General features: G+C 42.3%; 1 protein-coding gene across 1 annotated transcript; it reads right to left on the reverse strand.

Annotated features, from left to right (window-relative positions):
- Positions 1 to 1,646: 1,646 nt before the first annotated feature.
- Positions 1,647 to 60,388, reverse strand: LOC145398655 (cytochrome P450 2L1-like). The gene is made up of 9 exons (XM_080271461.1): positions 60,319 to 60,388; positions 59,447 to 59,606; positions 57,683 to 57,813; positions 50,113 to 50,331; positions 48,767 to 48,966; positions 36,886 to 37,000; positions 14,369 to 14,549; positions 13,934 to 14,051; positions 1,647 to 1,799 (listed from the first exon to the last, which is right to left on the reverse strand). The coding sequence occupies exons 1-9, from the start codon at positions 60,386 to 60,388 to the stop codon at positions 1,647 to 1,649; spliced, it is 1,347 nt and encodes a 448-aa protein (XP_080127587.1).
- Positions 60,389 to 72,089: the final 11,701 nt, after the last annotated feature.

The following is a 72,089-nucleotide window of genomic DNA, read 5'->3' on the forward strand; positions in this document are numbered from 1 at the left end:
CTAGAATGGAGATTTCGGAGAAAGGAGAAATGAATAGAATATGTTGCATTGTAGATGTAAGATAGTCAGAGAATTTTTCATAGTCAGTAGATTTAGGGGATAAGTAAACATCAGATATAATTAGTCAGAGAATGACAGGAAAGCTGAAGCCAGAGTGTAGAGAATTCAGAAGAAGCAAGTTCAGGAACACGAGAGCAAGATAGGTCGTTGCATACGTGTACACAACAGCCACCTTTGGCTTTGAATTGAGTATAGAGAAAGTAGGAGGATACAGAAAAGGATTTGCCATCAGTTGCCTCAGACAGCTGAGTCTCAGTTAGGAAGAGAAGGTGAGGTCTAGAGGAGGAGAGATGGTGCTCAACAGAGCGAAAGTTAGAGAATAGGCCGCAAATGTTGCGGAAATGAAGAAGAAGTGAGTCAGACAGTGGTTTCAGGCAGCTAGTTGAGTCGTCACCGGGAGAGGGGAGGATGGTGGGGGCACTTATGGTCCCCTCCTCGGGGACTCCTAGGCTTAGTTTTCAGTCGCCATTCTTCTTTTCTAATTTTGAAAAGGAAGTGTAGTGTGTACTGTGCATTTAGTTTGGTGCTGACAGAGAAATTTGTACTGGAGAGCATGCTGGTCTACTCTCTGTGTTACTGAAACACTGAACAAGTTCAGCAATGGGGGATGGTCAGGAACTAGTCCCGAGGGCTGATGAAACGGGAGCTCCAGCTCTCCCTGTCAGCAGCTTTCCATTCCACTTTGGGAGTACTGCCCTGCTCAACTGGTGCTACAGCCTACTCCTCGCATAATGCCACTCAGGTACAAAAGGGGCTGATCACCATTGCCTTAAATGTCGGGAGTGAGTAGCCTAGCTCCGGGCCCCTACGCTCCTGTTTATTTGGAGGAAAATGGGGTGACTGATGATGATGATGAGGAAGATGACGATGATGATGATACTTTCAACATATCCATTACTGCCATCATCATCATCATCATCATTATCATCATCATCATCATCATCATCATCATCATCCTCACTTCAGTGTTTTATTTGATTTACATATGTTTTATCATAACGAAACTGTTACTCTAGTAAGGATTTTTATCACATCTCTGCTTTACGTAGTTTAAGATTTATATCCATAATAATGCATTATTTGCAAAATATTACTCCTTTTTATTAAGCTGTTACGAGAACCTAAAATAATGAGAGCTCCTCTTTCAATTAAATGAATATCTTACAAAGATCTCTGCTCAGTTCATTACTATTAATTCATTCATTTTCATGTTGTGCTTTATTAATAATTGTCACTTAAAAGTCAGTTAATTATAATCCACCTAATATGAGCGATGTTTTACCAGAGACGTAAAAGTGTATCAGCTGTAACTGACTGATACTGAAAGACAAACTTAGAGAGACATCCACAGATCCATAATAAGTTGGTCCGAAATGTGTGGGAAGATCAAAACCTAATAAACAATGCGGAACTTAATGCTGACTTAAAACAGCGACTGGATAAATATGTATTTTTATTCTTTTTCCCAGAGTAGGCAGCAATCTCGGTTTATTTCGTCCCCTATTTTTATGAATCCTCAGATTGTGACTTAGGATATGAATGCTTTGTTGAAAACACCAAATTACATGTAAGTGTATCTGTCCATTTCACTCACCGACACCGAATGGCAGGAATCCTTCCTTCTTTGAGTCCAACTGTCCGTTGTGGTCAAGCCAGCGGTCTGGCGTGAACTTGTGGGGTTGGTGCCAGTATCGGGGGCTGTGATGGACCGAGGTGTTGGAGCTGCTGATTAGGGTGCCCTAAGATAAAAAAAAAAAAAATGCATCATATAACTCCTTAGTCCAAGAACTTTGTGTGTGTGTGTGTGTGTGTGTGTGTGTGTTACTTCCACATGATTTTACCTGCACTTCGAGGGACTAGTAATGAAAGGATCAGAAACAGTCTCCATTAACCCTTTTGCTACGATAAGTTTTCCATAAGCTTTATTAAGTTAGATGGTGGCAACGAGAGTAAAATTAAATCAAAGACTCAAAATTCCCTAGGGAAGCCAGGATGATTTCCACAAAGCTATGGTATACTAGCATACTTCTGCACAAATTCCCATGATCATTAAAGAACATGCAAGAACATAGGAGCTCCAAAGTTGTATGTTTGTGTGGTTTGACCTTTGGCTTCATAAATACATTAAAAGGTCTACAAAAAAGTCTGGATGGATTTGGGCAAGAAATAGTTGTACCAAGTTTGAAGTGAAACTGCGAAGAAATAAAGGAAGGGCACCAAAGTGAAATATATTGGAAAAGAGGGTGAAGAGACCAAATGATGTACTCGGGCTGAACGGGTAAACACTTTCAACATGTGAAACATCATCCTTATAGTCGGCAGGCCAAACCCAGGAAATATGCCTAAAAAAAACTTTTGATGGCATTTTTTGTTCAGAGCTGGCAACCGTGCTAGTATCACTGTGGTCCAGGCATTTAGAATCACCCGGTTGCCAAGGTTTCCCTTCTTATCTTGTAATTTCAAATAATGTTAGATTTGGCATGAAATATTGAGGAAATAATGAGATACAAGGGTTTTAAAATCCATACTAGTTGGTAAATGTGAAGAAATCTTTCAATATAAATGTCATTCTATCTCGCAGACATGAAAGGACTTGCACAGACCGCACCAGAGGAACACGAAGAATTCCTGACGTGAAATTTCGTTGTGAAACGACATGCAGGCAGATTTAACCAAGTTTCAGTCGACCAAGCCTCCGAATGGGTAAACATGGTGTGCAAGCTATCCAACGGAGTAATTGGAATTACGCAGAACGACACGGCAAGAGACCGGTTTTGCACAACCTGGTCCGAGAGGTCCCAGGTATTGGAGGACACTTTGCATCTCTATGGCCTTTGCAATGACGACGCTAAGGAAAATTTCTCATCTCGGAAAGATAGCCTTCCATCCAAAATGAAACAGGACTGGGATGCTGTATCCAAGCTTGAGGCCCAGTTTTGGCGATTCAAGGTGTTCACAACATCCGATAAAGAAGACATATCCACCGCTGTGACAAGGCTGAGATCACTAACTACCAACGACTTTGCCACAGATGAGGTAACTGCGGACCTCCTCACTGCCAAAGACAGAGGGGAGGATGTCGTGTTACAGAATGGAAAGAAGAGATTAGTGGAGAAGACTGTGCCTTTCTTCGATCGCCAGAAACACCAGAAGTCAAAGACGTTTGCAACGCTGTACGAAACACCTGTGCAAGATCGAAAGCAGAGGGTCACCAACACATTCAAAGTGGACTGGCAATTGATACAGAGACTGTTCTATACATCACAAGCTGGGCGAGTAGTCGATCTTCACAAAGTATTGGAGCATGAACTGTCAGTTGTACCACCTAGTTTGACAAACACAGATAAAACGATGAACAGGGTATCCAGAGGTCTGCAATGCTTCCCTTGCTAACCACTGATCTTGGTGTAGAGAAAGTCAAAGGAACACCGGATACAACAGGAAAACCATGCATCATAATCGATGGCCATGCACTGATTCAGTCCCTAGAGAAGCCACCAAAGCAAGACCTTCGGTGACTATGCCAAAAACTTCGAGAAGACTGTGGCGAAGCAGTTACGTGGCATGGTTTCCAGGACTGACTTTGTGTTTGACCAGTACAGGCCTTTATCTATCAAGTCAGCTACGAGGACCAGAAGAGTTGGGCAGGTAAAGAGACCAACCTGAAAGGTGATCGACACTTCAGATGAAAACAAGGAAGAGCTTGCCATGTTTCGGTGGCAGACTTATCAAGCACAATGACACAGACAAGGAGATAAATGTTGGTGGCAGCAAACCAGATGAATATTCGACAACACGGGGAGTCATAACAACACTACAGGCAAACCACGAGGAGGCGGACACAAGGATCGTCCTCCATGCCCTTGAAGCCATTGATGCTGGATTTGAAAGCATAATCGCCAAGTGTCGTGACACAGACGTCCTCCCCAGGGACGAACCGTGCCAGGTGTGGATGACGAGCGGCACCTTCAAGGAGCAGGAATGCTTTCCAGTGTGCGTCATCAATGAGAACCTCCCTCAAGTAGTAGTGAATGTGCTTGGGTTCCATGCAATAACTGGGTGCGATATTGTCCCGTCCTTTGCTGGGCATGGGAAGAAATCGTGTTGGAGTGTGCATTTGCATCATCCAGAGCTGTTGCATGGTGTTGGTAAGGATGGTCTGTTAGGCAAAGTTAAAGAGTTCGTATGTATGTTGTACAAGGCACCGTTCTCTTCTTCGGGTGTTGATAGGGCCAGAAATGACTTGCCCCAGAATGGAAAAAAGGCGATTGAAATGTTGCCACCAACGAGTGACACACTGAAGTTACATCTCTCACGTACCAGCCACCAGGTCAAAGTGTGGCCGCAGGCAAACAAACCTGATGTCTTTATCCCAAGCCCTCAGGAGACAGGAGGTTGACAGGTAATGAACAAACGGTTAGAAGTGGTGTGGTTACGGAAGCCATCTGTTCCAAGCAGCTGTTTGCTAATGGTTACTTGTGGATGCAAAACCAAGTGCCGGACACAAGCTTGCGTTTGTCATCGGATGGGGCAACCATATTTACATGCATGCGGTTGTGATGCAGACGGATGCCTTAACAACGCAGGCAGTGGACATGGTCTGGATAAATCTTAAGGATTTCAACAGCAACATTGCCAAAGGTAAGGGGACACATGGAAAATGATATTCAACCATCGTAGTACCTTCTTGATGAAGAAACTGATTTATTTTCTGGAAGAAGTGACGTTAAAGGAACGGATCTTTATGTGTAATCCGATCCATAAAGGAGTAATGAGCATTTTAAATCCTAATTTCCTTCGTTCCATAAGATGGGAGATCTTGGATCATGACGAGCATAGTTGACTTCACCTGTTCTAGTTTCCATTTCGCTAACTTTACCATTTCATTCACTTCCTTGGTGTTATGTGCTTGTGAAACATAATTTCCTATCATGAAGTCCAGAGTTCGCATCGGCGTCGCAAGTCTGTCTAGATAAGTAGGTAAGTCATACAAGTAATCTAGACTTATTTCAGTACTCATGACGTCCTTAACGATTGTAGTCGTGGCCGTTGGAGCTATGAGGCATCCTTGTCGTACTATATGTTTGGGGTCTAAGTGCGCATATCCTCTTGCTATGTAGAGGAGAATCCATAGCATAAGTCCCTTCATCGTAACCTACCGAAAAAAAAAAAAAAAATTAATTTCCTATAATGCTGTGGTCGATGATAGTGATGATGTGCGTTACGGTTGATTGTTATTTCATTTATAGAAGGAGTTTAAATCGATATTTAATTCTCGTAAATGATGTACTGTAGATTTGATTGGAACAGTTGCACCTATGTTCGATTGTTTGGTATATGACCTTAATTTCTTTTTGTAATCATTGTTGTATTCTTGCTTGGTTTCTTGAGGTACGTTCACCTGTTCGGTTGTATCCGAGGCTGAATAATTATGTGATAATTCCCTTGAAACTCGTTTTAAATGGTCAATATGAACTTGTTTCTCCTCGCCACTTGAAAGTGACTTAATTAAAACTTTGTTTGCTTTTATGTTAATTACTCTGTATGGGCCCTCAAATTTTGGGGATAATTTATTGTCTCTCGTATGAATGACACCGTAAACAATGTCTCCTAAGCTGATAGGTGAATCTTTTGCCTTCTTGTTAAATGCCTCCGTCATTTCTTCCTTGGACATCGTTAATTGTTTTTTTACTCTTTTGTGAATGTCCTGGAATTCACGTAAACGGAGTTTAGAGTAATCATCGTAATTGTATATAGGCATGCTGTCACCTTCTAGGAGCTCATATGGTAATTTTTTATCTGTGCCATATATAATGAAATGTGGTGTGTCACCGATGGATTTATTTATAGACCCATTAATTGAAGCCTCTACTCTGGGAATCCAATCATCCCAGCTTGCATAATTTTCACTGAGAATGTGTCGTAGCACATCTAATACCTTTTTATTTTGTCTCTCTACCAACCCATTCGATGCTGGGTGATAGGCCAAAACGTTAACCTTTTTGATGTTGTATTGTTTACATATTTCTTGTAAGATCTCAGAATTAAATTCTCCTCCATTATCACTTATTAATACCTTTGGGGTAGTAAAGCGACATATTACATTATCTGTTATTGCCTTTGCTACTGTCTCTGCTGTCTTATCTTTAATTGGAGCTAAAATGACATAACGGGAAAAATGATCCGTTGCTACGAATAAGTATAGGTTATTATTGTATGATAATGGCATCTTGAGTAAATCAACAGCGACAACGTCCAATGGTTGATGTGGTACAGGGTAATTACCCATCGGTGCAGGTGTGATTGGGTATCCTTTGTGTTTCGCACATGATTCGCATCTGCCTATATGATTGTTTATATCTTTTCGTAATGAAGGCCAGTAATATAATAGCTGGGCTTGGTTGAATGTCTTATCCTTTCCAGGATGTCCTGCATGTGGGCTGTCGTGTATCAATCGTAATACTTGGGGTATCATGTCATTAGGTACTACCAACTGGTTAGTATTTCTTTGGCGTTTTGGTTGTTTAGAGTTAATTTTGTATAATGTATTACTGACCATTGTGAATTGTTCAAGTGGGACATGCAGTTTGGGTAATTGTATGTCATCTCCACTTTCTAACTTGTATATTACTTTAGACCATATTGGGTCAAGTCTTTGTGCCTTTGCGATATCCTCGTGGTTTGGGATATTTCCTTTGAGATCTAACGCCGCGACCTGAATTGTGTTCGGGTTCCTAGATAATGCGTCAGCTACTATGTTCATTTTACCTTGTATATAATGAATTTGTACATTGTAGTTTTCAACTGTACATTTCCATCTTGCTCTCCTCCCAGAAAGGAGTTTTTCTTTAAACATACCCACCAGAGGTTTATGGTCGGTGAATAAGTGGATTTCGTAACCATATACCAAATCTCGAAACTTCTGTAATGCAAAAACCACTGCAAGTGCCTCTAAGTCTGTAGTGCAATAATTTTTCTCCGCACCTCTTGTTTGTCTGCTGGCAAATGCAATTGGTTGATTCTTTCCTCTTTTATCTTCCTGCATCAGTACAGCCCCTAATCCTTTAACTAATGCGTCTGTACAAATAAGAAATGATTTTGTGTAATCCGGATATGCTAAACAAGGTGCATTTGTTAGTTTAATTTTTAGATTGTTAAACGCCCTTTTTTGTTCTTCTTCCCATTGGAATACAGCATCTTTTTTGAGTAGTTGGAATAGAGGAAAGGCTATATGAGAGAACTGTGGTACGAATGACCTATAGTACCCAGCCAGACCTAAAAATTGTCTAACTTCGTCAGTCGTAGTGGGTTCAGGAAAATCTCTCACTGCCTGTATTTTGTCATCAGTGGTGTGAATACCATCAGAACTTAATTTGTGGCCTAAGAAATTTATTTCCTTTAAGCAAAATTTGCATTTAGAAAGTTTAATTTTTAATCCAGCATCACTAAGCTTTTGTAAGAGTAAGTCTGATTTCCTGAGATGATCCTTAATATTCTTCGTTGCGATTATAATATCGTCAAGATAAACAAATATTCCTTGTCCTAAAATTCCGGACGATACGTAATTCATAAGACGCTGGAATGTGCCTGGGGCTGTCCTCAGTCCCATTGGCATTCTTGTATATTGATAATGGCCTCTGTTTGTTGAAAAGGCAGTGTATTTACGTGACTCCTTAGATACCAGAATCTGATAGTAGCCGTTTAGGAGATCGATGGTCGAGAATATATTATTCTCAGGACCAATATTCTGTAGAACATCGCTTAGCAATGGCATGGGAAATCTGTCTGGGATTGTGTGATTATTTAGTTTACGGTAATCTACTACCGCACGCATTTCTCCATTTCGTTTGGGCACGAAGAATAGGGGGGCATTCCACGGGGAGACTGAAGGCTCAATAATTCCAAGTTTTAACATTTCATCGACATACTGATTTGCAAGTGTACGTTGGGAGTGTGGTATGCGGTAAGCTGGTACGAAAATTGGTGGTCTTTCTGGGTGCACATTAATCATGTGATTAATCAAGTTAGTACACCCTAATTGTTCTCCGGGCAATGCTACGGTGTCCCTGTGTGTTTCCAGCAGGGTTAACAAATCATTTTCTTCATCAAATTCACCTGAGTCAATTAAATTCTCTTTTATTCTTTCTCTATCCGTAGATTTTATCTCACTTGTTACTCCAGCTATAACTATTTCCTTCACAGGGGCGGGACATTTTTCAATATTAACTATGCAAGTTCCCTTTTTCAACTGAACTTCCCCATTCATGTGATTAATTATGAATATCTGAGTTTGCCCTTCGTCGTTCGTATGACATAATGCGTTTTCTATTGACAATCCCTTTACATAATTCTTCTAAGACAAGAACAGTACTATTCCGTAATTTGCTCTTTATGGTAACCATCATGTATGAATTAGGTGGTATAACTAAATCATTAGTGAGATGGGCTGGAAAAATTGATAAATCAGTACTGTTATCTGGGTCACTAATTCTGGAGGATGGGGTTGGTGGTGGGAGTGGATCTATACACTCATCTGTTTGTGTATGTTTGTTTAAGCCTTTAATATTACCAATTCTTTTTGGCTCTCTTCTACCAATCGGTGAGGGCTCTGAAGTTATTTCCTCTATGAATTCATTATCAAAGTCTATTCCATTCATTTGTGGGAGTATAGTTATGTTCTCAGCTCTCATGGATCTTAAGCCCAGTAACATATGAGCTTTAATTGCTAAGTTTTCAACGATATAGAAAAATGCAGAGAATGGTCTTGTAGTTTCTGTGAAACTGAGATTTAATCTTATCATACCCTTCACTCTAATCTCTTGTCCATCTACTGTGTATAAATCTAAATCAGCTTCATCCAGAAAAGTTACTTTCTTTTTATCTTTAAGAATTCTATTTAGTTCTTCATGTGTTATTAAGTTCACTGGAGAGCCTGTATCTAAAAATAAGGAAACGTTTTGATCCTCACACACAGCTGGTATCAAGATACACTCATTTCCCAACATGCCTCCTATGTGAAGTTTAGCCTTGTTCTTCTTTACGTTTGTTCGTTTTTTGTCATGACTTGGTCTTCCCCCGATTTGAACATAGACACAATTTTTTCTACTGTTTTGCAATCACTAGTCCAGTGCCCTTGGTATCTATGATGCCTACAGTAAGGACCAAATCCTTGTGTCTTTTGTTTGTCCTCTTTTGCCTTGATAAAGCATTCATACCTTGTGTGTCCTGGTTTTGCACAATAATGACATAGAATGGACCTATCCCTTGACTGTGACCTACGAGGTGATTTCCCATAAGAAGTGTTGTTTATGGCGCGAGACCTGCTCGGGCTGCGCGAAAACTTATGAAACTGCCTGTAGGAAGGCGTCTGGGAACGAGGCCTAGGCGTTTTTGTTTGTTTGGCCTGCCTTATTTCTGGTCGCGATCGATTTTGTTCTCTGTTTGGGGTCGGTGTAGATGTTTTCACAGCTGATACTGTCCCAGGTACCCTGATTCTACCAGAATGTGCATGTGTGTCGACCACACCTGCTTTACTGCACTGCATCTCTACCTCGTTCATTAAGTCTAGCAATTACATTCCTGGGGTGTACGCGATCGTCTTGGCGATCTTAAGGGTCCTATCAGGTAATTTACACAAGGCAGCTACATAACCAATGATGTCCACGACGAGGTCTGGGGACATCTTTCCATCATCTGTTATCCAATTAGAATTCTCCAATGTAGCTAATAAAGTTCTCTTGATTGTGGAGACATCAGCACTTATTTCACTGAGCACATGGTTTGTAGTGTGCTCCCTAACAAGATCTACAATTTTATGTAATTCTGGAATTATACCTGGCAAGAAGTTCATACCTCCAGAAAATTTCTTCAGAAATTCAGTTTTAAATTCATCGTATGTCCTAGCACGATGGAGCTTATCTGAGCGCAATAAATTGCTTGCTGGACATCTTTCCTGGCTTATGCAAGATGAAAAAATAGCAATTTTCTCTTGTTCATCTAGTATGTGGCGCTTGATGAACATTTGTTCGCACTGACTGACTAATGAAATGACATCAATGCGATCTTTGTCTGTGCCAGAGAATTTTGGGGCAGTTTTATCCTCGTGATACACAAACACGTGAGGTGCGGTTGTTAGATCAGCGGTATTTGTTTCTTGATCCATTTTTACTGTTTGCCCTGTTAATTCAACTTGGACGTGTTTATCGTTGTGTGAGGGAATGGTGGAATATGTACGACCGGACCGGTGAACCCTGTTAAGTGTATTGGCATACGTGTGCAAGGCAGTGGCAAAGTCCGCACTTCCTACGTCAGAGGTGGTTTCCCACTCATCATCTGAAACTGCCGTATTTGTTTCTCGATATTTAGTGTGTGGTGAGGTTTGTACAAGGGGTGGGCTGCCTTGAGGCTCTCTTAATTGTGAGTCTGATGTTGTGGCAATTTGTGTGTTATCTGGTGTGTTGCCTTGGGGCTCTCTTAATTGTGAGTCTGTTGTTGTGGCAAATTGTGTGTCATCTGGTATTAACGTGGGGGGTGGCGAAAATATTCCTGTCATTAAGATATGGTGTTATGAAATACGCCTCTTGTTTATTTATGTCCTAGCAAAATAGATGAGTAAATAAGTTGAATATAGCTAATTTTAGCACTGAGAAGAAATGAGTAAGTATAATTTTACCCACTTGATACAGATTGTAGAGGTGTGTCGATACAAAAGTCGATCTCGGAAGAAAAATACAGGTTTGATTGAAGATCTCTTGATAATTCTAGTGGTGTGTTGATGGACGATATTACTCAGGAAATTCCATGGCCTGGTGCTTGTGGTGGTTAACGGCTGTCCCAGACAGACCTCAGCATAGAACGTCGAATTTCCAACTTAACTGTGAAAATAAATGAGTATGAGTAGGAGCTATGTGAATAATGAGTAATGAGTAGTGGGTGAGAAGTGCCTGGTGTCAGTCACACGTTGCTTGGCATGGCAGACTCGCGCTGTGATGTCATCTCAGCACATGGTGACGTCGGCTTCCCACACTGGTAGCTGTGGTGAGTGAATGAGTAGCGATGAGTAACTTGAGTGAAGACGGGTGGGTAAGATGAGTTGTGAATATGGACTTGGTGTTTTGCTGCGTGTCTTGACCTCTGCGTCAGCGATAGCGGGAGAGAGTGGTGGGGGCTTGTGTGCTTGTTGCTTTGGTTTTTCCTCTTCTTTACTTGCTTTGTTTTATATACTTCTTGTTGCTGCTTGAAGTTACGTGAAGATTATAGAGTTGTTTTGTAGACTTGTAGGCTATTTGCATTGTAGGCTGTATTTTGTAGGAATCACTGTAGAACTGAAGCTAATCTTGTAGAGTCTCGCCTGCTTTTGTAGAAATTTGCTTTTGATTCGGAGACGATGTCCGTAGATTCGCTGCTGCCAAATGTCATAAAATACTTTGTGGTTCCTTTGTGGTTGAGTTATATATATATTAGACTTGTGGACGAGCGGTTTTTATATCTTGGAGTAGCTTGTAGTAGATAATCTTCTTTCCCATTTGTCATGTAGTGACAGGAGAGGTAAAGAATAGTATGGGACTATTTTTATTTGTCTTGGAAATATTAACAAGTCTCTCACACAGAGCGAAGTATAGAGTCCCGCTAGCTATCTCTCTGTCTCGCTCTCGCTCCCTCTCTCTCTCTCTAGTTGCCAAGCCCTTCTCCCTGCGACCTGCCTCTTGTATGGCTTGTCTCCTTCTGAGCTCTCTTTCCTAAATTCTGGTGAAACAGGAGACGTATCACGTGTGTTCCTTGTGGATGGAAAGTTTAAGAAGCCTGTGTGTGAGTATGTGTGTATGTGTGTGTATGGTCACTAGGGCTTTGTTCACGGGTGGACTGCTGACAACTAACTGCATCATCTCCTTACTGGCCACTGTTGTCAGCTTTCCTCAGTGTAATTTGCAAGCTCATTTCCTTTTCCCAGGCTCGCATAGGGCTGTCTATCTATCTATTTATCTATCTATCTATTATGATTTGTAATTATAATATGGAGTCCTGATAGGTGAAGAGACCAACCTGAAAGGTGATTGACACTTCAGATGAAAACAAGGAAGAGCTTGCCATGTTTCGGTGGCAGACTTATCAAGCACAATGACACAGACAAGGAGATAGTTGTTGGTGGCAGCAAACCAAATGAATATTCGACAACACGGGGAGTCATAACAACACTACAGGCAAACCACGAGGAGGCGGACACAAGGATCGTCCTCCATGCCCTTGAAGCCATTGATGCTGGATTTGAAAGCATAATCGCCAAGTGTCGTGACACAGACGTCCTCCCCAGGGACGAACCGTGCCAGGTGTGGATGACAAGCGGCACCTTCAAGGAGCAGGAATGCTTTCCAGTGTGCGTCATCAATGAGAACCTCCCTCAAGTAGTAGTGAATGTGCTTGGGTTCCATGCAATAACTGGGTGCGATATTGTCCCGTCCTTTGCTGGGCATGGGAAGAAATCGTGTTGGAGTGTGCATTTGCATCATCCAGAGCTGTTGCATGGTGTTGGTAAGGATGGTCTGTTAGGCAAAGTTAAAGAGTTCGTATGTATGTTGTACAAGGCACCGTTCTCTTCTTCGGGTGTTGATAGGGCCAGAAATGACTTGCCCCAGAATGGAAAAAAGGCGATTGAAATGTTGCCACCAACGAGTGACACACTGAAGTTACATCTCTCACGTACCAGCCACCAGGTCAAAGTGTGGCCGCAGGCAAACAAACCTGATGTCTTTATCCCAAGCCCTCAGGAGACAGGAGGTTGACAGGTAATGAACAAACGGTTAGAAGTGGTGTGGTTACGGAAGCCATCTGTTCCAAGTAGCTGTTTGCAGATGGTTACTTATGGATGCAAAACCAAGCGCCGGACACAAGCTTGCGTCTGTCATCGGATGGGGCAACCATATTTACATGCATGCGGTTGTGATGCAGACGGATGCCTTAACAACGCAGGCAGTGGACATGGTCTGGTTAAATCTTAAGGATTTCAACAGCAACATTGCCAAAGGTAAGGGAACACATGGAAAATAATATTCAACCATCGTAGTACCTTCTTGATGAAGAAACTGATTTATTTTCTGGAAGAAGTGACGTTAAAGGAACGGATCTTTATGTGTAATCCGATCCATAAAGGAGTAATGAGCATTTTAAATCCTAATTTCCTTCTCAATTACTTATTATTTTGCAACTTACAACCCTTGTATCTCATTAATTCCTCAGTGTTTCTTGCCAAACCTTACATTATTTGGAAGTACACGAAAGAAGAGGGAAAACACAAAATTTGACCTTATTTGACTTTTTGACTTCTAAATGTGACCTTAAAGATCAAATGTCATATTGGCAACCGGGTGTTTCTAGAACTTCATACCATAGTGATACTAGCATGGGTGCCAGCTTTGAACAAAAAATGCCATCAAAAGTTTTTCTGGGGGGTCTTGGCCTGCCGACTTAATATTATAGTATCATCACGACAATGATATTGTCTCCACAGATTCTATTAGCTTGTGAGAAATTTACGTATCTTATTACTGGTACCATAAAGGCGATCGTTAGGCAATAAAGGACACTTCTTTTAGCAAATGGCTAAATGTCTTCTTAAATCTAAAGACCACATTCTCGTTAGCGTAGCCTACTTTCTGTCACTGCTTTCTCATCACTGTATTTTGCATATTACAGCCACATTTTTTTTATGAGCTGTTTAATACATTCTGATAATGACATGGCTTGAGCAAAATGATACAGAGAAAACAGAGAATACAGTATTTACCGGACCGGCCATATGTAAAAATAATGTAAAGTGCTGAGGAGTGTACTTAAGTGACCAGAGTACCACCTCCTTATTGCCCAGCTTGTTACTGACCTTGGGAATAATGTAGCCGGCCAGGGTGGTGTCCTCTGTCACTTGGTGCTGGATACCGTAGGTACTCAGTGACGACACTCTTAAAGTCTCATGAATCACCGCCTCCATGTATGGCACCCTGGGGGGGGGAGGATAAATAAGTTTAACATGTGGGTTTAATTCTTCCGTCTGATCAATTTACAACACTGTAATCAAGACAAAAAGACAGTGATAGTATATTCCATATTACCTCCATTGAAGTGTAGGGACCCGAGGCTAGACGACCGTAGTCTGATAAATTTAAGAACAGATGGATAGTCTACATCTCTTGCTGGCAACATGACAAAAACTTCTAGTAACCTTATGGTTACAAAAACTTTGCAGGGCCGTCACTACAAATCATGTATTCTAACCACCAGACACAAGTCAACTAGGCTACACTTGCGTGTTTCTGACCTGGGCCTATCCTGTAGTTTGACCTGAGTTCCCCGGGGCAGGGCCTTATCTATCTCAGCTTGCATCCTGCGCTGGATGTGTGGGTTGGTGGCCATGTAGTAGATCATCCAGATTAACGTGTCTTTGGTCGCCTCACTCCCCGCAACGAACAAGTCGAAGATCAGGAGGCCCAGATCTCTTTCTGGTGAGGATGATGCAAGGGTCAGGAAGTGTCATTTTACTGTTACTAAACGTTTCACTCAAATGACGTACATTTCAGTCGCATTCTTATTGTTTTCAGATGATTCTCTACATCTAAGGAAGGATAGATGGTATGAAAGGCTAAATTAAGTCAATAACTAATGCCTCCAGATCCTGACTCTCCCCTAAGCTAAATACACAAGTTCGAAGACTGCAAGGATAAAAAGTAAGTCACCAGCCTGAAGATGTTAAAATATCATTAGAAAATTGACAACTTAGCTTATTTTCTCCGACAAGGAGGGTATGTTTTAACCCTTGTTTGTCTGTTTGTTTGTTAGTTTGTCTGTTAGCAGGATTACTCAATTAAAAAAAAAAATTACAAAATTTGGTGGGTAGACAGCCCATGTCCCAGGGAAAAATCGATTAACTTTTGGGACCGATCCGGATCGTATTACAGATTCTGGATCCGGAATACATATCTTGTGAAACCCTAATCGGTGATGAGAAATCCTAACCCATTATGAAGATTGGTTTGGAAAATACGTTGCCCTTGTTGGAAAGATGCGCTCTACTGAGTTTTCCTCATGTTGAAGTAGTAAGTTAATTATAAGTTGCCGTACAACTTCAAAAAGTCTCTTTTAAGCTTTAAAAAAAAAAAAGGATGGAAATAATAAGACTATAATTAAAAAAAAAAAAAAGTCCTCTGGGTTATGGAGTTCTTTCACTTCCAGCACGTTTTTTCCTGCTTCTGCAAGACAATTTCATTTAAAATAGGAGGAATTTTTCCAACAGCAGGGATTACATATGGTGTCCTGTAACCTTCTAATAAACACCCTCTGAGAGTTTAGTAACAGTGTCAGGAGATAACAGCAATGAATCAGAAATATGTCATATGAATGACTGAGTTAAATATGCAGCCGAGGTCAATAACAGTTAATGAACTAGGAAGCGCTCAAATATCGCATACCTCCGCCAATGCCATTGCCAATAAACAGGATCCGGATCCGGATCCGGATCTGGATTCGCCCGAAAATTTAATCAATTCTTTCGTGGTCCATGGCCCACATTTCCAAAAAATTTCATTGAAATTCATTGTGAATTTTTGGAGATATTGTGCGGAATACAACGGATCCGGACACTCCCTCCAAATTTGATCATTTCTTCCTCGGCCCATGGCCCACCCTTCCACAAAATTTCATCAACATCCGTTTATAACTTTTTGAGTGATACCGGATCCGGGTCCGTGGATATAGGATCCGGATCAGTATTCAGATCCGCCCCCAAATTAAAAAAAAAAAATTCTCGGTTCATGACCCACCTTTCCACAAAATTTCATTGAAATTCATTTAAAACTTTTGGAGATATTGTGCGGGATACTCCGGATCCGGATTCGGAACCGGCCTCTTCCTTGGCCCACCCTTCCACAAAATTTCATCAATATCTGTTCATAAGTTTTTGAGTAATCCTTCTGACAGACAGACAGACAAACAAACAAACCAGGGCAGTATATATATATATATATATATATATATATATATATATATATAGAGAGAGAGAGAGAGAGAGAGAGAGAGAGAGAGAGAGAGAGAGAGAGAGAGAGAGAGAGAGACAGACAGACAGATAGACAGACAGACAGAGCGGGGGAGTAAGGAAACGGAAAGAAAACGAGAGAGAGAGAGAGAGAGAGAGAGAGAGAGAGAGAGAGAGAGAGAGAGAGAGAGATGGATAGATAGTTAGACAGATAGATAGATAAATAGTTAGATAGATAGAGTAGATAGATAGATAGATATATTCCTCTCATCACCCCATCCATATATATATTGAACAACCATGGGGACATCATAGTACAGCAGATATGTGAAATTTTTTGGTAGAATTGTGCCTTGGACGATAGAAGCATGAAATTTGGCACAGAGTTAGATCGTGCCCTTTGGAAGATATGTGGCTATAGGGCCATCGGCGATTTTCCCTGTGACAAAATTGGCGGCCATTTTCCAAGATGGACACCAGCAGCTATTATAGCCCCTTGAAGGGGTAGGTAAAGTCCATTGTAGTGGTAAGAGAACCGAATAATATGTATCAAGTACATCATATCAATAATATATATGTCTAGTATGGTTGATAATGCCAAGTATCGTTATTCGATGATCATAAAGAGCTATCTGTATAATTTTAGCGAGGGCGGAATAAGAAAAACTGGAGTAACATACAGTATCTCGGTTTCTTCCATCAGGTGTCTGGCAGTGTAACAATGGAGAAAATGTACAAGGTGGTGGAACCAGTACAGGTTGAGACATCAACACATTGTCTACCAACAGTTTGGAGCAAGTGTGTTCTGTGCCAGGAAGAAACATAGATGTGCTTCGCTGTCTGGCTGAGTCCAGACTTGACACGCAAGGAGCTGGCTACAAGACAATTGCTGACCTTCTTGTGGGTTTCAGTAGGATTGGTCGTTTATCACGAACAGTAACTCTATCACGTCTTGATGACGGTGAGCGCAATGAGGCAACACTACAGCATTACAAAACCATGTGGCACGACTCATGTAGGCTTCAGTATAACAAAACGGAACTACAGCTTGCAGAAAAGAGGAAGAGACCCATGGAAGATGCTGCAAATGACTGTAAGAAGTTCGCCAGTCATAGTCTGGGTAAGACAGGTATATCCATAGGAACATGCCTCTTCTTTGGCAAACCTGCACCAACTGGAGCGTCCATGTGCAAAGCATCAACATTCGGGTTGATGACCAGGTGCAACAATGTGCCTTCAAATTGCAGTACCAACTAGTACTCGCCAAATTGAGTAGATGAGACCCAATTGTGCAAGACGACTAGTATCATGTGCAGCGCCTAGTCTCCTTATAAAACAGGGCAAGAGAATCCAGAACATCTGAAGAGTCTGATGTGGACACAGTAAACCATGACTTTGCATTTGCTGAACCGGTATTCTATATTGAAGATGCCTGCAAGGACGCTGTAGTTGCACCGATCTTCAAACTCAAAAGCCTGGTGAATCAGTACAGCATTAGACTGACGTTACTTGGGACTGAAGTAGTAGGACGCATCCACTCCACCAAGCTCAAAGACAGAATATTGGGTTATTTTCCGGATATGGCAGCTCACAATCAGTTGGTCCTGATCGGTGTGTCGTCTTGCCAATGTTCCACGCTTTCACTTGGTGCACCACGGTGTCAAGTTTTGAGGCAGGGGCAAGGGGACAGCATGGGGCACCTGGAACACCTATGGAAATGTCACCCCAGCATTCTGCACCTTGGCCGCCAGACCAAGCCCACAGCCAACAGAGGAATGGCTGGGACCACTGGAGTGATTTGTGGTCCTGCTATAATTATGATCGTACCGGTAGTCAGGAGTGTGTCAACGAGTCAAGGAAGGAACTTTTCTCCCAGAAAGGCAGACTAACTGATGGTTTGCATCCTACACAGGCTGCATTCATCCAGCACATCAAGAGGGCTGCTAATCAGGCTGGTCACTGCTGGGCACAGATGATGATCGCAGCTCTAGTGTTTTCATCTCCATGTGAATGGGGATGGAATAAGGTCCAGGGTGAATGGGAAATATGTTGAACAACGCTACCAGAAGCCACAAAAGCTTGTAGGGTACTCATATGTTGTGGCTGCAAGAAGGGCTGCAGAGGACACTGCAAGTGCTGGAGTGCTGCTCTACAGTGCACTGCTCTTTGTGTCTGTGGTGGACTTTCCACTGACTGATTTCTTAGAATAACAATATTTGAAATTATCTACCACTTGCTTACATACAGGCCACCTTCGGCGGCCTGTAAGCCAGTAGTGTAGTGTAGTGTAGTGTAGTTAGTGCAGTTAGTGTAGATGGTGTAGTTAGTGCTGCATTGTTTGTGTACTGTAGTTGTGTTAGTGTAGTTAATGTAGCGTAGCGTAGTTAGTGTAATGTATTTAGTGTAGTGTAGGTAGTGTAGGTAGTGGAGTGGAGTGTAGTGTAGGTAGTGTAGGTAGTGTAGTGTAGTGTAGGTAGTGTAGGTAGTGTAGTGTAGTGTAGTACTGTTAGCATAGTTTAGTTGACCATCCTCGCCTGGCCAACAGGGTCTGTTACCATAACTATGGAACCATTGGTCCGACTAGCTTGGAAATTGTTTTATTCGTCAAGTTAGGACATTTTAACCATACCCTCCTCCATGACACAATGCGTTATGGTGTGCCGTTTTGGCTGTTATGGTAAACAAACAAACATACAGTAATCTAGACTTACTGTATATAAACTACTGATGTGATGTACATACAGTAATACGAATGAATCAGTTCTCCTATCACTACAGTGAACTTCAGCTACCATTTCAAAGGGACTGTAACTGCCAGTGGTGGCCATCTTGGAAAATGGTCTCCAATTTTGTCACAGGACAAATCTGCAATGGTCCTATAGCCAATTATCTTCATTTTCATTAAGGTATAAATGTAAGTGTGCCAAATTTCATGCTTCCATCATTATAGGCACAGTATATTCAAATAGCTGCAGTACTATCACACAACCTTTTTGCACGCCCACATTGATGATGAACCATTCACTTAGATGCCCATTTACCCTTACACATGCCTCACTACCATCATAAAAAATCTTGACGGCACTAGCAGCTTACCATCTACTCTGTACACATGCAAAACCTTCCACAACCCTTCTCTGTCTACTTTGTCGTATGCTTTTTCCAGGTCCATAAATGTCATAAACACTATATAATCCTTCTCACAAGCCTCCACTATCTGTCTCACTGCATGTATTTGATCCACACATCCTCTGCCACTCCTAAAGCCATCCTGTTCGTCACTCACTAGGACTCCTGATATCGCTCTTAAATTCTCTACAATAATACTTCCATATACCTTCCCTACAACACTCAATAGACTTATACCACAATAATTCTTGTACTCACTTCTCTCACCATTTCTTTTGTCCGTGGCACCATACATTTGCTGCCTTTTTCCACTCTACTGGCGTAGTTTCACTCATCTATGCCTCCTTACATATCTCCAACAAGCACTTCGTTTCCCTCTCTCCACTACTCTTAACCCCTGGATGTCTGGTGATTTATACTACCACCTGCCCCTCTGTATGGACATTTTTCCCAAAGTTGCTTGCTTTCAAACCTTAATATCTTGGAAAGTATAGCAGTGAGGGAAACAAATTAAAATCCATATTACTCACCAACTCTTCTTGCGAATAAATGTATCCCCAGTTCTCTAGGTGGTTGCGTTGATGAGTAAGGACGTAAAATATATACGTATTTTTTCGCCACGAGGCAGGCGGTATTTGCGTGTGTGCTAGCAGCCCTGACTTTGGCTTTGCTCTCAACGTGATAACTTCTCCATTACTAGACAAGCTAGACACAGCTGAATCCAAGACATGCCCTATGGCACTATTACTTAGCCCTATCCTAGTATCCTTGGAAAGAGGCTTGGCAGTGGTGGATGAGGCAAGGTGTCCATGTGAGGCAGGTACAGAATCGGATGAGAGGCTTAAGAAAACATTGTCCTACACCTGGCAAAGGCACAGAGACGACTGAGGTATGCTTGCCTCAGGTGCCGGGAGGCTATCTCCATCCTTTGATGACGAGATCAAGTGGCGGCCACTTCAAACCGTGGCGCAAAAACTCTTGCGGTTATAGCCGTTCTCCGGCCTCCCTGACCCACTGATTTTACATTGGATATAACGTCACTCGGCACTTAGAGAGTTAATAATTTCTGTACACACCTCATCAACCCCAGCTGCTTTCCCATTTTTCAGCTGCTTCTCTGTGTTCCTCACTTGTGCCAGTGTCACATTTCCTGGCACTGCATTCCTTTTCTGTACAGCCCCCAAACAAATCATGTTAACAGTCGCTTTGCTCTCTCCATTTCCTTTCATCAGACTTTCAAAATATTCTTTCAATTGGGTTCTTACTTCATCCCCATGGGTTAATAATCTACCACTTCCCTCCTCCATACTTTCACATTTCTTTGTACTGTCACTTCTACATTTCTGCACCTCTTTCCAGAATAACTTCCTATTTTCAGAGTAGTTTGCATTCATTTTTCTTCCTAGATCATCATTTACTTCCTTCTTTATCCTCTTTACTAGTCTCTTTATGTGCTTCTTGCTCTCAGTATATTCAGTTCTTATTTCAACTGAACCTCTGTCCTGTATCCATTCTAGTCCCTTCTTCCTCTTTTCCTCCACTGCTCTCTTACCCTCTTCATCCCATCATACTGTACCTTTCTTCTTTGTTGTTACTCTTGCCCTACCACACAACGCTTTAGCACTTCGAACTAAGCAATACCTATATGCATGCCACAAGCTGTCCAGATCCATTTCATTCTGATTCACTGATTCTAACTCCTCCCCTACTTTGGCCCTGTATTCATCTACCACTTCTTTCATCCTCAGATTCTCGACTTTCAGTCTCTCCCCCTGACTACTCCTCTTTCTCATGGTCCACCTCACTCCATGCAGCTTGATCTTATATACCACAATCATATGATCTGACAAACCTCCTCCTCCTCCTCTCGCTGTCGTCGTTTCAGCAACACTTCCCAGCATCGATATCTCTACGAGCACGTAATCAATCAGGCTCCTATTAGCACGATCTCCATTCCCTCTATACCACATATATGTATGTGCATCTTTGTGTTTGAAACACACACACACACACACACACACACACACACACACACACACACACACACACACACACACACATATTGTTTCGTCCCTGTCCCACACTGCAACAGGCTCCAATAGCGGTAGTACAGTATAGGAAGGACATTGCCCAGTGAGTTGTTCGTTCTATGGCCAGCCTTTCGGGGTGCAACAAGACCAGCTGAGGCATTGTAAATAAACACTGGCTTCTTAAGTTCACTGTCTTTATATTCCAGATATTTGAACTTAATGCTTGCCAACTTCACTTCACTGTTTTCACAAGTACCGAAGATATACAAACTTCACTAACTGCACTGACATTTAATGCTTGCCAACAACACTTCACTATTTTCACAAGTATCGAAGATATACAAACTTCACTAACTGCACTGACAGTTAATGCTTACCAACATTTCACTATTTTCACAAGTACCGAAAATATGCAAACTTCACTGACTGCACTGACATTTAGTTGCACTCAAACTAAACTGAAGACTAACTGAAACTGCTCTAATCTCATCCTTGTGCATTATACTCGAATCTTCGAGTATACTCTCGACGGGCAACAGTTACCTACTCAGAGACATCCAAAACATCCAGAGTTTACATACACTGCATAGCACTGTAAATGCTTTAGGATACAAACTGAGATAATAGTATGTAATTTAACAAAATCACATAAATAAAATATTAGAGAGAAAAAGAGCACAGAAATTAATGTACAACTTCCAAAATACCTCCACTCAAAACTAGAGGGCTAACTGGCAACCCTGACATGTGGCGGGGAAAAATATGAGAAACGTTGGGATTTCTCCAGCACGATCTAGCTAGCAATGGAGCTTCTCAACACAACCCCCTCCCTAGTCCTTTTGTCGTCTCGTCAAAACTACAGAATGTAAGCAAACATAATTAATCCTAATGAAATATCTAACTATACACAGAATAATCCTTCAACTTATAAGGTCTTCTCCTATGCTGCTTCCGACGACATGCCTACTCCTCCACACAGTCCTCTCCTCCTGGAAGGTTTTGGTCCCCTTCGTGACTCACTTCTGCTCTTGGGAAACTGCCACCATCCTCTTGTACTTCCCCTCGTTGGTCCTCCTCAACATCCTCGGCTGTGGGAGAGCACGATTCCTCGGAGATGTTCCAGCTGTACTGTTCTGGCCCATGGTACTGCCACAGACGATTCACATGTACCACTTCTGGGCGAGATTTCCTGCCTCCCCGAATCTGGTACGTTACGTCTGATAGGCGGTCCAACACAGTGTAAGTCCCGTCCCATGGGCTCTGCAGTTTTGGTGACTGTCCCTTCTTCCGCTGAGGATTGTATAACCAAACTTTGTCACCATCTTGAAGCTCACCTCACTTGCCTTGGCATCATACTTGCACTTCATCACCCCTCTTGAAAACTTAAGGGCTCCTCTGACTTGATGATGTACCTCAGCCAGCCCCTGAAGATGCTTCGCATAGCTGGAGGTGTCTGTAGGCAACTCTTCACCAGATGGTCTTCCCATTAACAAGTCAATGGGTAAACGTAACTCGTGGCCCAGCATCAGTTTTGCAAGGGTGTAGCCAGTAGACTCATGGGATGCAGATCGATATGCCTTCAGCAACACAGGTAATTTCTGGTCCCATTCCATTTGTCCATGTACGTAGTACTCGGCCAGTTCTTGTCTCAGGGTCCAGCTGAGTTTCTCCATCCCATCTGATTATGGCCTTAGTGGGGTCATCTTAGTCTTCTTGATCCCTAGTAACGTGCAGCACTCACAGAACACAGCAGACTCGAAGTTCCTACCCTGGTCTGAATGTAGCTCTTGTGCCATCCTAAAATGACAGGAAAAACTGGTCAACCAACACCTGAGCAACAGATGCAGCCTCTTGACTGGGGATAGCATAGGCCTCTGGCCACTTTGTGCAGTAGTCCATGGCAACACATATATACTGGTTTCCTCTTTCAGTGAGTGGTAGAGGTCCAGCAATGTCCACCGAGACTCTTTCCATCGGTGCACCCACTTGTTTCTGCTGAAGAGGGGCACAACCACGTTTCTTGGGTCCCTTCTTGGCACAACATACATCACAGGCCCGACACCACTCTTCAACATCCTGCCACATACCAGTCCAGTAGAACCTCTGTTGCAGCCGACTTAGAATTTTCTTGACTCCCAGGTGCTCAATAGTGTTCTGGTTATTGGACTCCTCCAAGTTCTCAGACCTCAACTTCTTCAGAACCACTAGGCGAATATACTGCTGAGGCCAATGGGTGTCTCCCACAGATGCTCCAGTAGCCCATTGTTCAAACGAAGAAGGTCCCACTGACACCAATAACTCTTGGTTGCAGGGCTAAACCTAGAAACCTCTTCCCAAGATGGTCGCACTGTACTCTGCTGCAGTCACTCTAGCACTGGTTATATATCTGCATCCTCCATCTGCGTCCTCTTGAGGTCTTCTTCATCTGACGCTGGCCCTGTCACTGCAGTATGGCTGCGTTTCTTACTATGACCTTTTTTACTACACTGCCGGCACTCTGGGTCACAAGGCTGATGACTCAGGCTGTCAGCATTGCCATGTACCGACCCAGGACAGTGCTGCACCTCATAACTGTGTTGGTCTTGCTTCCTGAGCCAGCGTGTCAGTTGTCCTTCCAGATACTTTGACGTCTTCAGCCACTTGAGTGCTGCATGATCGGTCCTTATGATGAAGTAGGATCCAGACAAGTAGGGATGAAAGAAATCAAAGCTCTTCATTACTGCCAGAGCTCCTTATGGGTCACATAGTAGTTCTGCTGTGATGGGCTGAGCTTCTTGCTGTAATATGCCACAACATACTCCTTGTCATCCTTCTTCTGTGACAGGACTCCACCAATATCATGGTCACTAGCATCACAGTCCAGAATGAATGACTGACACTGATGTGGGTATGGCAATACTGGAGAACTTGCCAACACATGCATGAATTAAGCGAAGGCCTTCTGGGTCACTGCTGTCTACATAAACTTCTGCCTCTTCCCCAACAGCTTATGCAGAGGTGCAGCTATCTTTGCAAAGTCCTTGACAAAATGCCAATAATAGGTGCACAGGCCCAGGAAACTCCATAGGTCCTTCACACAAGTTGTAACCGGCCAGTTTTTCACAGATGCCACCTTCGCTGGATCTGTACGGTCTCTGCCTTCGCCTACAATTTGTTCCAGGTACTTCACTTCCTTTTGGAACAAATAGCACTTCTTGGGGTTCAGCTTGAGGTGCGCTGCCCAGATCCTGTTGAGCACCTCTGACAGCCTCTCCAATTCCTGGTCAAAAGTTCGTCCAAACACAATTACATCGTCCAGATGGATAAGAGCTGTGTGCCAATGCAGGCCTTCTAGTACACGATCCATGAGACACTCAAAAGTAGCTGGGGCATTGCACAGACCAAAAGACATCACTTTAAACTGCCATTAACCCTGCCCATCCAAAAAGGCTGTTTTCTCCTTGTCCTTCTCTGCAACCTTGACCTGGTGATATCGTGCCTTCATGTCTAGGGTGAAGAACCATTTGGCACCTGATGGAGCATCCAGTGTGTCATCAATCCTTGGCAAGGGGTATGCATCCTTCACTGTCACTTCATTCAGGGCTTATTGAGCCATCCTTTTTCCTTACCAGAACCACTGCTGATGTCCAAGGACTGCTGGACTTTTTTATCACTCCTTGACTTTGGAGATTCTTCATCACCTACTCCATTTCTTGCTGTTGAGCTGGCGCCATCTTTCGCACTGGCTGCTTCATTTGTGTGGTGATCCCCGGTGTCTATAGAATGCTCCACCAGATCAGTGCACCCTAGATCTAGATCTCCGGTGGAGAAGACATCAGCAAACTTCGTCAGCAGCTGCCTGAACTTCAGCACTTGTGAGCCATCCAGGCACTGGGAACTCCATGAATTTAGGTCTTGTAAGCGTACTGGCAGATACCCATCTTCTTTGACTACCCTCCTTTTACAGGTCTTCCTCTGATGCCATTCAGGGTCCACCACCTGGCACAATCCCAGAATTTCTCCCTCGCTGATCCTTTGTGGCTCAGGAGAAATTGGCCACCACAACCGGCACTTCACCTGCACCTTTTTCCACCAAAGTTCTCCCCACCATTACTCCAGCCTTCGTCTTGCACAGTACATCAGGTTCCACTACCCCTAGACAGCTATCAAAAGAGCCGCTCACCTTACACTGAGGGAGTAATTCTGATTTTGGGGGTGTCACTGTAGTGTGGAGCACCCTCACCTCGCCACCAGAACTGGTACATTTCACTGCCATGACAGGAACTGAGTTTCCTGAAACGTTCAGCTTCATGAAGCAAAAGTCCAGCTCACACCCCACGGACATCAGATAGTCCAGACTAAGAAAGCAAGGATCCTCCATGTCAGCCACATAGACTGGAAGAGTAGCCTCTTGCCCTGCCACTTCAGTCCGGACATCCAGGGGTCTCCTCAGTTCTGTGCAGTGCCCATTTACGCCACACAGTTGTTCTGATGACTCAGGCAGATACTGATGTAACACATCAGGCATCAGAAATGTCTGCTCTGAGGCTGAATCAATCACCAGAAAACACTTCTTTCCGTCTGTTCTTCCATCTACTTGCAGACTGTCGATTGCAGTTCTCTTGCATTTTCTCGGTAGTGGGGATACTTGCGAAAAGCCGGTTGGTCGTTGCCCCTTAACACCAGCCTCCATTTGTTTTCTGCTTCTTTCTGGTCTTCTGTAACCTTCTTCTTATCCTCCTTTTTCTTCTTTGGACACTCAGAACTGAAGTGTCCCACTTCACTTCACGTCCAACACCCTTTTGTTACAACTGAACACTTCATTGCACTGCTCCGTTCTTGCTCCTTCTTCCATTTGTAATAATCGTCCTTCTTGTGTCCCTGCTTCCTGCAGAACCAGCAACCCCCTTTGGTCTTCTCCTGTTCCCTCTTCCACTTGTAGCAGTCCTCTTTCCTATGTCCTGGCTTTTCACAGTACCAGCAACTTCCTTCAAAATTTTCCACTTCACATACCTGCCCCTTTCTTGCCTTGCATCCTGCACTAAGACCTGCCTGAAAAGTGGACGTACTGGACCTGACATAGGACTCAAATTCTACAGCCCTGGCTAGTGCTTCTTGCATGGTTCTTGGTTATGCCTGCTTCACTTGCACTTTCAACTCTGCATTATCAAGGTCATCGATGAGCTGGTCCCTCAGAAGAATAACCAACAGGTTAGGTGCTGCTCCAGGGTATGGCTTGTATGACATACTCCCCAAGTCACAAGCAAGCTGCTGTAGGGAAACTCCTCCAGCCCGTACACGGGTCTGAAAGTTTGCTCTGTAAACCTCAGTCTGGTACATGATTCCATATCTGCACTCCAATACCTCTACTAAGGACTGATAACTGTTCCCCTCCTCTACTGACGTCAGGCCCAGAATTTTCACTGCGGCACCCTAGAGGCTAGTATCAATCTGCACTGCCCTCTGCCTATCATCCCAACCATTCTGATCAGCAAGTAACTCAAACTGCACACGGTAAGCTTCCCAAGATTCTCTACCATCAAATTCCTGAGGTTGCTTTTTAACTGGACCCCCACTATAGCCATGCACTTCACTGGTTTGGGGCCTAAAAAACTGGGGCATCATAATTAAGTCCAGGACTTAAAACTTCAGCAGTTTGCTTATTCAGCCCTGTAATGCTACCTTTAGATGCTTGGGAATTCGGCCAGATCCACCATACTCTGTCTGTTTTCTACATATGCTCCCTGTACACTAACCTGGGGCTCAGCAGTGCAATATTTCTCTACAGCCCCATTTCTCTCACAAATTACCTTCAAATGGCTGTCTGCTTGCTTCAGCTGGTCGTCTACATGATGTCTACACTCCATCACATTATTGCTTACCTCATATTTCTGCTGCTCTAGCTTGGCATTCCTTCTTAAACTGTTGTTGTTCTTCATTTCCCCCATGGAAGCATCCAGCTGTCCTTGCATCCTCAGTTGTAATTCCCTCTGTTGCTCCTGTAATTCCTCTTGAAGCTGTTCATATCGGTCTTTCGGTTTTTCACTTTGTGCCTGTAATAGTTCTTTGAGTTCTTTATTATGTGCCTGTATCTGTCCTTTGAGTTCTTTCTGTCCTTCATTCTGTGCTTGTAGTAAATTGCAGCCAGCTATGCCTCCTCTTGCCTTGCTTGGCCTCGTGTCTGTACACCTTCTACCTCCGTGTCGAAGGTTAGACTCATTGCAGTACTTTATGATCCACGCTCCTGACGCCACTGTTACGTCCCCGTCCCACACTGCCGCAGGCGTCAACAGCAATAGTACAGTATAGGACAGACGTTGCCCAGAGAGTTGGTCTTCCTATGGTCTGCCTTTCGGTGTGCAACAAGACCAGGTAAGGCAGAAATAAACACTGGCTTCTTAAGTTCACTGTCATTTCTTTCCAAATAATTTCACTTAATGCTTGCCAACTTCACTGTTTTCACAAGTACCGAAGACATACAGACTTCATTAACTGCACTGACAATGCTTGTCAACAACACTTCACTATTTTCACAAGTACTGAAGTTATACAAACTTCACTAACTGCACCGACACTTAATGCTTGCCAACACTTCACTATTTTCACAAGTACCGAAGCTACGCAAACTTCACTATTTTCACAAGTACTGAAGATATGAACTTCACTGACTGCACTGACACGTAACTACACTCAAACTGAACTGAAAGCTGACTGAAACTGCTCTAGTGTCTTCCTCATCCTAATATAAGCTTGCGTTATACTCGAATCTACGAGTTCACTCGACGAGGAACAGTTACCAATTCAGAGACATCCAAAACATCCAGAGTTTACGTACACTGGATAACACTCTAAATGCTTTAGCATTCAAACTGAGATAAAAGTACATAATTTAACAATCACATAAATAAAACATTATGGAGAAAAAGAGTTGAGAAATTAATGTAAAACTTAAAAAATACCTCTGCTCACAACTAGAGGGCTAACTGGCAACTCTGACATGGAGCTGGGAAAAATACGAGAAACGTCGGGGAAGTCTGCAGCACAATCTAGCTAGCAATCCAGCTTCTCAACACTATATATATATATATATATATATATATATATATATATATATATATATATATATATAATCATTATTATCATCATCTGCCAATGCAAGTCCACTGTTGAACAAAGGCCTCCCTCCCCCAACCTTCTCCACGAATTTCTTGACTGAGCCAATCTCTGCCACGTTTTGCCTGCAATCGTCCCCATCTCATCTGTCCACCTCATGTCTGACCTTTTTATGCTACGCTTACAATCTCTAGGAGCCCAGTCAGTTTGCCTCTTGCTCCATTGTTTATCCGTTATTGTTGCTACATGACCTGGCCACCTCCATTTTTGTTCTAAAGACTTCTATAATGTCTTTAACTTTGGTCTGCTCTGTCACTGAAGTTGATCTTTTCCTGTCTCTTGAAGATATTCCGAACACTGACCTTTCCATTGCTCTTTGAGAATGGATTAGTTGTTTTTCCAACGATTTTGTCAGTTTCCAGGTCTCACAACCGTACGTCATAGCTGGAATTATACATTAGTTATATACTTTACCTTTCATGCATTCTTTACCGGCAAACTACTTTTCATGGTGTCTGTATGTTTACAGAAAGCTTCCCATCCAGCTGTAATGCATCATGGTCCTTCATTAGTTTTAGTATTTGCTCCAAGTAATTGTATTCGTCGACTTCTTCAAGAACTTCTTCGCTTATTCTGGTATCGCTTTTTGGTGTATTTGGATTAAACATTAGTTTTACTCTGGTTCATCTTCAGCCCAACTCTGAGACTTCCTCTGTTGAGGTCATTTAACATTTCTTGCAATGTCTGCTGTTCTTGTGATTAGGGCAATGTCATCTGCAAATTTTAAATGGTTTAATTTTTCTCCATCTATGTTTACTCACTTGTTTTCCCAGTCTAGCTTTCTGAAAATACTTTCTAGGCATGCTGTAAGTAATTTTGGTGAAATTGTATCTTGCTGACTCACGCCCTTCTCAACCTTAATTTTTTCCTAGTCTTTACGTAATTCATCTGTAGCAGTTCCCTGTTTATATAGGTTTTCAAGAAGTTTTACAATATTCTTATTTACTCCTTGTTCTCGCAATGAATTTATAATTGCTATGTACTCCACTGAGTCGAAAGTCTTTTCGTAATCAACAGACCGAAGCACAGTGGCTTAATATATTCTGTAGTTTTCTCAATTAGCTAAATCACTGTGTGTAAATGATCAGGGAATAAATAAATACCTGCTTCAGAAATCTGCCTATTCACGAGGTTGGTTTTCTTCCATATTTGTTTTTATTCTATTGGCAAAGACTTTAGTGAAGGGTTGGTAAATAACTGATAAGTTAATGGGTCGATAGTTTTCGCCCGCCTTTAGGGCCCGCGCGTGCGTACGTCCGTGTGTGTGTGTGTGTGTGTGTGTGTGTGTGTGTGTGTGTGTGCTCTCATTATACCTCATGCATGGCTTGATCTATCAACATGAAACCTTCAGGGTATCAAGGTATGTCCAAAATCTTCCTGCTCTTCCCCGGGGGGGTTAAGGGACGGCGTCCCCCTCCCCGGGGGGGTCGGGGGGTTTCGCCGCCCCCCAGCCCCCCAGGGGGGCACCACTCCCTGCCCCCCCTGGGGGCCCCATCACCCAGCCCCCTCCCGGGGGACACCGTCCCTTGACCCCCCCGCTGGGGAGAGGCAGCCACCCTTGTAACTTAGCCAACAGCATATTCTGGCTGGCGATTAACATTCGGCTCCTTAATGCTTTTCTTCATTACTAAGATCTTTGAGTGTCCTCTTTTGTGTCACGAGTCGGCGCGATTTGTATTTGAATAAACTCGTGACATCAACTTTGGTGGGAAACTGCGAACTCTAGTGGAATCCCAGTATTTATCACTCAGTCAACCGCTACGTATTCATCCGGTCGGGAGTGTTTTCAGAACAATTTTTCACTGAGTCATAAATGAGCGTCTTTGTGTGAGACATTAGCACTTTCGCTGAGCGATTTATTATGGGCGTGTTTCGCTCATCCTAGCCGTTAGCAATGCGGCTCGACACTCGCCTCTTTCTCACGATTTGAAATCAGTCAAGATTTGAGCACCATGAAAGCAGGTTGGGCCCAGTGCATAGCAGTGCCACCGTTGTCCAGTTCCTGAATTTCCACGTAGCATGATTGGCAAGAGACTTAGCGTGTGCAGCGTCCTTCCTCAACGACGCCCAGTCATCCGCTTGGTCCACTTTTCTGACTAGTATTCCTTTTCGTTTTTCCTAGGTTTAAGAGTTAGCTTTTGAGTGAGCAAGTGAGTGCGATCTCCTTATTTGAATTCATCTTGAGACTCATGTAACGTTAATTTATTTTATTGTAATCAATAAATTAACAGTTCCTTTTCTTGAGCTTAATGTAATGTAAACTCATGTTTTATTTTCCATATTAAGCTTATTTTACTTATAGCTCCTAGTTTGCATAAACGCTTTGCTATTCATAACTGGTACTTATAGGCCAGTCCTTTTGTATTAAGCTTAAAATCCGTTGTGCAACCAGGAGTTAATGCATCAGCAAGAATCTGTTATCATTAATAGCATTAGTTACTGATTGTCAGGGGTGGAGTCACTTTCTCCGGAGGCCAACAGTACTAATAAACAGCATTTGTGAGTAATTAGTCTCTGCTGTGTACTGTTGAGAAAGGTTATAAATTCTCGTCCTTAGAGAATCGGCGAAGTAAGCCGGCATTAAGTAATCATTGCTTGATTTTCACAAGACAATTCATTGTCCTGTTCTCAGTATTATTGAATAATTATCCTTTAATATTGTATATTCATAAGAACCCCGTGACATTTTGTAAAGTAAAATAACTATTGCATTACATCATATTTTAGGAATTTTCTTCTTTTTTATGCATTGAGTACAAAATGGGCGAGCCTGTTTTGTACTTCCACTCCTGCATCCAACAGCAAATTTGCTAATATTCTATCTTCTGAGTCTTCCCTCTTTTGATATTTTTAAGAGAAAAATTTACTTCGACTTGTGTTACCTCAGGTATTTCACTTGTGTCAGCTGAAAATTCAGCTATTGGTACTGTTGTCTTTGATGCATACAGTTCTTTGTAAAATTCTTCAACTCTTTACCATCTTATCCCTGCATTTGATGACTTCACTGTTTTTTTTTTCTTTCAGTGACTTAATTTGTTGCCCTCCTAATGCCATTTTACTTCCGACCTGTTTCAGAATTTTTCCTTTCTTGATGGTTTCTTTTATTGGATTCACGTTTTTCTTTCTTTTTTCTTCTCGCTGTCTCTTGTTGATAAACTTATTTAATTCCCCTCGTTCTTTTTCATCTTTCTTTGTTTTCAATTACATTTGTTTTCATCCATTCATGAGCTCGAGTGTCTTTTCTATATACTTCTTTGCTTTGGTTGTATTTGTTTTTACCTACTAGCTCCGCAGATTCTCTTAGTACTCTTGTTGGTCTATCACTGAACTCATCAGTGTCACATTCAGCATAACTTAGAGCCTGATATCTGTTCGTTATTTCTAACTGAAAGGCTGCATTGTTTTGGCTTACATTTATTGGCACATATTTTTATTTTTAATAATCTTTCTTTCACTTCTGATAATCTGGCAGTGCAGTCCACCATTCTGTGGTCACATTCTACATTAACTCTGTTGATAACCGTGACATTTATGATCGTGTTATTCTTATATGCTGTAAAGAAGTCGATTTCATTCTTGTTTCTCCATTTGGACTTCCCTGGGTCCATCTTCCCATTGTTCTTTTGAGAAAGAATGTGTTCATTTTTCTCTTGTTACACATTTCTCCTCTTTCATTCCTTTCTCCCACTCCAAATTTTCCCATACATGTATCTCCATTTTTTTATTTGCCAACTTTTGCATTGAAGTCTCCCATGAGTATAGTATATGTGGTCTTTTCTTTTTCCATAATCTGGGAAATGTCGTCATAGAATGTTTTTATTTCTTCATCTGGGCTTTGAAAAGTCGGTGCATATACTTGTATTACTTTCACGGTGCATTATTTGCATACCCTAATTACAATCCATGTTACTCTGTCAGATACACTGCTGAATTTGACAATGTTGTCTGCAAAATTTCTTTTAATTTGAAGACCTACACCACTAACTTGTTCATTTTCCCTTCCTCTGTAGAAAAATAGGTGTTTGGTGTCTTGGAGATGAATTACCTTTTCATCTTTTCTGTGGATTTCACTCAAACCTACAAAATCCCAACTAATCTTTTCTAACTTAGTCTTTATGATATCAGGTTTGCAATCTTTTGCGAGGCTTCTTACATTGTACATATAAATTTTCATGGATTTCAGTTTGTTTAATGCCCAGGTCTCTAATTAACCAAGACAGTGCCTACTTACTTTCTGTGGCACACTACCTGTAAGCACAGGAGGCAGTGTGGTTGGACCTCTAGTAGATGACGATCCAACAGGAACGCCCATCAAATACTTTGCAATAGAACACATTTTTGGCTGCGAGGATTGTGACAAATAATCTCACCTTCCTGCCACATAGTTTCTGGTGACATGTAATTTTTATAACACCATATTCAGTATATTCAATGGAGCCCTATATATGTACAGGGGGTCCCATGGTCTGTGCCGTCTAAGATGGTACCTCGCATATCCGCGACCCGGGGATGCGTCAGGTAGGAGTGGGGTTCCTGGATATATATATATATATATATATATATATATATATATATATATATATATGTGGTATAAGTGGCTGGGGAATGGCTGGGAGAAGGGGGGAGGTGAGAAGACAGGAAGAAATTAGTAGGATAGAAGTTGTGGAAGCAATGAAGAAAGTTAAATCGGGGAAAGCCCCAGGAATTGATGGAGTGTGTGGTGAAATGCTGAAGCATGGGGGAGAGATAGTAGTAGAATGGATGTGGAAGATGTGCAGATTGGCCTGGGAGGAAGGTAGAGTCCCGGAGGATTGGAAGTCAGGTATAATTATTCCCTTGTACAAAGGAAAAAGGGAATAATAAGTGTGTGGTAATCATAGGGGCATTTGTCTTCTTAGTATAATAGGAAAAGTGTATGGTAGGATACTTATTGACAGAGTTAGAGAAAGAACAGAGAAATTAGTTGGAGAAGAACAGGGAGGCTTTAGGAAGGGAAGAGGTTGTGTAGATCAGATACTCATTCTTAGATCTTTAGTGGAAAAGTTTCTAGAGAAGGGAAAGAAGTTGTATGCGGCTTTCATGGATTTGGAGAAAGCATATGACAGGGTGGATAGACAAGGATTGTGGAAAGTGTTAAGAATATATGGAGTAGATGGGAAGTTGTTGAATGCTGTGAAGAGTATACACGATGGTGCGAAGGCTGCATTACGTGTGGATGGTGAACTAAGTGAATTTTTCTCTTTGAAAGTTGGGTTGAAACAGGGACGTGTCATGTCTCCATGGTTGTTCAATCTGTACATGGATGGGGTAATAAAAGAGGAACAAGGTATGGTAGTGGATGTTGGAGTGGCCCTGGTGAGAGAGGACAGTGTTTGGAAACTCCCTGTACTGTTGTTTGCAGATGATATTGTGTTGTTGAGTGAAGACGAAGGGGAGCTGCAAGGCTTGGTGGATGAGTTTGGGATAGTGTGTAAGAAACGGAATCTAAAGGTGAATGTAGGGAAGAGTAAAGTGATGGTCTTTGAGAGAGGTGAAGTCAGTGAATGTACAGCGAGGTTGGATGGTGAGGAATTGGAAAATGTGAGTACGTTTAAGTACTTGGGTAGTGTGATGAGTAAGGATGGAGGTTTGGAGGGTGAAGCGCTTTAAAGGGTACAGCAGGGAAGAAAGGTTGCTGGTTCTTTGAAAGCAGTGATAAGAAACAGGGAAGTGAGCATGGAAGTGAAAAAGTTACTACATGACAGTATTGTGATACCAACTCTAACGTATGGAAGTGAAGCTTGGACGTTGTTGGAAGGACACAAGTCAAGAGTGAGAGCAGTGGAAATGAGTTATTTGAGGGGAGCCTGTGGAGTCACATGGAGAGACAGGGTGACGAATGAGGATATAAAGGAGCGTTGTGGTGTGGATGTGGATGTGATAGGAAGCGTTATGAGGAACACACTGAGGAAGTTTGGCCATGTGGAGAGGATGGAGGGTGAAAGACTGACGAAGAGAGTGTATGTGAGTGAGGTGGAGGGGGGAAGAGGGAGGGGGAGGCCGAGGATGAGATGGAGGGATGGGGTAGAGGGGTATATGAGAGAGGGGGGGGTGAGTTGGGAGCAGGGCAGTGAAATGGCGGGGGACAGGGCGATTTGGAGGCGATTTGTTTGTGGCCACTCCAAACGGGATTGAGGCGTCTGGCAATATATATATATATATATATATATATATACAGAGCTAGCTCTGTGGCTAGGGTGAGAAGTGGTTGGAAGAAGTTCAGGGAGCTCTTGCCTCTCCTGACATTGAGAGGGCTCTCCGTACGTGCTAAGGGGTCTTTGTATGCAGCATGTGTTAGGAGTGTAATGCTGTATGGCAGTAAGACCTGGGCAGTGAAGGAGGAAGACATTCGCCGGCTCAGACGTACAGAAATGACAATGATTAGGTGGATGTGCAGTGCGTCCCTGCTTCCAAGGCCTGGAGGGGCTGGGTTTACAATGGAAGAGTTGAGAGGTAGGATGGGACTGGAGTGTATTGGTGTTGTGATGAGGTGAGGTAGATTGAGGCGGTTTGGACATGTGGAGAGGATGGGGGATGATAATTGGGTGAGGAAGGTGAGAAGTGTTAATATTGGGGGTGGGGTTATGAGGGGTAGACCGAGAAAGACATGGGACGAGGTCATTAAGTGTGACCTTAGGGTTAAGGGACTGAACAGGGAGGCTGCAATGGATCGTGCAGCGTGGAGAGCCGCCATTAGGTGACCAAGGCCGACACATGCAAGCATGTTGGAGCCTTTAAAAACGAAAAACGAAACGATATATATATATATATGTATTTTTGTTGATTTGGAAAAGGCCTTTGACAGAGTCCCTAGAGAGGTGGTGAAGTGGGCAATGAGAAAGCTTGGCTTGGAGGAGTGGCTGGTTAGGGTGGTTATGGCCATGTATGTGGGTGCTCACACCCAGGTGAGAGTGAATGGAGATTTGAGTGATGAGTTTTCCGTGAATGTTGGTGTGCATCAGGGGTCAGTCTTGAGTCCCATGTTGTTGATCATGGTGCTTGAAGCCCTTTCACGTGACTTTAGAAACGGACTCCCGTGGGAGTTGTTGTATGCTGATGATTTGGTGTTGATTGCAGAGAATGGAAGGGAGGCGGAGGAAAGGTTTAGGAAGTGGAGAGATGGTATGGGGCAAAAGGGTTTAATGGTAAATGCAGATAAAACAAAAGTGATGATATCTAGGGTTGGTGGCGGTACTGTCAAAGACGAGGGAGAGTGGCCATGTGCAGTTGCCACAAGGGCGTGGGAAGTAATTCCATCTTGTGCGGTGTGTGTGATAAATGGGTGCATAAGAGATGTAGTGGTATCAGAGGTAGACTGCGAGATAATGCTGATTTTATGTGTACGGTGTGCCGGGGTGAGCAGGTGGAGATTGTCAGACGTGAAAGGATTGAACTTGCTGGTGAATCTCTTGAGTGTGTGGAAGAGTTTTGTTATTTGGGAGACATGTTGTGTGCTGGAGGTGGGGCTGGAGCTAGCTCTGTGGCTAGGGTGAGAAATGGTTGGAAGAAGTTCAGGGAGCTCTTGCCTCTCCTGACATTGAGAGGGCTCTCCCTACATGCTAAGGGGTCTTTGTATGCAGCATGTGTTAGGAGTGTAATGCTGTATGGCAGTGAGACCTGGGCAGTGAAGGAGGAAGATATTCGCCGGCTCAGACGTACAGAAATGACAATGATTAGGTGGATGTGCAGTGCGTCCCTGCGTCCAAGGCCTGGAGGGGCTGGGTTTACAATGGAAGAGTTGAGAGGTAGGATGGGACTGGAGTGTATTGGTGTTGTGATGAGGAGAGGTAGATTGAGGTGGTTTGGACATGTGGAGAGGATGGGGGATGATAATTGGGTGAGGAAGGTGAGAAGTGTTAATATTGGGGGTGGGGTTATGAGGGGTAGACCGAGAAAGACATGGGACGAGGTCATTAAGTGTGACCTTAGGGTTAAGGGACTGAACAGGGAGGCTGCAATGGATCGTGCAGCGTGGAGAGCCGCCATTAGGTGACCAAGGCCGACACATGCAAGCATGTTGGAGCCTTAAAAAACGAAACGATATATATATATATATATATGTTTATCTATCTATCTATATATATATATATATATATATATATATATATATATATATATATATATATATATATATATATATATATATATATATATATATATATATATATATATATATATATATATATATATATATATATATATATATATGTTTATCTCTCTCTCTCTCTCTCTCTCTCTCTCTCTCTATATATATATATATACCGACTGTCACCACCTCTATCGCAGTGAACAGTGTAAAATGTTAGTTGAGTTCCCTTTTTAATCCCTTAAGGCACACAAATAATTCTAGAGGTAAATAAAGTGTGTGGAAACAGGCAGAACACAAGGAAGAAAGCATTACCGTCGTGAGGGATTAAAAATGTAAATAAATATTTCACCCTTTGAAGAAAAACTAACCATCAAATGTAGTATTAGGGTCGTCTTTCCTCTCATCCATTTCCATCAGGTAGCCATCAGTCAAGTCCCTCGGGTTGTCTGGGTCAAATGTGGTTCGGTGTTCTGTGATTATACCCTGTTAAGTAAAACAAAAGTAGGTTATTGCAGTGATCTGTGATCCGAAACTCAGTGGTCCCACCTATCTATCTATCTATTGCCAGACGCCTCAATCCCGTTTGGGGTGGCCACAAACAAATCACCTCTAAGTCGCCCTGTCCCCCGCCATTTCACTGCCCTGCTCCCAACTCACACCCCCCTCTCTCATATACCTCTCCACCCCATCCCTCCATCTCATCCTCGGCCTCCCCCTCCCTCTTTCCCCCTCCACCTCACTCACATACACTCTCTTCGTCAGTCTTTCACCCTCCATCCTCTCCACATGGCCAAACTACCTCAGTGTGTTCCTCATAACGCTTCCTATCACATCCACATTCACACCACAACGCTCCTTTATATCCTCATTCGTCAGCCTGTCTCTCCACGTGACTCCACAGGCTCCTCTTAAATAACTCATTTCCACTGCTCTCACTCTTGACTTGTGTCCTTCCAACAGTGTCCAAGCTTCACTTCCATACGTTAGAGTTGGTATCATAATACTGTCATGTAGTAACTTTTTCACTTCCATGCTCACTTCCCTGTTTCTTATCACTGCTTTCAAAGAACCAGCAACCTCTCTTCCCTGCTGTACCCTTTCAAGCACTTCACCCTCCAAACCTCCATTCTTACTCATCACACTACCCAAGTACTTAAACGTACTCACATTTTCCAATTCCTCACCATCCAACCTCGCTGTACATTCACTTACTTCACCTCTCTCAAAGACCATCACTTTACCCTTCCCTACATTCACCTTTAGATTCCGTTTCTTACACACTCTCCCAAACTCATCCACCAAGCCTTGCAGCTCCCCCTCGTCTTCACTGAACAACACAGTATCATCTGCAAACAACAGTACAGGGAGTTTCCAAACACTATCCTCTCTCACCAGGGCCACTCCAACATCCACTACCCTACCTTGTACCTCTTTTATTACCCCATCCATGTACAGATTGAACAGCCATGGAGACATGACACATCCCTGTTTCAACCCAACTTTCAAAGAGAAAAATTCACTTAGTTCACCATCCACACGCACTGCAGCCTTCGCACCATCGTACATAAATAAATACCCGGTATTACATAAAAAATGTTCCATCGGTTAAGTGTACCTGGGAACTGTACGTTAATACCGTCTTAATCCTCTAACTCGGTGAATTTCTGTGAGCTCAGTAAATCATCTGTCGAAGTTTGGGATAAAATATGGAAGTCTTTATTCTCGTTCAAATGTTATCATAACAATTGTGGCAATTTTTGTATAATAGCCGAAGTTTAATGCAAAGTTCGTAATTCGCACCAAAGTGTTCAGAGAGAGAGAGAGAGAGAGAGAGAGAGAGAGAGAGAGAGAGAGAGAGAGAGAGAGAAACATAAAACTACACAGAAAATACAGATAGGAGGCCTGTTGGCCCATGGCGAAGTTTTCTGCTGGAAAAAAAAAAAGGCTAATTCTACTACATTCTAACCAACGTGTAAGAGAAGAGGACAGAACAGAGGAATGCTTTCCCTTACCCACCACACCGTCCAGTGAAACCGGTATGAAAAAGACAGAAAAGACATCATGCTTGTTAGAAAGAGCAAGCATGGAGTATTTTTATGGCAGAGGCAGAAGTGGAAAAACTATACACTATGTAATCTCTAATTAACAGACCTGTATTAGAAAGAGCTCAAACAACTAGTAAGCATAAATCTCTTTCATCAGCATATACTTCACCTGGAAATAAATAGCACCCACTAATTGCCTACAGAGTCGAAATATAGTATGGTAGGCAAATTCTAAACATAACAGTTTTTGCACTGATTACTGTTGTTGGCAGCTTATTCCAATGTTCCACTGCTGGACTGGTAAAGTAATCTTTCCCTACATTTGTCTTGCATAATTATCTTGACTTTTAGTTTCACTGCGTTTTTCCTAATCGCAGTATTATTCTGTATTTCAGATAGATTATCTTATCTAATATCGTCGAATTTGTTAAGAATGTTAAATACTTGTATTAGATCTTCTCTAAGGTATCACTTTTTTAGAAGAAACATATTAAGCCTCTTTGGTCGCTCTTCGTAAGGTTGGGTAAATTTGGCATCGTTACTGCAAGCAGCAATTCTAGGTTTGGTCTAACTAATGACGTATAGAGCTTAAAGATTAGATAGGTCTGTTTATGACAGAAGTTCCTTGCGATGAGGCTGAGCATTTTGTTTGTCTTGTTATTGGCTGCCGTACACTGTTTTGCGATTTTGCGATCGTTACTGACAACACCCTAAATCTTTCTCGTCCATCATTTCCGTCAGTGAAGAATGTTTTGTCGCCAACGTGTATTACCTTAAATGTCCTACATTAAATATGATGTGCCATTTTTCATTTCAATTTATGAACTTATCCAGGTTGTTTTGTATAGGTTCACAGTTTACTGTCGTAATTGCTCTGCCTCCAATTTTTGTATAACTTGCTAATTTCGCCAACGTAGAAACGGGTCACTTTCCTCGATCATTTATGTAAACAGTGAAAAGAACTGGTCTCAGATCTGACACTTAAAGAACTACGCTTATTACCTCTAGCCAATCCGATAATTCGCCATTTATCATCTCACGCTGTTTGTGATCAGTTACCCAATCTCCAGTCCATGAACATCATTTGTTAGAGAGGCCGTGGGCTTTCTGGAAATCTTGTTAGATGGCATCCGATGGTATTTTCGTGTCTCAGTTATCGTATATGTTTGTAAAATGCTCAAACAAATTTGTAAGCCATGATCTATTATTGCGAAAGCCGTGCAGATTATCTAAGATTATGCTTGTTAAGGAATCAGGTAATTTTTTCTCAACTTTATTATTATTTTTTTAATTTTCTTGGTGCTGACGTTATGTTAATTGGGCGGTAACTTATGCTGCGTTTTTTTTTGTCACATTTTAAAATATAGATGACCAATCAGCGAACTTCCATTGATTAGGTACTTTGTATTCAGTTAATGATTTATTATAATTTATTAAATACTTTAGTTATAGGAAAGGCTTACTGTCTAATCATGCAGTATGCTTTTATAGCAGGCTGATTTGGGCTGATTCTCTGAAAATACTTCAGTTCACTTAGTTGATTGATATTTTATCATTTTTTTTCCTGAAGAAAGCGATTGCGGGATGGCAATATTTGCACTATTTTTTTTTTTTTTATAAACAATGCGAAAGGAATCGTTCAGTAATGTTACTGTTTTGTTTAGTCACCATGAACCAGAAAGCCTTGCGAGTTTAGTAGATGGTCTATGCTGTCTTACATTTTTCTTACTCCTTACACAATGGAAAAAAAAAAAAAAAAAAAAAACTCATAGGCCTGGAATTTACTTCACGATTTTTTGGGTCATACTCTTGTTTATCTTTATGGATTATTTCGTACAGTGACACAGTAATTTAGAATATTCATAACTGTCATCGTGATTTCCTGAGGGTTCTTATATGGTTATATATGTCTTTCTCGTTCTAGCGATGACTTCAGTATTCATTGACATCCAACCTGGATTATTAATGTGATTATTCCATCGGTAATTCGCAGTATGTTTTATTTTTCGTTCGACAGACATCAGTTGATCAGTGAATATTTCCCACAATACTTCGACGTTACCTGCCTTCAGTAACGTAATCCAGTTATGTTGGGAATTTCATTGCTCATATTATCAAAGTTATTTTTTTTTTTTCATTTCAGGACCTAAGAGGCTATTCATATTGGTTTTACAGTTTATGTTAATTTTATGTCTGATGATGTTATGATCACTGTTACTATTTTTTTTTCCCAGTATCACACATAAGTCGAGTGTATTATTACGAGGCATCAGTGCATTCACAGGCCAACTTTAAAATTCATTGTTGCTAGTTCTAACAAACTGTTCCATTCTTTGTCTGCATACAAATTTTCCAGTCAGTATTCGGATTACTGAAATCCCCTAAAATAATGCTGTCCTTGTTTTCTATGGCTAATTTTATTTCATAGTATAGTATTAAATAGTTTAATAGTTTTCTCACTTGGGCTGTCTGTATACAACACCACAAAGAGTGAGTTTATTATTATCGCCCGCCTTTAGAAGGTAGAGCGATAATGTTATTGCCTGCCTGTGTGTGTGTGTGTGTGTGTGTGTGTGTGTGTGTGTGTGTGTGTGTGTGTGTGTGTGCTCCTGTTCCCATTATATCTCGTGAACGTCTTAAGATACCAACATGAAGCCTTCAGGGTTTGAAGATATGGCCAAAATCTTAACAGAGTTCGAAAATGAGCACTCGGGGTCAAGGTCAAGGTCACCATAATGGCTGCCAAAGATCAACTAGTTATTATTGCCTGCCTTTAACACCATTATGTCTCATGAACGGCTTGAGCTATCAACCTGAAACCTTTCAGGGTATAAAGATATTGCCTAAATCTTGACCGACCTCGAAAATGGGCACTCGGGGTCAAGGTCAAGGTCACCAAAATTGCTGGTGAAGGTCAACTAGTTTTTATCGCCAGCCTTTAACATCATTATTTCTCATGAATGGCTTGAGCTAATCAACGTGAAACCTTCAGAGCATAAAGATGTGGCCACAATCTGGACTTGGCCAGCAGCATATTCTGGCGGATGAGTAGCATTCGGCTCCCGAATGCTTTTCTTCCATTCTCTGTGAATATTTCGACATGAAAAGTCGAAATTTTCACTGCAGTAAGAAAAGGTGATATATGAATATTTTTACAGTGGTTTGCGCATTTACATATGGATTTCCTCCCTTCCAGAAAAAAGAAACAAGAGATGATATTGTAAACGCCACAATGACGTTTTTTTGTTTTGTACCAGGAAGAAGGAACCAAAGGCTAGAAGCCCGCCAGTGTGTTTTCTCCAAGAAAAAATAAAGCTAGATAACAAAGAACTGGATGCAAGATCCTTTCCTTTCGAGATGCCTGAATACACTGCATTTAAAAGACTGGAGGTCAGTAGGAACTACAGACAAAGGAAGACAATTCCAGATCTGACTATTGCCATACACGGAGGACTAGGAGTAACGATTAACTCTTGCATTAGAGACTTGGACAGAAGAGGGATGAGAGTTTTCTGCTAGACGGGTGTTATGCAGCTGCCGTAGTGGTGGAGGGATGCAAGCAGACATTTCAGAGGAGCAGTGACCATTGAATTAGCAATAGAAAAAATATAAAGATGCAGAAGGTTTGAAGGGAGCCAGTAAGAGGAGGAAAGTTAATGAAACGAAAAGCCTTTGACTCCACCTTACAGAGGAGAGCTGTATGTGGGGAACCTCCGCACACATGAGAGTTGTATTCTACACTGGGGCAAACACCCGTGTATAAAGTCAACAGTTGTGCAGGGGTAAAGAAGGCATGGAAGCGGCTTAATACACCCAATCTCTTGGAAGTAGATTTTTCAAGAGAGTTAATATCATCTTTCCAAGATTAATCACGAGAGTACGAAACTCCACGTACGATCAAAGATGATGCAGGATTGGGTTAGATATTATTGAAAACTAGAAAATACTTCCGCGGAAGATTTTGACGGGTTAAAAGATGTAAGAACTGAGTCTTTGATGCATTAAAAACATGATTACTTTTATCTCAATCAGAGATAAAAGCAAGTCAGACACTGAGTGTGTCATAGCCTCATCCCTTGTTTGTTGAAGTAACTGTTGAGATGGGTGTTGCGAGAAGTAGATGGTAAGATGAAGGGTGGAGTCATCAGTGTATGTGGATAGGGTTAGATGTACAGCGTAGATCAATGATGAATAGAAATAATAGAGTTTGTGATAGGACTGAACCCTGAGGAACAGCACTACTGGTAGCTCTTGGAGAGGAACGATGGCCATCTACAACAGCAGCTATAGATCGACCAGAAAGGAAGCTAGAGATGAAAGCACAGATAGAAGGAAAGAAACCATAAGAGGGCAATTTGGAAATTAAAAATTTATACCAGACTCGATCGAAAGCCTTTGAGATGTCAAGTGCAATGGGAAGCTTTCACTAAAGTCTCGAAATAAGAATGGCGAGGAGTCTGCAAGGAAGTAAAGAAACTCGCCAGTGGATCCCCGACAGAAATGATACTGATGATCAGAAAGAAGGTTGTGACAGGAAAGGTACTTCAATGATTATTTTTTTGTTAAGAATGGATTAAAAAACATTAGAAATACAGGATATTAAATCAGTTGGGCGATAGTTAGAGAGTTGGGAATGGTCACGCTTCTTTAGGACAGGCTGAACGAGACCAAACTTCCAATGAGAAGGAAAGGTGCCAGTTGACAGAAAAAGGCAAGAGTTTACCTAGGCAGGGTGTAAGCACAGAAGCACGCTTCTTGAAAACTGCAGGAGGGCACCCATCATGTCCATCTGCCTTGTTGGTATTGAGGCCAGTGATAGCAGAAAACACATCAGTTGAAAAAATTTTTGTGTCAGCCATGAGGAAGTCAGAGCGGGGAAGTGATGGAGGAGCAGCACTGGAATCATCTAAGGTGGAATTGGAAGAGAAAGTCTGAACAAACAGTTCTGCTTTATCAGTAGAAGAGGCAGCTACAGGGCCACCAGAGCGGAAAAGAGGAGAGAAGGATGACGAAGTAAAGTTATTAGAAAGATTATTGGCAAGGTGCCACGTGGAGCTGGAAGAATTTGAGTCGGAGAGTTCGAAAGCATTTAGTACAACTGAAATTATTTTTAGCAGAGCGAAGAACAGACTTAGTATGATTTCGGGCAGAGACATAAAAGATATGAGATTCAGGGGTGGCTTGGCTCCGGTACCTTTGTAGGCCTTCTACTTGTTGTGGACAGCATAAGAACAAAAGTGATTAACCAAGTTTGTCTTTTTTCAATAGTCACAGGAAAAGAGAAAGGAATGTATGCTTCAATGCTAGAGAGAATAATTTCCATAATGCACGAGGCACACTCAGATGGCTCTCGGTCATGGAAATAATCCAGAGAAAATAAAAGAAGTACTGCCTAAGGACCACCCAATCAGCATCTCCAAAGTGCTACAGCCACCGCTTTTTGCTAGCCTCCTTAGCCCTTACTGGAGCGATAGGACAGGTTAAGGTGATTTAGTTGTGACCGGAGAAGCCCAACGGAGAGAAAAGATTAACATTGTGGACAGAAGGAATAGCAGTCAGGAAACGGTAAATTATGTTGGAACTCTCCAAGGTGGTCAGGGATACGGGTAGGGTGCTGTACAAGCTGCTCTGGGTCATTAAAGATAGAAAAGATGTAGTCTTGTTCACCAGGTGATCAGTTTAGAACCAGGAGATAGTTGCGATGGTAATGTGATGTCGTCATTTAGGCTGTCTAGTACCCACTGATCTATCAGATTACAACCCGTACCACCATCAATCTGACACTGTATATAGAATAGTAATATATCAAATTAATCCACTTTACAGTGGTACTCCACTATTAGCAAGTGGTTGAAACCGTAAGGACTTTATTAAGCAGTTAAGCATTAAATTTTTTTTTCATTGTACAATAATACCACACAAGAATGAAACTGTTGTTACTTTGTGAAGAAAACAAACTTTAGCACTAATTCACTAAACATTAGTGTATTAGCACTAAACACCAACGAAACTGTACTTACTTCATATGGCAAGTAAGCATTAACACTATGTTTTAATTATGACATCCAGTATCAAACTTCGATGTGAAAGCTGTGCCTGTTTTGTGCAAACAAGTTTCTCAGTTCAAGAAGCAGTATTAAACTGACATACTCGAAGGTCATGCACTGAAAATCCATGCTCACACAGGTAAGTATTAGAGAACATCAGTAATGATCTCACAGCAACATCAGCTACAGAAGGGTGAAGGTCATTCATTTTAGATCAGAGCTTGGTCAGGGGAAGTGTTTCAAATGCATCTTTTGCAACAGAATTGTTCACCAACTCTGGAAATTCATCTTGCATGTTACCTGGTAGAAGGTACAGAATAACAGTAAATGGGTTTCTAATAAATTTTGATTTCAACTCGCTCAGTTTGGAGAATAAGACTGCAACTCCATCCGCAGGGAAGAAAGATGTATTTGCAGAGGTGCACATATTCTATTTTTCCAGAGCCTTTGCTTTTATAAAATGCCTCACTAAAGTGTTAAAAAATGCTAAGATTTTCGTCTTTGACCGTCCCTTCCTACAGCTCCAGCTTCATGTTGAATGATTTTAGTTTGCCCGTGAGATCGATCACTGTGGTAAAACGGCCTTGGAGGGATAAGTTTAATGGCTTTAGACGTAAGAATATGTCCTTCAAGTAGGTCAGCTTCTAGAGCCACTGGTTGTCTGAAAATTTCTTCGTGAACTCAAAATAATGACTGTCTTGCTACATCTGAAGAATTCGGAAAGCTCCTTCTCCAGAGATTATACTCTTGATACCACATCCCCCGTGACAACCCGCGAACCTTGGTGTGAAAGAGTAACATGTCATCAGCTCCAAACTCTTGGCCCAGTAGGCAGAAGAGTCGTGTATTCAGGGCACTTTACTTGCTGGTATTAGCATGTGCAAATCATCAAGTACTAATCTTAAATCTGGTGAGACAGATGTAGAAGCCAGAGCATATCTATGAATCATATAGTTAAGATGCTTTGTTTCAGGATTCGTCTCATTCACTCTTCCTCGAAACTCTGATGGACGGCCAAGCTTTACTGGTGCTCCGTCAGTTGTGCACTCGCATTTTTTATTCCAAGATTGTCCCTGTCTTAAAAAAAAAAAAAAATGAAGCTTCATGAAAGATGTTTTTTTCTCTCGTAGTCGACTCTAAAGCATGACAGAACAGGAAATCCTCCACAAAATCTCTACCACTGATGTACAAGCACCAGGAGTGCACAAACAGTCACGTCAGTCGACTCACCAAGCTGGAGGGAAAATTTGCTTAAAATGACTTTTATTTCAGCAATCATTTTTCAAAAATCTTCAGACATATCTAATATTTGTAGATGAACAGTCATTTGAGAGGGGTACTGATGTGACCTGCTCAGCATCACATCCAGTAACACGATAGACTATATCGTAACAGCAGGGAGTGATTAACTTCTCTGCAATGCTGTACAATTCTCGGTTTTACAATGTACGATGCACGTAACCCAGATTCATTTTGTTGACTGAACTGTCCCAAACGATCGAAGCGTCCTTGTTTCATTTCCTTTTCCTTATGCTTGAAGAATGCAGCATTCTAATTTTTCAGATATGAATGACGACTATTCAAATGTCGCTTGAGAAAGCTTGGTTTCATGCACTCCAGTGATTAGGCATTTGTGGCACATAACACAGTGAGGAAATTCACACACGTTGTTTAAGATAGTAGTGAATTCATAGTGAATAAATCTTTCATCATTCTGACGTTTCTCCGCTGATGAGGCCATAACGGTACCCGGAACTGTCATAGAAAATACTTACATAACCAAAGCCTTACGTAAAGGCATTGACATTGACATACAGTTATAATAATGCCACGTCATAAGATTATATAATAAAAACACCATCAGGCACTTATATTATCATCGCCGTAAGATAACGCTGTACAATCAGCTTCAGGCATTCACCACACACTAGATACAATTTCTTGCAGTCATGATATCAAAAGATCAAACGATGAAAACACCAACAGGCAATTATATTATCATTGCCTTCGTAAGATCACACATTAGAAACAATTTCAGGCAGTCATATTATTACTATCTTCGTAAAATCACACATTAGAAACAGTCTCAGGCAGTCATAATATCACCAGTTCAAAAGAACAAACTAACTAGAGCACTGAGAGAGTACATACCTCCATCAACACTAATAAAATCTAAGAATTGCTGCTGAGTAGCCAGACATACAACCAGTCACAAACATGAGTTTCCAAAATGCCATAGCATCACTAAGTAAAGAAAATCATTATCACACTGTAAAAACCTCACTAGCATACATATCACTGTGTCAAGAACTTACCTCATTTGCGTAAACAAAAATATCTGGAGACAGTGGAGCAACAAGTACCGGTACGTGCCTCAGTTGCGGCCAGCTGCCTCTAATGGCACAGTACATCCATCCTTACTCACAGCTGCTGTTTGCATGTGAGGCATCCTGATATGTGCCTCTATAACCTCTCGTACTCTCTCTCTCTCTCCCTCAGTAGATTTTAATACACTTTCGTCAGCCATCCAAGTACTCCCTGGAAACCCTCTTGCAAACCCCTTGTGGGTTCGTGTACCTAGGTTGAGAACCTCTAATTTAGATCATCAGTAGAGACTGCAGCACTTATAAACCATTGATGTGACCTCTCCTCTATCCTCGGAAATCCCCTGATTGTCTACCTGTACTTCAGGTGAGGTCATGTCTACCTGACAGGCCTGGTGATTTGACGTCACCTCACTTACCCTGTCAACATTAGCCTCATGGTTTGAATTGTTAACAACTATGCCATTAATTAAAGCATCCCCGTCATCTAGAACCCTACCTAAACCCTACCTAATGGAGTTGAAGGCTACCTCTACCATACTAGCTCTTAAAAAAAAAAAAAAAACAGTGCCCAAAAAGTTAACAAACAGCACTCCCTCCTTCGTACATAGACGTAACCTACTACTGATTCTTACCATTCTACTGAGGATCATGAAACCAACGTTAAATCTTTGTAACAAAACCGAAGATACCCAACTTTCTGCGACTTTCCTTGAACTGCCTTACAAAGTCCCCATCCTTCCAAAGTATCTCTTCTGACCTGCCTGAAGCTACATTGTTGGTTTCCATTAGAGTAACCTAAACCGAGTCCCCTGAAGTGTTGCCGACTGGTTAATCAACCTTCTCAGTCACGTCCTGTATCCTACACCCAGGAAAGCAAAAACATCACCTCCCGGAATGCTTAGCACAAAACTTCTCCTGATGCCTAATCAATGAATCCCCAACAAGTCTGAGTTTAGGCTCATGCTACACTTAATCTTGCAGAACGTGAAACCTATTCCCAGAAGTTACACTCCTATCACTGTTATTTACCTTAGCCTTTTCTCTTAAATGGTTGGAAGCCAGCACTACAATCTCGCCTGGTCTCACCATTACTCATCCTAGTTTTTTTAGCTATCAACCTTACCCGACACTTCTGTTTTCACTTCCTCTGCTTATATTGCCTTAGCGCTCACCCTTCCAGTCGTACTTTGCCACCCTCTAACATATCACTTTAACATTGCTTTACCGTTTTTCCAAATTTCTGAACTAAGCTGACTCGCTATCTCGCAAAATGAAGAATACGTGTAGCCACTTCGTTCTTTCACCATCGAGTCTCAGATGAAACCGTTCAGGAGCAGGAGACTTGTTGGGCAGGCGCCATCTTAAGAGGGGTTTGGGAAGAGTGATGGAAGTTGCATCTTAACCACAGCAGGTCAGAGGTCAGACTGTGCGTGCGTGCGTGCGTGCGTGTGTGTGTGTGTGTGTGTGTGTGTGTGTGTGTGTGTGAGAGAGAGAGAGAGAGAGAGAGAGAGAGAGAGAGAGAGAGAGAGAGAGAGAGAGAGAGATTATTTGCTATCTCCCTCACCACGAATCTTCCTGGGCAGAATGAAGTTAATTAGTAGAGAGGAGGGGGGGGGAATAGTGAGATAGGAATAAAGTGAATAGAGGGAGGCAAAAGGGGGAAGAAAAGGGAGAAGAAACAAGAGGGAAAGAAGGAGAGGAAAGCAGATCGCCTGGTAGAACAGCGGGGTGAAAAGCAAGGAGTGTGATTGAAGAAGAGGAAGGAAATGGGAGAATGGAAGAGAAAATAGAATAAGACGGGTAAAAGGGAAATAAGTGACTGGTACTCACACTGAAGAAGTCCAGGAACCTCTTCTTAGTATTCTCCGCCATATCGAGCTTAAACAAGCGTGCCATGAACCAGGACGGCAGGATGTTGTGTAACCAAGGGAAGAAGTCAGGGATGGCGATGCGATCCAGAGATTCAAGCAGTGAGTCCATGATATTTTCAAATTCCTTTAACTTGGGATCCCCCGGTGCAAACTGTGTACCTGGAATATAAAACGATGTAGTTAATGCACCAGTTAATTAAGATGAATGAAGCTTTCAGGTTCTATGATAAATATATAACCCTCAGACCTCGGGTGGATTCCCGGTGGCGAGTTAAATCTGCTTACTTTAGCCAGAGCAAAATTGGTAGTACCCCGAGGTAGAAAGGTTGCGTGATTTTCATTGGTAATGTAATATTCAGCAAAGCTTCATGAACTATTCATGAACTATTTTGGACATTTTATCAAAACTGCTCTACATTTCAGGTAAATGGAAAGCACATCATTCTTCCGATTTGATATAATGCACGTCATCTCTGGAGGTATGATGTGGGTAGCTACCTTCATTCCTGAAAGGTACACTTGCGAGCCACATAACCACAGTTTCTGGTCACCCTCAGTCCCACTTCTGACAAGAAGGAAGTAGTAGCCTGGGTTTCATCCCGAACACAGGCCTTTGTTCAATGGTAAGTTGGTACTTTGAAGCTTTGTTTGACTGAATGAACAGTGCACATGAAACTGTCCGTAGTGACACTGTTACTCATGTAGTCCAAAATAGCGGTACTCATCTAGAGATAGCGGTACAGGGTGAGGAGAAACTATGACTCGCATGTGCACTAGCACAAAAGTAGTGTAACCAGAAGCCTGGTAGATGGCCAAGGAAAAAGAAAACCCCGAATTTAAACCAGTAGCTCCACTTATGGATTGGTGATGGTAAGAACACAATGTCAAATCAAAAACTTTCCCATGGTACTCGATAGCCGCACATTGGCCGTGCTGGAGCTACTTGGCACCCAGTGTCGGCGTTCATTGCTATTAAAAAGTGAAGCAAGACTAGCACACGCATGCAATGCCAAGACTTTGAGAAATGTAAACAATTATGCGTACTGAAGCTGTACAGTAGAAATGTGTCCGTTTCTTTGTTATTTTCCTACATTTTTTATTCCAGGAGCATCTCTAGGAGCAGTAGCGTTCATCTGTCGATCATAATGGTTTACTGAAACGAGGTGCCTCACTTCTGTGGACTTTAGTGAAACCCTGATTCTCCAACTTCATGCCTACAGACTTCAGCGACTTTAGCGAAGTCTGATATTAGGGTCCTTATGCTACCGCATATATCTCGTACAACTGTACTTGTAATCAACCTACCGTCCACCATCTGCCATATAATGTTGACGACAGCGACATTGAAGGCATGAGGCAAGGGCGCCGGACTGTCTACTTGTTTCTTGAGCTCTTCCACCAACTGCATGGCCTGCGTGTGCATGGCTGCCACCAGCTTGGACTTTCCCATTCCCAGGTCACGCAGCTGCCGCAGGGTGAACCGCCTGTTATTGTGCCATCGCAAACCAATGCTTGATACTATACCTGTGGATATGCGACATAGGTAATATTCTTGCCAAAGACTGAATATGGAGGGATAGGGTGGGGAGGTAATATGCGTGAGGATATTGTTAGCTGGAGGAAGAGCAGCCTGTGGCAGAGGATAGGGGTACACTGAAACGATTTGTCTGTGGCCACCCCTTCCGAGATAAAATCGTCTGACTAGATAGATAGATATAGACTGATAGATAGTCAGACGGATAAATAAATACTTTATGTTGACTGATTTAGGAAAACAAAAATAGTCATAGCAGCATAACTGTAAAGGTCACCGAATGTAACTCTTGCTGTTGACTGAAGAAAGTGATAGTGACTGAACTGTTTCAGAAAACTAATGAGGTAGGTTACACTATGTACGGGACTATATGATCTAAAAGAATTGATCTCAAAACACAATGATAACCCTGGTAACACTATCACACCACAGTCTGAAGTCATGCCTGTCTGATGATAAGCATGTGTACCCGTGTTGGTGTAAGACCCAAGGCCAACGAGAACGACGCAGATTTCACTTGTTACCAGCCGTGATAGTGAAACTGGTGTTGTTTTCGATTTGTGTGTGTGTGTGTGTGTGTGTGTGTGTGTGTGTGAGCACGATAACTTCGGAACTCCTCAAGATATCATCACAAAATTTAACACGTGTGTAGTAGGGAAAAAAAAGAGATAACGAGCTCTAAACTGGTGAAAGTAGGTCAAGGTCTGTCTGTCTCTTACCAAGATAACTTCGCAACAGCTTAAGATATCATCACAAAATTTTAGAGGTGAGTAGTAGGGATGAAAATTTCCCACGAGTATTGTTTTAATGTTCTATTTTTTCAGTCTGTGTGTTTGTTAGCAAGATAACTTCGCAACCGCTCAAGATATCACCATAAAATTTTACAGGCATGTAGCAGGGATCAAAATCTCCTACGAGTTCGAAACTGAAGAAAATAGGTCAAGATCTGTGTGTCTGTTACCACGATAACTCCGCAACCACTCAAAGTATCGTCACAAAAATTTTACAGGTGTGTAGTAGCAATAAAAATCTATGCGTTCAAAATTGGTGAAAGTACAGTAGGTCAAGGTCAAGGTCATATTCCATGCTGCGCTAGATGTGTATCGGCTCACGGCTGGTATGATTCCCCCCTTGGGGGAGGGACCTGTAGTTATCGTTGTTATCATCTAAGAAAACTTTTAAAAATAACCTTCACTGTTCTGTAACTATTAAACATACAGTACCCATTTTCGTGAAGTATACTTGCATTCCTACACCATCACCATCACCACAACCGCACTTCCAGCTGTTCCTACCACATCTTTGTCCCCCACTCTCATTCTTCAGCACCCCAATACTTTCAGTTTTGGATGTTTTAAAAGAAAATGTCATTATGCTCAACCCACTCATCTTGCAACACCCATTTTCACAGGGTAAACTTTCCTGTCCCAGTCCTACCGTCAACCAACATTCCTGCCCATTCCATCCACTCCTTTGCCCACCACGCCCACTTCTTTACCGTCTATGGTAGTTTCATGGGACGATGCAGGTCGAGCGATTTTATGTATTATTATTCTTTCCAGACTGATTTATTTGGCTTAAGAGAAATTTGTAGAACTATAATGGTCACCAGAATGCTCATTAACCACCTCATTTCAACTGTATTTACTCATTTTATTATTCTTTCTTCTTTCATTCTTCCAAATACTTTTCCGTTTGGTGCCATTCTTTCGTTTCTTCACCAGCTGACTTTTATTTAGTAATATTTCTCCTTTGACACATGGAATTTTCTCTCTCTCTCTTTTTTTTTTTTTTTTTTTGTGTGTGTGTGTGTCCGACTCTAGGCAAAGGCTTCAGGGCCTATTTCTCTGGGGCAGTTGCCTATCCCAAGACCCAGTAGTTCTCCTACACCTTCACATATTTGGGGAAATCTAGTCGTTTTAGAGGATTTTATCTGGTCAAAGGTCTGAAATGGGAAGTCCATAGAATTTACTAACTTTTGCGAGGAGTGTTGGGGACAGTCACCTCCCAGAGTCTTGTTTTTTTTTTTTTTTTTTTTTTTACCATTCTGCTTTCCCTGGGGAATGCTGGCAGTCTTTTTTTTTTTTTTTTTCATTGCTAACAACAGAGTATTTAAATAAACTTTTGGAAGGCTCTCTAATATTAAAATGGTTAATGACGACTATATGTAACTCATCCAGTTCGAAGAGTGTATCCAAAGTTGAACAAAACTGCTGGAGATGGTGAAGTTAGCATTCAAAATACCGTAAGTCATCCCCTTGAAGTGGCCAGTTCCTTCACTACTAAGGTACTTTCTAAGCTGAATAGGTAAGACACTTCTTTAATGTGCTATACTGAAAATATATCTAAGTTCATTCAAGGTTGTTTTCCCATGTTTCATACGGGCATTAACTGTACGGTGTTGGATTATGGAACAAGAAAACCCACTTTAACGCACTTCACATGTTTTATATATATATATATATATATATATATATATATATATATATATATATATATATATATACCTAGGCTGCTTCCCCCAAGGAAAGGGAGGTAGCCGAGACAGGACGACTCACTCTCCATTTACTCATCCATTCAAACACATTTATTCGCATCTTAGCCCCAAAGGGGAGAACGGACAGATCCTCACCGCACCACACCGCACAAGGGTCAACTGCACAATGCAATCAGTGACATCCGCAGCAGGGCCCGACAGCAGAACTGGTTTACCCCTGCCACATCATAATACACCCATCCCCTTACCCGCACCTGACCTGACTAGCTGATCAGACCAAATGCGGGAGAATATCACCTCAGGGCTGCGTCATCACTTATTCATTCACAATTTCTCTCCATTTATTTCTGTCACGCACAGCCACTCTTCCTTGCTCAACAGACATCCCTCTCGCATCCAGCGCTCTCTTCACACTGTCCATCCATCCTATTCGTGGTCTTCCTTTCAGCCTTACACCTCTCACATCAGATCTAGTTATCTTTTTCACCAATCGCTCATTATCCATTCTCTCCATATGCCCAAACCATTGCAACACCCTCTGCTCAACTCTACCAGCCATCTCCCGAACAACTCCAGTTCTCCTTCGCACTTCATCATTTCGCACTCGATCCATACGCGTCACTCCACACATACTCCTCAGACACCTCATCTCCATTACATTCAAACTTTTCCTCTCTGCTACACCCATATTCCATGTTTCAGCCCCACATAATGCAGTCGGTACCACAACACCCTCATACAGCCTTCTCTTTACATCCATTCTAAGCGAACGACATTTAAACACTTTTTTCATTCCTCCCAACACCTTTCCTACTTCATTTATTCTAAACTTCACTTCTGCATCTATTCTTCCATCCACAGCAACATGTGACCCTAGATATTTAAAACAATCTACCTCCTCAAGCAACTCACCATTCAAAACTATATTCATCCCCCTACCATCTATCAACCTCGTACACTTCATCACTTTACTCTTATTCTCATTTACTTTCAATTTCCTCCTTTCACACACCCTTCCAAACTCCTCTACCAACTGTCTCAATCTCTCCTCTGAATCAGTCACCAGTGCGGTATCATCTGCAAACAGCAGCTGCTTCAGATTCCACTCTCCTCCATCAACATTTACCAGACTCAGACCACCTAAAACTCTTGCATTCACATCCCTTACAACACCATCCATATAAATATTAAACAACCAAGGCGACATCACACATCCCTGTCGCAGCCCCACTCTCACGGGAAACCAATCACTCACAGCATTTCCCACTCTTACACACGCTCTACTATTTACATAAAAACTTTTCACCCCTTTTAGTAACCTACCATCAAGTCCATACAATCTTAAAACAGTCCACAAAGCCTCCCTATCAATTCTATCATACGCTTTCTCTAAATCCATAAATGCCCAAAACACATCCTTGCCTTTCGCTAAATACTTTTCACACACTTGTCTCACAGCAAACACCTGATCAACGCATCCCCTCCCTCTCCTAAAGCCACACTGCTCATCACTAATCACTCCCCCTGTACCCTCTCTAACTCTCAAAATTAACACTCTACCATACACCTTACCTACAACACTCAACAGACTTATACCCCTAAAGCTAGTACATTCATACTTATCACCCTTGCCTTTATACAACGGGACCACACAAGCACTTGCCCAGTCAATTGGCACCATACCTTTCTCAAAGCACACATTCAACAATCTTACTAACCAGTCAACAATAGTCACTCCACCACCCTTCAGGCATTCCACAGCACACCCATCCATACCTGCAGCTTTCCCTGTTTTCATCTCCGTTACTGCTTTCTCCACTTCCTCCTTCGTGATCAAAGAATCATTCAACTCTCCCAACACATTTATTCCTTGCACCCTTCCATCCGCCACAATCTCAGCCACCCTTTCCTCCTCTACATTTAACAATCTTTCAAAATACTCTGCCCATCTCTTCCTTACTGCATCCATCTCAGTTAACATCCTTCCATCCTCTGCTTTTACTCGTTCTTCCTTCCCAGACTCTCCCTTTCGCACCCTTTTCACCTCCTTCCAAAACATTTTCTTATTCTGTTGAAAATTCTCTGTCAGCCGCCTACCCCACCTCTCATCTGCTGCCACTTTAGCATCACGCACAGCCCTTCTCGCTCTATTCCTCTTTTCCTTATACCTTTCATATGACATCTCATCCTTCCTCTGCAGCCACACTTCATATGCACGTCTCTTCTCAGCCACAGCCATACTTACTTCCTCGCACCACCATTCACTTCCTTTTCTTACACCACCACCCACACGTCTCACACCACACACCTCTTCTGCATGCCCCACCACAGCACTCTTAAACAACTGCCATTCCTCCTCCACGCTGCCATTTTCCCGATCTTTCACTGCGTTCCACTCATCTTTCAATTTCTCCTGATACTCTATCTTTTTCTCTCTTTTATCCAACTCACTCACTTTCAAAACCTCCCTGCCACACCTAACCCTCCTAGCTCTCACCCATCTCTTACCTACTCTTAACTTTCCCTCCACCAGGTAGTGATCAGACATACCTCCACCCTCCCCTCTCAGAACTCTCACATCCAACAATCTTCCTATTACATTCCTAGACACAACCACATAGTCCATCAAGGCTCTATCAACAACCCTTCCACCCTCCTGTCTCACCCATGTATACTTATAAATATCTTTCTTCTCAAACAGCGTATTCCCAATCACCATCTCTCGCTCAACACACATCGCTATCATTCGTTCCCCATTTTCATTTCTTCCAGGCACACCATGCATACCAACTACGCCTTCAACTGCTACATTTCCCACTCTAGCATTCAGATCTCCCATCATTACCACATTCACATTCGCTCTAAAACTCTGCAGACACTCATCAACATCATTCCAGAAAGACTCCCTCTCTTCTTCATCCCTTTCACTACCAGGCCCATATGCACTCACAAACACCCACAACTCACGTTCAAATTTCGCTTTCACCCACATCAGTCTTGATGACACCTCCTTCCATTCAATCACACATTGCTGTACTTCCGGACTCACTAACAAGGCCACACCTTCTCTTGCCCTTCCTCTATCAACACCTGACAATCTTCCATTCACACTTCCAAACATAGACTCACCCTTCCCTTTCATCTTCGTTTCACTCAAAGCTAACACATCCAACTTTCTTCTCACAAACATTCTCCCAATCTCCTCCCTTTTAGCCTCAATCGTACTACATCCACGCACATTCATAGACCCAATCTTCAGGGTACGGGGATAACTCCATCCCCCATCCCTTTCTCTGGCCTGTCTCTTTTTAGGAACTAAAAAACAGAGGAGGGGGTCCCTAGTCCCCTCACCCCGCCCCTTTTAGTCGCCTTTTACGACACGCAGGGAATATGGTGGCAGTATTCTTCCTAACACAACCTGGCCGCAAAGTAGTAGTACCACCCCATAGTGCGGCCAGATTGTGTCCCCCCCGCCACATCATCTCATCAGCCGTTTGAGTGTCCACTGCAGGGCCGGCCTAAGCCAACCGAAGTGGGGACGATGCAGCCAATGTATCTCTGCCAAGTGGCTTAGGCTGTCTAGCAGAGATTGTATGTAGGGTGAGAAGTGTTTGAAAGTGTAATTGTAGTGTTGGAGTGGCTTTGGATGTGTGTGTAGTCTTCACTGTGAACCAAGTGTAATCGGCCCGCGCAAGCTGACTGGGTGCAAGCATACTTTATAGTATGCGACACTGGTTCAACCCCAGCACCCCTTGTGTCCGCCAATGCAGTACGTGGCCTGAAGAACGCTCCCAAAGTTTATTACCCTCGCTGGGCGCGAACCCTCGTTCTTCAGTGTACGAAAACGCACACTTTACCACTGTACCACAGAGGGTCCATATATATATATATATATATATATATATATATATATATAGAGAGAGAGAGAGAGAGAGAGAGAGAGATAGATAGATAGATAGATATATAGATATATCTGTCTATCTTTTTTTTTTTTTTTTTTTTTTTTACGTGTCCGACTCCGGGCAAAGGCTCAGGGCCTATTTCTTGGGGGCAGTGGCCTATCCCAAGGCCCAGTAGTCCTCCTACACCTCCTCATGTCACCTCTTCGGCGCTAACACCCACCGACATATTGAATACATGCTAGGGCTGTCTCATACAGGACTGGTGTACTGGTATTAGCGGGGGTACTTTTACGACATGTCGGCGGGTCATCTGGTAGATCAGGAAAGTCTGCTTTTTAGGAAATTCAAATCCTTAAACTGTTCCCTGCCCCAGCCGGGATTCGATCCTGGGTCCATTAGGACTGCAAGCCGCCTCTCTACCGATTCAGCCACCGCCTCCCCCATCTATCTATCTATCTATCTCTCTATCTATCTATATATATATATATATACTGAATAAATAAATAAATACAGAGAGAGAGAGAGAGAGAGAGAGAGAGAGAGAGAGAGAGAGAGAGAGAGAGAGAGAGAGAGATATTGGCCTCAATTACAGTTGCATTACTTTTCAAAGATAATCCCTGTCTAGAGGTATGAAGTACAGTTGCAGTTAATAATTCATTTACACTTTATCACACTAATCGAGAATAATCAAATGGGTTGAATTCGGCTCTATTAATTCAGAGTTTCAGAGAAGTAAGAGACTCGTTGGTTAAGGAGTGTCCACAGCACTCAGTTCATTTCTGCCATGTCGAGTTTATATTCTGTTGTTTTTCTTTTTATGAAGTCTGTGTCGATATTCGAAAGACAAAGATAAAGTAGAAGAAAATAATAATGTAATAGGCAGATAAAACAAGAGAGGTATTAGAAAGCCTCTTAAAATGACGAGATATGCTTTGGACAAACCACTGGACTGGGTTTCTCTGAGCCTCAAGGTTTCCCATTGAGGTCTGCCCTGGATCTCTGGTCTGTTGAAGGCCTCCTTGATGAGTTGATAGTCATGGAGGAACACCATCACCTGCGTATCCATCCTCCACCTGCGGCACAAGAGGAAAATAAATATCATCCCATGCATACCCATCCTCCATCTGCGGCACAATGGAAAATACACACAAATATCTGCATACTCATTCTCCACCTTTCTGACAAGAAGAAAACACAGTGGAGGCGTATGATAAATTATTTTGATTTAGCAGTATTTTTAATCGCTCAGATACAAAAATATATACCCTAATATGTAATTGACGTTGTGATTATTATGAAGATAGAATACTGTCGGCCCTACTTGGACCTCTTCTGGTATGGACTGTCTAACTCAGGATATATTTCTGTCAGAGTGACAATATTTTCATGACGAATTTGGGCGCCCTCCATTCGCCAGTCTGATGTAGTGTTGCATTCAGGTGACTACACTGAATAACAAACCATATGATCACTTATAGCCCAGGAAACCATTTACTACACTGGGCAGTAACCATACAACCAAATGGATTGCGTTTGGTATAGTGAGTTAAGGAGCTCCAAATGAATGTGGCCCATAAGAGCATAATCGAAGGGTTGGTTGAAGTTGACTGTTCACATAATACCACTCAAGAGAGAACAATTGGTCACTCGCCTTAAATGTCCCTAATGATAATTGAATGAAGTGGCTCACATTCACTGGCCAACAGTGATAAACGAAGATAAATAATAATTACTACTATCGACTCTGGTAGGTACTGCCTGGGAAAATAAGATGTGGCTGCAAGTTGGTATTTAACCACACACTTATCTTTCTGAGGCAGAGAACATTCAACCACAAGTACAGTCACTTGTTGATCTTTCTTTTAGGTGACTGTAAGCAGCCAAGGTCTACGCTGAGATTTTCAAGTGTTACAAAATAGTCATATTAAACATCTCATTTTTTTTTCTCATTAGCTTCCAGCAAATGTTGGGAAGTAATTAGTTGGTGTTGGCATATGGCTTAGCGTTCAATCCATGGTAAACATCAGCTGTACCATGGCAAACCTTAATACAGGGATTATTCCTTGAGAGAAAGCATGGTGTCATTTCTATGTTACGTTACCTTGTACTCATTTCGATGTGTTAAGTGAAGTACAACAAAAATAACAGCACTGTGCTAGCGTGTTAGTAGCATCGTCTGACATATGTCGTTGTGCTCGATCTTCACTTGAATAAATTAGTCTGGAAGTAGCTAGAATGAATTGAAATAGGTGTCATTGTACAAAAGGGGTTCAAATAATCTTGGCGCAAAACTGTATAGATAACTGATTCCCTGTTTGTTATTATTGTTGTTTTTGTCGTTGTTGTTGATGAAGATGATGATGATGATGATCCAAATAAATCTCAGCATAAACCGGTGAGCTGCAGGGCAGTGGCCACGTCAGCCGAGTGTTCCCAGAGTCCTTTTGTTGAGGTGCTGAAGGTTTATCTGTGCTGTAAGAGTAAGGTGCGTGGGAATGAGGTGCATGGCAGCAAAGTATATGATGATGAGGTGCATAAGACTGAGGTGCATGAGAGAGGTGATGAGAGTGAGCTGCATGAGTGAAGTCCATGAGAGTGAGTTGCATGAGACTGAGCTGCATGAGTGAAGTCCATGAGAGTGAGTTGCATTAGCCTGAGCTGTATAAGAGGTGCGTGAGGGTGACTGTGCATTACTGTGGAACTCACAGGTTTATATCGCCGTATTTATCCCTAAGTTCCGTCACCTGCTGCTCAATGCTCCGCCGTGTGATGGGTACATAGCCGATCAGAGGCAGACCCCATCGACCTGAGGGCAAAGAGATTACTATGTCTTCCCAAATTGCTTGTTTTTTCCTCACCTTGGTCACTAAGGCATGATGATATGATATTTGGTAAGTTTTTGTTGTGAGGTAGGAATGAGTCTCCTTCGCTACTAGCCAAATCAACCTCAGTGCGACTACACTTGGCCATCAACAGGGCTGACAACGTTTAAAGTCTGACTAAACTTGGCCATGAACTGAGCTGAAAGCGTTTTGAGAGCATTGTCAGGCAGAGGAAATGAGCTAGCTATACATGAGGTCCTCCATAAGACTAACCAGAGTGTCCACCAGAAATGAAACATGCACATAACACCGTCTTCCAGCTACACTCCCTAGAATTCATCTCACCCATCCCCGATGACCCGATTTTCGCCTCTTGGTTTTCCCCTTTGGATCTATTTCCCTCCATATGCCTACTCTTTCTATGGATCTGTTTCCTTCATGGACCCTCTATACCCCGTGGTCCTATTTTTCCTTTGAGATCTATTTTCACCATGGACCTTTTTTCTTCCATGGACCTTTTTTTTTTTTTTCATGGACCTACTTTCCCCATGGATCTGTTTACCCCATGGACATGGACCTTTTATCCTCGATGAACCTATTTCCCAGAGACCTGTTTTCCCTATCGATCCATTTTCTATCCATGGACAAATTTTTATTGTTTCCCTTGAATGAACATCGTCCCCATGGCAAAACACCAGTTCCTCAGATGAACCTGTTTTCTTCCATGGACTTATTTCCGCCATGGACCTTTTTTACCAATTGCTCCTGTGTTTCCACTTGGGTCCTTTTCCCCAGGGACGTATTCCCCATGGAACTGTTTTACCATATGAACCTATTCCAGCCAAGAATCCATTCACTCCATGGACCTGTTCCCCAATGGACCTATTTCCCTCATCCACCCATCTACCCATATACCTACCCGTTCACCTAGTGCAGTAAGCCTGTCACCGGCCTTGTCAACACTCCGGCAAGTCACTCATCCACTCAACAACAAAGTCCACCCTTCCCTCCATAGTGTCTTCCCACCCTGACCATTCATCCACCAATCTCACCCACCCGCCATCCCACCCGACGCACCCACCCAACCATCCATTCACTTTACCTACCCAACCACCTACTCACCCCACTCACTCTGCCAGCCCCATCCACTCTGATCACCCTGCCTGCCTACCACCCATCCTGCCCTGCCATCCAACCCACACTGCCCAGCTATCCTACTTACCATGCTCACCCTACCCATCCACCCAGCCAACCCCCTCCCCGTCCAGCCATCCTACTTACCATGCTCACCCTACCCATCCACCCAGCCAACCCCCTCCCCGTCCAGCCATCCTACTTACCATGCTCACCCTACCCACCCACCCAGCCAACCCCCTCCCCGTCCAGCCACCTTCGTTGCCCCATAAATCCTGCTTGTAGACCTGCGCTTTCACCACCTACCAGTTTTGTCTACGATTTGAGTCAATTTGAGTAAATATTCAGTGTCCAAATAGTACATCTGTGTATGTGTCTTGGGCGCATTATCCCTGTGTAAGGTTTGTGAATCCATCGTATACTGTATACTAGAGTTTTGTGCGTATTGAGTGTGAAAAACTTTGTCCTGTCCTATTAGTTACGTTTGTCGCCTTAAAATGTGACTGCAATGAGTGGTTATTACCCTGTGTTTAGAGTTCCGACCGGGTGAATGTTAACTGTATGTTGTTTCACCAGTAAGAACAGTTTTTCCCCTGTATGTGTACTTGGAACTGAGTGGAACTCTTTTTTTTGTTCTGACTTGGTTTGCCCCAGCTGACCTCGCTGGTTGTGTGAAGCTGTGTTTTGTTCTGGCTTGTTTTTTTTTTTTTTTTTCGAACCTGGCTATAGTTTTCAGTGATACAGCGTTTCTGTGTATTGCTGTGCGTTATACAGTAGTGTGGAAACAATTTGTATTTAGCAGTTCAGCAGTTTGTGGCAGTCCTGTGTAATTTTTGTCGAAGCCTTTGTGTTCGTGGATGTAAACAGCTGCAGTGGTTGGTACAGTATATCTTGTGTATTTAGTGTTAAGCATTCCCCCGTGGATAGTGCGATAATTAATTACTGTTTTCTTAGTTTTCTTCATTGCTTTTACCAGTGCAAGCAGTTTATGTCCCGTGTATAGAGATCTTTAAGGCCTTGTATGTTGCATTAGTAAGACCACATCTTAAATACACAAACCAGGCATATTGCCCCTGCCTCTCTTAGGATGTGGACGCGGTGGAAGGAGTGCAACACAGAGCCACAAAAATTATACAAAACTAAAGGATCTCACGTATGATGAAAGGCTAAGGAAGATGAATTTACCCATTTTATCTTATAGAAGATCACGAGGGGATATGATAGAAACATTTAAAACTTTAAGTGGCAAATATGATAATAGTGCACACAATCCACAGGAGGGAGGGTGACAGTACCAGGGGTAATACTAAAAAGATTCCCAAGCAGTATACAAGGTTAAATTTGAGGAAATATACTTTCACCAACAGAATAATGAACACTTAGAATGATCTGCCTGAATGGCATGTTAATTCAGGCAATGCTGAAACATTTGAAAGGTTAGACAAATTCTCGATTCAACAAGCCCAAAAATTTAAATATGAAGAACAACTAACGTCCACCAGGCACAGCTATGACTGCAACTGTGAAGAACGTGAGGATCTGGAGTCACAGGCGTGAGCCTCTTCCAAATGATCATCTGTGAGCATCTGTATACAGTTATTTACTGAGAAGAGCTTTGTTTGTTTTGAATGCACTTTTGCACCACTAGTCTTCCTTTGTTTGGACTACTTGGGTAACTTTCTCTGTCTGTCTCTCTGTCTCTCTCTCATGGTACATTAAAATATTTTAACTGGTAAATTCCCCTCTTTTTCACTTATAAAGACAAATTGTATCTAAATATTAAATTTACTTTTGCTACAAGATAACTCCTTGTTTTAAAGGTCCACCATACATATATTTTTCTTTGCAGAGAATACTTTTCAGTTACAGATAACATTTATTCTATTTTTTTATCTTCTCTGTTTACTGGCCTTGCTATCTATCTATCTATTTATTGCCAGACGCCTCAATCCCGTTTGGGGTGGCCACAAACAAATCGCCTCCAAGTCGCCCTGTCCCCCGCCATTTCACTGCCCTGCTCCCAACTCTCACCCCCCTCTCTCATATACCTCTCCACCCCATCCCTCCATCTCATCCTCGGCCTCCCCCTCCCTCTTCCCCCCTCCACCTCACTCACATACACTCTCTTCGTCAGTCTTTCATCCTCCATCCTCTCCACATGGCCAAACCACCTCAGTGTGTTCCTCATAACGCTTCCTATCACATCCACATCCACACCACAACGCTTCTTTATATCCTCATTCGTCAGCCTGTCTCTCCACGTGACTCCACAGGCTCCTCTTAAATAACTCATTTCCACTGCTTTCACTCTTGACTTGTGTCCTTCCAACAATGTCCACGCTTCACTTCCGTACGTTAGAGTTGGTATCACAATACTGTCATGTAGTAACTTTTTCACTTCCATGCTCACTTCCCTGTTTCTTATCACTGCTTTCAAAGAACCAGCAACCTTTCTTCCCTGCTGTACCCTTTCAAGCACTTCACCCTCCAAACCTCCATCTACACTACCCAAGTACTTAAACGTACTCACATTTTCCAATTCCTCACCATCCAACCTCGCTGTACATTCACTGACTTCACCTCTCTCAAAGACCATCACTTTACTCTTCCCGACATTCACCTTTAGATTCCGTTTCTTACACACTCTCTCAAACTCATCCACCAAGCCTTGCAGCTCCCCTTCGTCTTCACTCAACAACACAGTATCATCTGCAAACAACAGTACAGGGAGTTTCCAAACACTATCCTCTCTCACCAGGGCTACTCCAACATCCACTACCCTACTTTACCCCATCCATGTACAGATTGAACAACCATGGAGACATGACACATCCCTGTTTCAAACCAACTTTCAAAGAGAAAAATTCACTTAGTTCACCATCCACACGCACTGCAGCCTTCGCACCATCGTACATACTCTTCACAGCATTCAACAACTTCCCATCTACTCCATATATTCTTAACACTTTCCACAATCCTTGTCTATCCACCCTGTCATATGCTTTCTCCAAATCCATGAAAGCCGCATACAACTTCTTTCCCTTCTCTAGAAACTTTTCCACTAAAGATCTAAGAATGAATATCTGATCTACACAACCTCTTCCCTTCCTAAAGCCTCCCTGTTCTTCTCCAACTAATTTCTCTGTTCTTTCTCTAACTCTGTCTATAAGTATCCTACCATACACTTTTCCTATTATACTAAGAAGACAAATGCCCCTATGATTACCACACACTTCTTTTTCCCCTTTTCCTTTGTACAAGAGAATAATTATACCTGACTTCCAATCTTCCGGGACTCTACCTTCCTCCCAGGCCAATCTTCACATCTTCCACATCCATTCTACTACTACCTCTCCCCCATGCTTCAGCATTTCACCACACACTCCATCAATTCCTGGGGCTTTCCCCGATTTAACTTTCCTCATTGCTTCCACAACTTCTATCCTACTGATTTCTTCCTATCTTCTCACCTCCCTCCTTCTCCCAGCCATTCCCCAGCCACTTATACTCGCATTACTTCCATCCTCTACGTTCAACAATTCCTTAAAGTGTTCTCTCCATCTGCTCACTTTTTCTCCCTTCTCCACTAGTAACCTACCATTTTTATCTTTCACTCCTCTGCTAACTTCACTTCCACCCTGTCTTACTCTTTTCACTTCTCTCCAGAACATTTTCTTACAGTCCCTCCACTTTACACTCAAATTCCTTCCAAATTCCTCATCCACTCTCTTCTTACTCTCTCTTACTAATCTTTTCACCTCTCTCTTTCTTTCTACATATAACTCTCTCTTCCGCCTCTCAACTTCTTCCACGCCCCTATTTCTCATCCATGCATTGTATGCTTTCTTCTTTTGTGCCACAGCCTGTTTCACCTCTTCAGTCCACCACGCTGTTCCTTGCACCCCCCTCGGTCTTCTCTTCCTTCCACACACCACATCACATGCTGCACATATTTCTTCTGTAAATATCTTACACACACCTTCCACGTCTCCCATCTGCTCCAATTCATATTTGCCCAATCGTTCCTCCACTTCTCTCTTATACTCTGCCTTTTTCTCATCCTCTTGTAACCTTTCCACTCTCCTTGCAACTACTCCTTCCTCTCGTCTTTCCCTTCTTCTATTCCTCCATCTTACTTGCATTCTAATTCTGGCCACCACCAAGTAGTGGTCAGAAAGTCCACTCCCCCAACCTCTATACACTCTTGCATCCTTTACACATCTTCGCATCCTTTCATCCACACACATATAATCAATCATTGCCTTCCTTTCATTCAGTTCACCACCCACCCTTCTCATCACTCGCCATGTATACCTGTGGATCATTTTATGCCTGAAGAGGGTACTGGCTATCACCAACCCCCTCCCAGCACAAATGTCCACTAACGCACTCCCATTCTCATCTATCTCAGCAGGCACACCCCACTCACCAACTATTCCATCCACCTTCACATTTCCAACTTTACCATTCATATCACCAATCAAAAACACTCTCTCATTCCTTCCAAACTTTTCCATGCACACTTCCACATTTGTCCAGAACTCTTCTCTCACTCTTCTAGCACGATCTTGCGTTGGCGCATACACACACACAATCGCCCACATTTGTATTCCAACTTTCAACTTTACCCACACAATCCTTGACCCAACTGATCCATACTGTCTTATGCCCCTCTTCCATCTTTTACTCACAACTATACATACTCCTTCCTTTGCCCTCTCATTCTCACCTACTCCTGCACATATACCCCATCCATACTCCCATTCTCTCACACTTTCTCCTCTCACACTTTCTCCTCTCCATTTTGTTTCAGTTATTCCACATACATCCACTTTCGCACCCTCAAGCACCTGGACAATCTCTCTCTCTTTCACCTCATCATTCGCTCCTCTTACATTCCATGTACTCATTACCAAGTCCTTTGTCCGGTCTTGCTCATTTGGTGTATTATTATTATTATTATTATTATTATTATTATTATTATTATTATTATTCTGTGCTCTTGGATTCCAGGAATTAGCTTTTTTTTTTTTTTTGGCTTTCATTACATGTGACATTTTTTTTCACTTCTGACAGCAGATTAAGAAAAAAAAAATCAATATTAAACAACCCATACCTTATCTTGTATTTTTCATGTACTAACCGTTTATTTTTATTTCGGTACTTTTCTAATTTTAAGGTATTATTTATACTGTGTGTGTACTGTAATTGTTTTCAATGTCCTGTTTCCTTAACTGATAGCTAAATTTCAACTTTATCATTCCAGATCTCAATTCCTTGCAGCAGCAGTAAGCAAAATTAATAACACATCTTGTTGCAGGTAGCTACAGTACTTCCTCAACATTTCAATAACAGTACAATAATGACCTCACCTGTTATTAGCAAAAACCTACTGTATTCGGGTAAAATTTCTGCTTTGCGATACTCAGACTAACTTGCTGCATAATCCCTCTTAGAGACTTGTATTTAACTGACATTATTTGAGCTCATTTATTTATTTTTTTCACAAGTTCTTTCAGTAACCCCCAAATTTCAAAATACCCTGGAACATAACGTGCACTACCTGCTCCGGTAGTTTCACTGCATATTTTTCACTGACCGCTCTATTGTTTGCAGGATGTGCAAACTCCTCTATGACCTTGAGGAAAAGCTGTCTGAAGGTACTAACAAAATTAACATCCTTACTAGTAGAGTTGATACGTTGGAGGAGTTTGTTGCCAGCAACGTTGATAATAATGTAGAGGGGAGCAACACTCTTCAGTCAAGGACCAATGTTGCCTGAGGTGACGTTGACGTTGTGTCCCCTCCTGCTGCCGAAACTAATCAACCCTCAACTGAACAGGACAATTTCCAGCCACCATGGTGGAATGGTGTGAGAGTGACAAGGATCTAATGCATTACTACTGTTAAGCATTTACATTAAATTTAAGATTTTAGCCGACGCTAAAGAAGAGATTCATGAGGCTCAACTGATCGGGGATTCGATCATCCGTGGACAGCTTGTGGAGTTTTGTAGCACCGCACCAAATAAAAGAAAGCATTACTGGATTCCAGGTGCTGGACGTGATGATATAACTGAGATGGTAAATACTGGTACAGGGGGTGCAACTAATGAAAGTCTCATAATCATTCACACAGGATCCAACAATGATATGCAAACCTGGTCTGAAAAGCTCCTGAACAGGTTCAAGTTGATGATCGAGTGTTACAAGGAAAAACTAATAACATTCTCATTTCAGGTGTCTCTACAGGACTGCTGCAAGCAACATCTTCTGTAGTGAGGCTATTAGCATGAATAATCGTATCAAGTCATTTTGTTTACAGGAGGGTATTGAGTCTGTCGACACCTGGAATCACTTCTATACGCAGCAAGCTCTATTTGCACATGATGGTCTCCCCTTGATTTCAGTTGGCTCATCTCATCTCAGTAATTTTTTGGATGATGCAGTAAACTTTTCTAAAGGGGGGGGGGAGCAAAAATGCACTCACTATACGAGGCCTATGAACGAGTCAACGTAGTCGTCAAAAATCAAAGACCGAGTAATGAATGCAAGAATATTAAGCCTCCTCTGGTGAATGTGCATAGTTTGTGGAATATATTTTCTGATTTAGAGGCTTATGTTCTTGCTGGAGATTACGATGTAATAGGCCTAACAGAATCGTTGTTCAGCATGGAACAACGAAAGTTTTAAGCAGAACACAACATACCAGGTTACAACATTTTCAGTTATGCGAGAAATAATAGAGTGGTGGGTGGTGTAATGTTATATATTAAAGTTGGACTTTATCCACTTGTTATTCCTAAGCCCTTTATTGATATCACTGGCCGTATTTATTTCCAACTTAGAGTAAATTTCATAGCAAAATAGCCAATCTATCTGTGGCCAAACGCCATTATCCAGTAAGGGGTGACTGATTGTCTATGAGTTAGTGGTTTTACGGGGAGGGGCACTAACTCTCCGCCAACCCACTTGTTAACACGTGACCAGGAGAAACCATGGGACCCTCATAAGGTGTGCAGGACATGTGCTGAGAATCTCAGGCAATGGACAAAATCTCAGAGGAACGGTCTCAGTTTTGGAGTTCCGATGGTATGGCGGGAACCCCCAAACCACCTGACCGATTGCTATTTTAACATGGTCAGTGTGTGTGGTTTCAGCTCGAAGACGGAAACCCGCACTGAGTAACCCAATCTTCCCTCAGCGTTGCGGCCTGTTCCTCACTCGGATGAAGTCCTTGTGCCTACTTTCACCACTTTGGATGTCACAAGTTCGGATGAAAGTTCAACGCCTGAAGTATCTGATACTAATGACGATGAATATAATGCCTCAAGCAGCGATATCAAGAGTACGAGACCATTCACGCAGGATGAACTGAACGATTTGGTAAGGGATCTCAATCTGCCGAAGTCATCTGCAGAATTATTGGGGTCAAGGCTCAAGGATTAGAACATGTTGGCACCCGGAACAAACATTAAGTATCGCAACCGAGATATAAAAAAAAAATAATTTGGTTTTACGCCAGGTATCCCCGAAGGGCTAAGGCGTTGCCCCTGGGTAGAGGACTTTTGGACTGGAGCGTGTAGCATTTTATGACCGGATGCCCTTCCTGATGTCTACCAATGACCCTTGGGTGGATTCGATCCTCCGACCCTTCGGTCAGAGCAGAGCGCTCTAACCCACTGAGCCACGGAGAGGCAGATTAATTTTACTGCATTACTTCGCAAAGGAAAATGGTTTTGTTTATTATAATGGTATTAAAGGGCTGATTGAGAACATAGGATGTGAATACGCGCCAGATGAATGGAGGCTCTTTATTGACAGTTCAAATAGAAGTTTGAAGTGTGTGCTATTGCACAACGGCAGCAAATTTACCTCCATTCCTATTGGTCATTCAGTCAACTTGAAAGAAACATACGGCACAATGAAACTGGTTCTTGAAAAAATCAAATACAGTGATAACAACTGGATGGTGTGCGGTGACTTGAAGGTGCTATCGATGGTTTTAGGGCAGCAGGAGGATACACCAAGTTTCCTTGTTTTCTAAGTCTCTGGGACAGCCGTGCGAAGAAGGAACATTGGATACGGAAGGAATGGCCATCCAGAAAACAGTTCACATTTGGAGAGAACATAAAAAATGTACCGCTAGTTCAACCTCAGAAGGTTCTGCTGCCACCACTACATATAAAATTAGGTCTGCTGAAACAGTTTGTAAAAGCTCTCGCCAAGGAAAGCGCATGCTTCCAATACCATTGCTTAAAGTTCCCCACACTTTCTGACGAAAAACTCAAGGCGGGGAATATTCGACGACCCACAAATGAGGCTACTCATGAAGGATGAGAAATTCGTGAAATCTATAACACTGGGTGAAAAAGATTGCTGAACTGCATTTACCAACGTAGTTTGGATTTTTTTTTTTTTTTTTTTAACGAGAAAGCAGAAAACCATGAATCCATCGCGGAAACTTTACTGACATCGTTGAGAGACTTGGGGGCAAACATGAGCGTGAAAGTGCATTTTTCGCACAGTCCCATGAACTTTTTTCCAAAGAATCTCGGTGTAACAAGTGAAGAACAAGATGAAAGGTTTCACCAGGACATCAAGACGATGGACCATAGGTATCAAGGGAGATGGAATGCCAGCACGACTGTTCGGACACTGAATACGCTAAGAAATCTGAGGAGGAAATCCCAGCCTTAAATCAACTGCCAGTGCTAATCAATTGCCTTGCACATCACATTTATGCATTTTTGTGGTAGCCATTCCAGTGAATATCCATTACATTGCCGTTTACTGCCGGTCGTATTCCCTTTCATTGTGTAAATATACTCATGTGTTTTGTGAAAAATTTTGACGTTCTACATAATTTTTGAAAGAATATTCGAAATCACCACTCTCGAATTGTACGAAATCAGCATGAATAATTAAATCATCAGAAAATTTTTTCAAAATGTAAACCAAATATTTTTTTTCTCAAAATTGACTCATTTCGTTCTTGCTTTTCCTTCAACACTTTTACCAAGTTTGGTGTAAATTAGTTAACTATCTGTTTATGATGAACTTGCTTGATCAACACTAGACCGAATTCTGTGACCCTGACCACTGACCAGTTGACATAAAAAAACAACAGGCGTATTCCTTAGCGGACCCACAGTCCTTCCAGCAAGTGTGGTTACAATTACAATTAAGCTGTTTGCGTTATTTTGTTAAACACACACACACACACACACACACACACACACACACACACACACACACACACACACACACACACACACACACAGAGGCAGAGAGACACTCCGACCTATTTAATAACCTGGTCTTGCATCGCAAGCATAGGTGTAAGTATAGTAAAAATAATAGAAAAATGTATAGACTGTGTGACAGATACAATTGTATCGCCTACAGATGTGCCAGATTCATAAATCCGCATAAATCCAAAGTAAATGAAAATACTGATATTCGGATACCTATCTATGTTTACTAATCTATACATGTGTTTGTCTGCGTGTCCTGCTCGTGGAGTACTACCTCGTAGTGTTGAGCAGGCTTGCCTACTACTTCGACCTAGTAGGGCCAGTCCAGATAAGGCGCAATCATGCTAGAAGACCTACTAGCGGAAGTAAGACTTAAAGCACTCCCCCCACCTGAGTAGTAGGCCGATCAGAATGGGTGTATTGGCTTTCCCCCCACCCCCATCACATGACTCCCCCTTCGGGGATAAGGGCGAGGAGGGCACAGAGAAGGATGACAAGGCCACCACTTCCCCCACCTTTCCTGAGACCCTCTTGAGCCAGAGTCCAGCCGAAAAGGCGGTGATGGTTTTTCAAGGGAAGGGACGAAGAGGGCATGGAGGAGGTCGGCCAGGCCATCTCATACCCCACCCCTTTTCGGACGTGGAGATGAGCCTGTGCATGTAGTACTACCATACAATGGAAAGTAGGTTTGAGTACTGCTTCGAAGCAGTAAGGCCAAGCTAAATGTGTGTAACCAAACTGGAAGCGCCTGCCAGCAACAGCCAGACTAAAAGCACTCTCCCCACCTGAGTCATAAACCATCCAGAACAAATAATATTGGCTATCTTCCCTCCCAGATAAAATCACGTGAAAACATTGTGAGAGGCCTATGTCCTGCAGCGGAATGTTACAGGCTGGACATAATGATGTGTGTGTGTGTGTGTGTGTGTGTGTGTGTGTCTGTATTACGTCGGTTGTGGAGATCTTTCTTTGGAATCACCAGATAATCTTGGTTTGGCAGTGGTCAAGTCTCAGTCGTATAAATGATGTAAATGACGCATACAAACACGACATTTGTATTCTAGTCTCATCACCAGTACGAAGTGCGTTTTCGCGCATATCAAGCTAGCGAGCTTTTTAAATTGTTTTACCTTTTGTGCAGTGTTACGGTGCGATAATGGATTTGTGAATCATAAAATACAAATTTGAATTGGTGACAAAACATGAGTAAAAAAACAACTGCTCTACCCTTAGTAGGTAAATAGTTAGCCTCTGATAAACGTCATGGTTGGGTTGCGCCAAACCGTTGATGGGTAATTTGTCGCTCATACACCGACAGTAAACTTCGCTTGCTTGTTCGTAATAATTGTTTCAACTGATTGCGAGACGCAGCAGTGTCATATTCAACTACCAACATCCCAGAGGACTTGGACTGTGGAAACAGACAGGGAGGGAGAACGAGCTGTTAAGGGTTCCTTGCTGTACTGACCATACTAATAAGTAGCATATAATTATGGTTTTCGCTATATTGATTTTCGTTATAAAACACATGATACAACCATCACCATCACCACTGCTACTACTGCTGTAACCACTACAATCGATGGTTGTTCTACCTCTGCTACTACTACTACTACTATTACTACTGCTACTACTACTGCTACTAAGACTGCTGCTGCTGCTGCTGCTGCTGCTGCTGCTACTACTACTACTACTACTACTACTGCTACTAAGACTGCTGCTACTACTACTACTACTACTACTACTACTACTACTGCAATAATAATAAAAATAGTAATAATAATAATAATAATAATAGATATTAATAACCGTAATGATAATAATAATAATGATAATAATAATAATAATAATAATAATAATAATAAAAAATGATGATGATGATGAATGGTGAAACCAATCATACGGTAACGAAATGCCTTTTTTGTTTTTGTTTTACGAGGCCAACGTTGACAAGCAGATAAAGACACTCAAAGTACTGCTCCGTTATCTCACCCAACTGATAATCTTGTCTCCCTCCCCGTCAGCTCTCGTTCTTCCCCCATAAACCGACACCTACACCGACACATCCCTCCCCTCGCTCTCCCGCTTCAGAATACTTCGAAGCCCGCACATTGGCGTTCGGCGTCACAGCCTGGGA

This window comes from Coenobita brevimanus, chromosome 46 (genome assembly GCF_032717465.1).
Source record: "Coenobita brevimanus isolate Jiangsu-jjx chromosome 46, ASM3271746v2, whole genome shotgun sequence".
In the NCBI taxonomy this organism is placed as follows: domain Eukaryota; kingdom Metazoa; phylum Arthropoda; class Malacostraca; order Decapoda; family Coenobitidae; genus Coenobita; species Coenobita brevimanus.

Excerpts from the sequence above, each read along its gene's own strand:
- LOC145398655 (XM_080271461.1), bottom strand. The coding sequence starts at position 60,388 with ATGGTAAAACAGTTCCATGGGGAATACGTCCCTGGGGAAAAGGACCCA. Across the intron at positions 37,001-48,766 it reads GGTTCCTGGACTTCTTCAGT|GGTATAATCACAGAACACCG; the intron begins GTGAGTACCAGT and ends TTTACTTAACAG. Across the intron at positions 14,550-36,885 it reads CCCTAATACTACATTTGATG|AAAGAGATCTGGGCCTCCTG; the intron begins GTTAGTTTTTCT and ends CATCCTCACCAG.